Consider the following 72,089-nt stretch of genomic DNA (forward strand, 5'->3'; position numbering starts at 1 on the left):
GCCGATTTGCCGGGATCGCACTCGCCAGTCTCCCGCTAACAAGGTCAAGCAGCACTTAAACAGCACTTGCACAACCAACCTCACTCAGTTCACAGCCATGGTGCCGAGATGATTGGCCCCAACATTGGGAGATCTGGGGAGGCTCCTAGATGGGGTGGAGGCCAGAAGGGATGTCCTGTTACGCCCAAGGGTCCCAGAGGGTTAGCCACAGAGCAGCCAGTGCCATATGGCAGCGACTGTAAGCTCGGGCAGTGTGATGAGGAGGGCTGGCCTCCAGAGCCACAAGAAGGTCAACAACCTACACTGGGAAGCATGGGTGAGCTGACACCTTTTCCCGCCCCGCCTCCTCCCCGGAATATTCCCCCCCCCCCACAACCCTCCTTATTGCCCCCCCCAACTGTCCCATCACCCCAACCCTCCCTCACCAGCCCCCTCCCCCCAGCACTGTGAACCATGCTAATAGCTAATGATTCCCTCTCTGTGCCTCCAAAGAAGGAGCTCTCCCGCAATTGCCTGGAGAGGGCCCAGACTGGCGGAGGGGTGCCTGAGATAAGAATCTTCACGACCTTCGAGGAATGGACCCTGGAGGTGACCGGGGTGGCTGAGGACAGAGCACTCACCAGTGCGGAGTGCGGCGCATGCTGCAGAGCTGACGATCCATTGGGTCCCACCCGGATGGTCTGTCACATGTGAGTTGTTAATGCCATATGGATTGACCCATTCCTCCCACAGACCTTGTGTTCATTCTCCCACAGGTCCTCCAGCCGACGGCGCCGACCCATCCCTGGATGCCTCATCCCTTGACTCCCATGAGACCACCTTGGAGGAGAGCTCCGAACATGCTGCAGTCGATGCGTCACAGCTCTCATCCTCACCCTCCACTTCGGTGGGAAGAGTTAGTGGACAGGCTTCTGGGGCACAAACTGGTGAGCACCACACCGTTGCTGATGCACATCAGGTAGAGGCAGGAACTCCCAGGTGAGATAGCAGTTGGAGGGCTGCTGGATCCCAGGACCCAGCTGGGTCCCAGTCAGATGCTGAGTCTCTGGAACAGGGTTACCCGGAGCTGATGGAGATGTTAGGGAGCAGCCGGGACATTCAGAGGGAGGTATGAGTGAAAATCCAGCAGGTCCATAGCCGATTAGAGGAGTCCCACAAGCTATGGGAGCTGGAGATGTCGCCGGTAATGCGTGGCACCGAGTTCAACACTGCTAGGGTGCGACTGCAGTGGGCAGCCTGTGCATGACATCAGCAGCATGAGTGAAGGTGTCAAGGGCGCGGCGGAGTCTGTGACGGCCATGGCTGAGTGCCTTGGCAGACTATCCAACTCGATGGGGGGCATGACGCAGTACCAGGCTGACTTTGAAGAGGTTCTGCGGGACATGTCCTACACTCAGCTGTGAACGGCTGGGATGTTGTAAGCAGCTGGCTGCCTCCACCTGTGCTGCTGTGCATCCTAGGATAGACCTAGATATAGCGGTAGAGCAAAGAAAGCCAAGCATGTTGAGGATCACTGAGGGCACCGGGGAGGCGAGGGTAGGTGGGGGGTAAGGAGTGGAGTGTGCGTTGGGGGGAGGGGGAGGGGCATCATTAGGGACTTGGGGGAGGGTGGGTATAGTGGGGCGGCACCATTGGGATAGTAGGGCAGTGGTTTACACTTGCACGAGGAATATTAAAATACCCTCACCACAACCAGTATGATGCTTCAGGCTCTTTATTCCGCGATGCAGGCCGACCACCAATCCCATTCACAACCCCCCAGACATGCCCCTCCCCCACCCCACCCCCGCCCGACATGCCATTCCCATACACACCCGGCCGCAGGCATGTGCCCGGGGCTGGGGCACATCTCCTGGGCGATTGAAAGTCGGCTGTTGCGTGTGTGGTACTGCCTTCCACAGTGTTCAAGTAGTGTCCATGCATCAAATTGTGATTGGGATGCTAGGCAATGGGTCCCGCATGTCACATGCCCCCCCCACCAACCCATGGGGATCTAATTGGGATGTGTGAAGTGCTTACTGAAACAGGATTGCCAACTCCCTATTGGCAATAGCCTTCAGCCGCACAGCTGGGTAGTCGCTGGGGCAGACAGGAGCTAGGATTGCATCCGGCAGGAAACACAGGGTCCAGGGTTGGGCTTGGCGGACCTGCGCATGTCCGCCATGCCCCCACTACCACCACGCAGCCCCCCCCCCTCTCCCCGCAAGCCCCAATATCCCCAGCCTTCCATGGTGGCCCACCCCCAACTGGGGTTGCACACCTCGGTCCCCCTCCCGAGCACAGGGCCAGCGTGCTCAGTGCCCCCAGGCTCATTGCCTGTGGGCGAAGGTGGCTGCTCACCGCCTTGGCATCAGCATGACCACTTGCTGGGGAGTCCGTTGAATCACGCAAGGCCATTAGGTATGGGGTGGCTCCCGTTAAATTGATGGAAATTGGGCTTAAGTGGTGGTCATTGGTTTCTCGCTATGGCAAGATCCCGATTTCACCTATGGGAGCGGGCCAGTTGCATCGCAAATGGTTTGACACCCGACATGGTTCTCGTTTTCCGCCTCTCCCACTATTCATCCACTTTGTTTCGTTCGAGCGAGAAAGCAATGAGGACATAGAATTATACCCTATAAATTAGGCTGAAACTCCACAAAATAAGGTCATGTACGAACCTTTGGTTTAGATATTCAGGCTTTGCGGGAGGTTTTTAATTTCAAGTGCCTTATTCGTTTTTTCCCAATTAAGGAGCAATTTAGTGTGGCCAATCCACCTACCGTGCACCATCTTTGGGTTGTGGGGGTGAGACCCACACAGACACGGGGAGAATGGTTGCAAACTCCACATAGACAGTGACACGGGGCCGGGATCGAATCCAGGTCCTCGGCACCGTGAGGCAGCAGTGCTAACCACTGCACCATCATGCCGCCCTGGCTTTGTGGTTTTGACATAATTGGTAACTCATTTAACATAAATGGATTAACACTCCTGATTTTTTCAAACTTATAAATCTGATCATGTCATATCTTAAATTCGCTGGAAGTTTACAAAAGAATCCCAACATTAATAAAGCAACACTCCAGCACAGGCAACAAGATCTGGTTTTGCTGAGCCCCTGTCAACTCTGAGAGCTTCCAGATAATGTGTAAGTGGTGGATCTCTGAGAGAACCTAGAATGCCAAGGTTCCAGAACCAATGATTGAGACTCATTACACCAGGAGTTCACAATCCCCAGTTCAGAGTGGGGTCTGAGTACTGGAAGTGGAATGCTGATAACAGTGATGAGTCACGTGTAAGCTATACAAATCTCTGGACCTGGAGGACTAGATTAAGTTCTGGGCACCACACCTTCAAAAGGATATAATGGCCTTGGAGTGAGTCTAATGGAGATTTATTAGAATGATAACTCCGTGAGTTAAATAACCAGGAGAGATTATACAAATTAGAGCTGTATTCCGTAGAAATTAAAAGATTGAGGGGTGATTTAATTGATGTTTTCAAGATATGAATAGGACCGATAAGGTGGATAAGGGGCTGGATTCTCCGATCCCCCAGCCGTGTGTTTCTCGGAGCTGCTTCAACGAAAAGGGTTTCCTTTACTCCACAACAGGTTGGTATTGGGTGTCACAGATAACTGTGGGTGTCTCTCTCCTGCAGGTGTTGAAACCACAACTCAGAAGTGTCGCACTGGGACAGCTTCGCAAGAGAGAGGGAACAAGTCTCACTGTTTATACCTAACCAGTGGGATTGTCCTTATGCCAGTTACCTTTACTGCCACCTCTGCCTGTGTGAGTCTCTCTCCTGTTGATGGTGAAATGTCACCCGCACGTGCCCCACGAGTGCAACTTCACAAGAGAGAGAGAAAGAGGGACCATTGTTTATTCCGAACCAGTAGCCTCTCTTTTTTTTTAATTTTAGAGTACCCAATTCATTTTTTTCCAATTAAGGGGCAATTTAGCGTGGCCAATCCACCTAGCCTGCACATTTTTGGGTTGTGGGGGCGAAACCCACACAAACACGGGGAGAATGTGCAAACTCCACACGGACAGTGACCCAGAGCCGGGATCGAACCTGGGACCTCGGCGCCGTGAGGCCGCAGTGCTAACCCACTGCGCCACCGTGCTGCCCCTCCAGTAGCCTCTCTTGAATGAGCGTGTTCGAAGTGCTCGGATTTCTTTTGGGACCTCGACTACAGAATTATGTTCTGGCAATTATTGTGACTCAACCAGAGTGGACAGTGAAAGAGAGGTGAGGCTACAACAATGGTACATTTAAAATTAAATAATTTATTCAAGAAAATTAGGTCCCCCACAGCTCAGACTGTAACACACAGACACCGGTTATGAAATACTATGCATAAAGCAAGAGACTAAACGGCATATCGAAAATTCTTACTTTTACACAGATTTACTTTAACGCCCGCAAACATAGATACATACATATCCACTCACCATGCCAAACCTCAACAATCTACACTAATTGGGAATTTCTGTGGGCTGAGGGAGTACGTTCACCATTCCCAGGAAGAATAGTTAAACCCGGCACGGATGTCTCTAGCTCTTCCTCAAAACTGGCTGGTCCGTGTGGCTGCTGAGCCGTGAGCCGGGTGTCCCTTTGGTCTACGTGGTCTGTTCGCAGCAAGTGAAGAGTGCACTAAACAGGATGTGGTAGGCTATATTAAGGGTAGTACCGAGGTGGGATGTACCTTATACTGTAGTATGAGTGGTGGAACCTGCCTGCTGGTTCCGCCCAGCAGGCGGAGCATAAGAGTCTGTGTTTCACCCACAGCAGTCATTCTGTACCGGAGCTGCTGGGGTAACTATTTGTTCATTAAAGCCTTCAATTGGACTACAATCTCATTTCAGTAGTGATTGATCGTGCATCACAGGACAGAGCGCCAGAGTCCCTGAGTCCCGTATTTTTATGGCGAAAATCCTGAATGTAGTTGACTGACCCCTCCCACAGGTAAGGTCCAGGACCAAGGCCTGCTGATTGCTGACAGGATGACATTGATATGATCAGTGTCCCAACAAACGGTTCCATAATGTAACTTGATTTGATCAGTGTCCTGACAAAAGGTTCATAATGTCTCTAGAGACTGCTGATCTCTTGAAAATGGTTCAGGTGGATGCTGGGGACAACTTTAATTGTTTTCCCATTCGAGTAATGTGATTTTGTCTGGCCAGGGCAACAATTGATTTACATCCCAATTGTTTCTCTTGTCGTGAGTTTGGGCCGTTTAATTTTCCCGTATAATTTTCCTGTTGGATCTGTCATGACTCATGGCCCTGCTTGTTCTGAGATGCCTGTTCAGGATATATATTCTGTTGTCTGCCTGTAGACATTACCTGTACAGCAGCTTGTCCTTTTACAATAGAATATGTCCTTTTCCAACTTTGTCCAGTTCATTTTGTTCTGCTGATGAGTTGTTGTAACTTTCACTGCATTGTTCGCTGGTGGCAGGATTCTATACTCCTACCGCTTATTAATAGAATTTCCCACTGAAGACACCCCACGTCACCAGGAACCCGTGGGCAGGGGTGCACTGCCGTTGGGAACAGAGAATCCTACTGCTTGGAGAATCTGGACTGGAGACAGTCTAATTGCAGCCAGACTTTTCAGGATGTGGAGATGCCGGCGTTGGACTGGGGTGAGTACAGTAAGAAGTCTTACAACACCAGATTAAAGTCCAACAGGTTTGTTTCGAATCACGAGCTTTCGGAGCACTGCTCTTTCCTCAGGTGAATGAAGAGCTGGGTTCCAGAAACATTTATATAGACAAAGTCAAAGATGCAATACGATACTTAGAATGCAAGTCTTTGCAGGTAATTAAGTCTACAGGTCCAACTGTACGGAGCAACTGGAGAGAGGAATAATCATAGGTTAAAGAGGTGTGAATTGTCTCAAGCCAGGACAGTTGGTAGGATTTTGCAAGCCCAGGCTAGATGGTGGGTGGTGAATGTAATGCGACATGAATCCAAGGTCCCGATTGAGGCCGTACTCATGTGTGCGGAACTTGGCTATAAGTTTCTGCTCGATGATTCTGCGTTGTGGCGCGTCCTGAAGGCTGCCTTGGAGAACGCTTACCAACTGACCTGGCTTGAGACAATTCACACCTCGTTAACCTGTGATTATCCCTCTCTCCAGTTGCTCCGTCTGGACTTGTAGACTTAATTACCTGCAAAGACTGCATTCAAAGTATCATTTTGCATCTTTGACTTTGTCAATATAAATATTTCTGGAACCCACCTCTTCATTCAACTGAGGAAGGAGCAGAATTCCGAAAGCTAGTGATTCGAAACAAACCTGTTGGACTTTAATCTGGTGTTGTAAGACTATTCAGGAGCATTGTTAGAAAACAATTTTGTTGTTGAAATATTTTAATTGGGATTTTGCAGTTTATACAGAGTTTACAAAAAGTGCTTGTCGTGTTTTTACATATGTATAATTCCTTTCCCCCATCTTCCCCTCCCTCCCCACTGTCAGTTAGCCCTGCCATTCCTCTCCTCCCCCCTCCCCTGTTTAGGTATTCCCTTGGCTCCTTGGCCTATTTTATATTTTGGGAGAGTTTTACTTATTTGCTTCTGCCAGCCTTGGAAACACTTTTTGACACAAAATTTGGAAAAGGTTTGGGGCTCTTTTTTGGAAACAGCACTTGACGCTAGTTTGTTGTGAATCTTAAAGATGAGATTGATAGTTTTCTGTTCAGCATAGGTATTAAGGAATATGGAGCTAATGCAGATATTTGGATGACAGATCAGCCAGGATCTGACTGAAAGTAAAACAGGTGCAATGGGCGAAGTGGCCTGCTCCTTTTTCCATGTTCCTCGTTTTGGAAGTTTAGATGAGAATTGTGATCTGAATCACACAAAAACAATTTTAAATAAAATCTGCATGGGAGTTAGCTAGGGTTGCTGGGCTGGGGTGAGGGACTCGTAATGACAGGTGGGTGATGCATTTCCCAGTTTTATAGGAAAGGCAGACACGAGAGGTCCATCCATAGTAACAGGGATGCCCTATGAAAATAAGGTGTGTAGCAGACTGTACAAACTCCAGCAGAGTCAGGATTGAAGGCACCTGATGGAACTGTTGGCATTATGGCCTGAGGAAATTTGGGCTGGATTTAGAAACCTATCCACTACAGTGATAGAAGATCAGTGTCTAACCCACGAAACAGATCAGTTTTGTTCCTCTAATTTACAACTGCATGCACTTTTGTTTGGCTGTTTGTCCAGTGCATAGCTTTTATTTGGACTGAAGTAAAAGCACAGGAGACAGATATTCCTTGTAACCAAAACTGACTTGGACCCTTGGATGGGAGGTGTGCCGCAGGCAATCAGATCACTGCCCTACTTGCACTGAGGATTAAATAAAAATCTTGAAGTGTCGACTTGATTCAATTGGTAGAGCTCTTGCTCCTGAGATGGAAGTTTGTGAGTTCAAGCTCACAGCAGAATTCGACAAACATTCAAGACTGATACTTCATTAAAGGAGTGCAGAAATGTCATGTGTACCATCTTTTGCATGAGACTTTAAGCAGCAGCCCCCATTTCAGTGAAAGTAAAAGACTCCATGGCACTGTTCATAGAGGAGTTGGAGTTTGTCCTCGTTGATGATCCAGCTTCAGCAGCATCACCAGAAAGCCACTGATCTATCTGTTCATTCACCAGTTGGAGTTGTTGCAAGCTCATGGTGCTCAAACAATCTTCTTCAATCACCAATGTAGATTTGCTTATCAATAGTCTTCCATCAATCAGAAGGCATCCTTGGTGCATAGTAAAAGATTCTTGTTACAAATATCAGGTCTGTGCGAGACATTGTTTAGGGTTCTATATCACTGGTCACTCCTTTAAGTGTACCCCCATGTCCTTTGCAATATGGAGAATTCTTTCACTGCTCATATCTACTTAAACACTGACATAACATGTAGAAAACAACAGTAAGGCCCTGGACGTGTACAAAATACTATTCTGTCTCACACGCTACTAAGTGCATTATCCTTTCTTATCCAAACGCAGGGAAAAGGGTGATTGGGTGAAACAAAGTCCCAAACCAACAAACTATTTTTTTTACATGACACACATTAATGAATAGAGCTTTCCAGAAGGGGTCAGAAGGAGTCAGGAGGGCTAGAAGGGGTCACGAAAAGTCATTAGCAAATAGGGTTAAGGAAAATCCCAAGGCTTTTTACACGTACATAAAAAGCAAGAGGGAAGCCAGGGAAAGGGTTGGCCCACTGAAGGATAGGCAAGGGAATCTATGTGTGGAGCCAGAGGAAATGGGCGAGGTACTAAATGAATACTTTGCATCAGTATTCACCAAAGAGAAGGAATTGGTAGATGTTGAGTCTGGAGAAGGGGGTGTAGATAGCCTGGGTCACATTGTGATCCAAAAAGATGAGGTGTTGGGTGTCTTAAAAAATATTAAGGTAGATAAGTCCCCAGGGCCTGATGGGATCTACCCCAGAATACTGAAGGAGGCTGGAGAGGAAATTGCTGAGGCCTTGACAGAAATCTTTGCATCCTCGCTGTCTTCAGGGGATGTCCCGGAGGACTGGAGAATAGCCAATGTTGTTCCTCTGTTTAAGAAGGGTAGCAAGGATAATCCCGGGAACTACAGGCCGGTGAGCCTTACGTCAATGGTAGGGAAATTACTGGAGAGAATTCTTCGAGACAGGATCTACTCCCATTTGGAAGCAAATGGACGTATTAGTGAGAGGCAGCACGGTTTTGTGAAGGGGAGGTCGTGTCTCACTAACTTGATAGAGTTTTTCGAGGAGGTCACTAAGATGATTGATGCAGGTAGGGCAGTAGATGTTGTCTATATGGACTTCAGTAAGGCCTTTGACAAGGTCCCTCATGGTAGACTAGTACAAAAGGTGAAGTCACACGGGATCAGGGGTGAACTGGCAAGGTGGATACAGAACTGGCTAGGCCATAGAAGGCAGAGGGTAGCAATGGAGGGATGCTTTTCTAATTGGAGGGCTGTGACCAGTGGTGTTCCACAGGGATCAGTGCTGGGACCTTTGCTCTTTGTAGTATATATAAATGATTTGGAGGAAAATGTAACTGGTCTGATTAGTAAGTTTGCAGACGACACAAAGGTTGGTGGAATTGCGGATAGCGATGAGGACTGTCTGAGGATACAGCAGGATTTAGATTGTCTGGAGACTTGGGCGGAGAGATGGCAGATGGAGTTTAATCCGGACAAATGTGAGGTAATGCATTTTGGAAGGGCTAATGCAGGTAGGGAATATACAGTGAATGGTAGAACCCTCAAGAGTATTGAAAGTCAAAGAGATCTAGGAGTACAGGTCCACAGGTCATTGAAAGGGGCAACACAGGTGGAGAAGGTAGGCAAGAAGGCATACGGCATGCTTGCCTTCATTGGCCGGGGCATTGAGTATAAGAATTGGCAAGTCATGTTGCAGCTGTATAGAACCTTAGTTAGGCCACACTTGGAGTATAGTGTTCAATTCTGGTCGCCACACTACCAGAAGGATGTGGAGGCTTTAGAGAGGGTGCAGAAGAGATTTACCAGAATGTTGCCTGGTTATGGAGGGCATAAGCTATGAGGAGCGGTTGAATAAACTCGGTTTGTTCTCACTGGAACGAAGGAGGTTGAGGGGCGACCTGATAGAGGTATACAAAATTATGAGGGGCATAGACAGAGTGGATAGTCAGAGGCTTTTCCCTGGGGTAGAGGGGTCAATTACTAGGGGGCATAGGTTTAAGGTGAGAGGGGCAAGGTTTAGAGTAGATGTACGAGGCAAGTTTTTTACGCAGAGGGTAGTGGATACCTGGAACTCGCTACCGGAGGAGGTAGTGGAAGCAGGGACGATAGGGACATTTAAGGGGCATCTTGACAAATATATGAATAGGATGGGAATAGAAGGATACGGACCCAGGAAGTGTAGAAGATTGTAGTTTAGTCGGGCAGTATGGTCGGCACGTACTTGGAGGGCCGAAGGGCCTGTTCCTGTGCTGTACATTTCTTTGTTCTTTGTTTGTTGTTCAGAACTAAAGCTCACTGCTTAAAAAGAAGAGGGTCACTCATTTAAGGGAGAGATTTATTTTCGTCCAGAGGGAGTGAGTCTTTGGAACTCACTTCCTCAAAATGCTGTGGAAACAGAGCCTTTGAATGTTTTCAAGGCAGAGGTAAATTCTTGATAAGCAAGGCAGTGAAAAGGTTACTGGGGTGGGGGTTAGAGAGAAGGGAGGGGTTGCAGTCAGATCAGCCATAAGCTTATTGAATGGTGAAGCAGGTTCGAAGGGCCGAGTGGCATACTCCTGCTCCAATTTGTATGTTTGTATGTATGTATCATGTACCTATTTCCTTGCATGTTTCATCCCATCAAAATAATATTCACCTGAGGAAGGAGCAGTGGTCTGAAAGCTAGTGATTCGAAACAAGCCTGTTGGACTTTAACCTGGTGTTGTAAGAGTTCTTACTGTATCAAAATAATAGAAAGATATATGAACTTGCTTTTTACAAAAAAGGGGCTTGATTCTCCGTCCGGCCACACTCGTTTGCTGGTGCGACGCACCCACACTGAGAGCAGGATCCTCCATCCCTGCAGCCGACCAATGGGGTTTCCCATTGTGGGCACTCCCACACCGCCGGGAACTCCGCGGGCATGAGTGCACTGGTGGCAAAACGGAGGATCCCGCTGATGCAGAATCCAGTACCACTGACCCACTTCGTCCAGGTCTACTGAGGCCTCCACTCTGGATGGTGAGGTGCTGCACATCGGGAAACTAGAACAGTTCGATGCTGGCACCGAAGACTGGACCCAGCATGTAGAATGGGTGCAATATTTTATTTTGGTCAAACATGATCATTGGGGATCAACAACAGACTGATATCCTGCTAACTGTAGCCGTGGGACCCACCTATGCGCTCATCACGAGCCTCATGCACCCAGACAGGCCGGACCCGAAGCCTTTCGCCGTGTTATTGGCCCTGGTCGATGCACATCTTAACCCGCAACCCCCGATAATAGTCCAGCGGTTTCGTTTTTACATGGCCTCACAGGCCCAAGGACAATCAAATGGGGAATTTTTGGCGTGCTTAAGGACACTCATCGCCTCATGTGAGTTCGGGGCTGCACTGTCCGAATTCTTATGGGACCGTTTCGTCTGTGGGCTCCGAAACGCCGATACCCAAGGGAAACTCCTTATGGAGGCCCAATTAACCCTCCAGCGGGTAGTGGACATCGCCTTTTCTCGGGAGAATATGTAACTCGGAATCCAGGAATTGCCAGGCTTGTCAATCCTGAACCTCAGTCGCTGAAGCGACCACTGACCGACCGCTCTCAGGCCTGAGTGGCACGGGCTTCTGTGAAGCAGGACTGACCACAGGACCCAAAGGTGTCGCTATGGTGCACCATAGAAACAGAACACCAAGTTGGCGGCCACAGGTTGCTGGGAACAGGGCCGGGATGCCGGACAAGCCCATGAGAGCACCATTCCCTACCAAACCCCAGGCATTACTGCCCCCCTTAGAGGCCAAGCATACAATGTTTTGAGGACATTACCTGTGCGGTAGACATTGGGGAACCAATGGATGTGGTATATCTGGATTTCCAGAAAGCTTTTCACAAGGTGCCACACAAAAGGTTGCTGCATAAGATAAAGATGCATGGCGTTAAGGGTAAAGTAGTAGCATGGATAGAGGATTAGTTAATTCATAGAAAGCAAAGAGTGGGGATTAATGGATGTTTCTCTGGTTGGCAATCAGTAGCTAGTGGTGTCCCTCAGGGATCAGTGTTGGGTCCACAATTGTTCAAAATTTACACAGATGATTTGGAGTTTGGGACCAAGTGCAATGTGTCCAAGTTTGCTGACGACACTAAGATGGGCGGTAAATCAAAAAGTACAGAGGGTACTGAATGTCTGCAGAGGTATTTGGATAGTTTAAGTGAATGGGCTAGGGTCTGGCAGATGGAATACAATGTTGACAAATGTGAGGTTACCTATTTTCATAGGAATAACAGCAAAAGGGATTATTCTTTAAATGATAAAATATTAAAACATGCTGCTGTGCAGAGAGACCTTGGTGTCCTAGTGCATGAGTGGCAAAAAGTTGGTTTACAGGTGCAACAGATGATTCAGAAGGTGAATGGAGTTTTGTCCTTCATTGCTAGAGAGATGGAATTTAAGACCAGGGAGGATATGCTGCAACTGTATAAGGTGATAGTGAGGCCACATCTGGAGTATTGTGTTCAGTTTTCGTCTCTTTACCTGACAAGGAACGTACTGGCACTGGATGGTGCGCAGAGGAGATTCACTAGGTTAATCGCAGAGTTGAGGGGGTTGGATTATGAGGAGAGCTTGAGTAGACTGGGACTGTACTTGTTGGAATTTAGGTAGATGCGGGGGGGATCTTATAGAAACACATAAAATTATGCAGGGAATAGATAGGATAGGTACGGGCAGGTTATTACCACTGCCAGTTGAAAGCAGAACTAGGGGGCAGAGCCTCAAAATAAGGGGAAGTAGATTTAGGACTGAGTTTAGGAGGAACTTCTTCACCCAAAGGGTTGTGAATCTATGGAATTCCCTCCCAGTGAAGCAATTGAGGCTCCTTCATTAAATGTTTTCAAGATAAAGATAGATAGTTCTTTGAAGAATAAAGGGTTATGCTGTTCCGGGGGGTAAGTGGAGCTGAGTCCACAAAAGATAAGCCATGATCTTATTGAATGGCGAGCAGGCTCGAAGGGCCAGCTGGCCTACTCCTGCTATGAGTGCTGGTTTAGCATACTGGGCTAAATCGCTGGCGTTTAAAGCAGGCCAGCAGCACGGTTCAATTCCCGCACCAGCCTCCCCGAACAGGCGCTGGAATGTGGCAACTAGGGGATTTTCACAGTAACTTCATTGAAGCCTACTTGTGACAATAAGTGATTTTCATTTCATTATGTTCTTATGTTAAAGACCAGGAGGAGGAGTACCAGCAAATGCACTGCAGTACAGCCCCCAGGATCTCCCAATTCACATTACAAGTGAATTGAAATTGAGCTTGATACCAGAGCAGCAGTCTCGGTGATCAGCCACCAGACATTGACCATGAGCAAGTCCAGTCTCCTGACTGTGGACCTTTGGGATATGGATGCCCAATTGGTGATGTACACTGGAGAGCCTTTGGCCATTGAGGGAACCACCCACATGATCATGACATACAGGGACCAGTCAGCATGTTTGCCCTCGGTTGTGTCCATGGAGGAAGACCCAGCTTACTGGGCCACAATTGGCTGCACCCCCTAAAATTGGACTGGCAAGCGTCTGGCGCATGGACCCCCAAGGCCCAGAAGGAGTGATGTCAAAATTTCCAGGCAATTTTTCTGAAGGCCTCGAGACAATAAAAGGCGCAGTGGCCAAAATCAGTGTGGACAAGGACACGCAACCCCGTTATTTCCGTGCCCGCCCAGTGCCGTATGCACTGTGGTCCAAGGTCAACATCGAGTTGGGTCATCTAGAAAGCTTGGGCATCATCCATCCCTTCCATTTCGCCACTTGGGCTGTGTCAGTGGTTCCGATGCTTAAAACCCAACAGGTCCATATGCCAGTGCAGTGAATCAGGTCTCTCACCTTGACTGTTACCCAGTCCCACGGTTCAAGGACCTGCAAACCAAGCTCAGCAAGGGAGCAACGTTCATGAAGCTAGACACGAACCACATGTACCTACACCTGGTCCTGGATCCTGGCTCTTGCAGGTACGTTACAATCAACACCCACGGAGGGCAGGGCAAATATACCAGACTGCCTTCCAGGATTTCATTGGCCTAAGCGATTTGCCAATGCATGGTGGAAAACATCCTGCCTACGCAGGATGGCCATGTACCTGGATGACGTGTTCATCACCGGGGTCTCGGAAAAAGACCATGAAATGAAATGAAAATCGCTTATTGTCACAAGAAGGCTCAAATGAAGTTACTGTGAAAAGCCCCTAGTCGCCACATTCCGGCGCCTCTTTTGGGAGGTTGGTACGGGAATTGAACCCGCGCTGCTGGCCTTGGTCTGCTTTAACAAGACAGCTATTTAGTCCGCTGTGCTAAACCAGCCCCTAACATTTGGAGAACCTGGCCGAAGTCCTCTGGCATTTCGAACAGCTCGCCGTCTGCCTCCGCAAGGAGAAATACATTTTTAATGTCCCCGAAGTCACCTATTTAGGCTACCGGGTTGACGGAAAGGGGCTTCACCCAGTGAAAGACAAGATTCCGGCCATCCTGCCGGCTCCCATTCCTCAATGTCCGACTGAATTCCGTTCCTTTTTAGGACTCATCAACTACGACGGGAAATTCATCCCCAACTTGGCCACGCTGCTTAGCCCGCTCCATCAAAAAAGGACACCAGTGGGAATGGAACTCCCCACACCGGCAGGCATTCCAAGAGGTAAAGCGACAGTTGCTCTCCGAGAAGCTGCTGCCCCACTTTGACCCAGACAAATCACTTCCCCTGCTGTACGACGCTTCCCCTTATGGAGTAGGAGCCCTCTTCGCAAACCAAATGCCCGATGGGTCAGAAAGATCGGTAGCTTTCGCGTCGCACACACTAACGGACGTCAAATGGAACTATGCCCAAATCAAGAAGGGAGGTGGCACAGTGGCACTGTGGTTAGCACTGCTGCCTCACAGTGCTAGGGACCTGGGTTCAATTCTGACCTCAGGTAACTGTCTGTGTGGAGTTTGCACATTCTCTCTGCGTCTGCATGGGCTTCCTCCAGGTGCTCCGGATTCTTCCCATAGACCAAAGATGCATGGGTTAGGTGGATTGGCCATGCTAAATTGCCCCTGAGTGTCAAAAAGGTTAGAGTGGGGTTACTGGGTTACGGGGATTGGGGGTGGAGGCATGGGCTTAAGTAGGGTGCACTTTCCAGTGGCCGGTGCAGACCTGGTGGGCCAAATGGCCTCCTTCTGCACTGTAAATTCTATGATTCTATGTGCAGGTTAGGTGAATTGGCCATGCTAAATTGCCCTTAGGGTGGGGATTCAGAAAGAGGGCGGGGGTTTGGGCATGGGTCAGATGGTCTTTCAAAGGGTTGGTGCAGACCTGATGGGCCGAATGGCCTACTTCTGTACTGTAGGGATTCTATGATTCAATGAGGATCCTGACAGTTGTATTAGATGTGAGGAAGTTCCACCAGTATGTCTGGGGCCACACGTTTACAGTATATATGACCACAAACCTTTATTTGCTCTATTCAGAGGATGGAGTGATTCCCTCGATCGTGTCCGCCAAGGTCCAGCAATGAGCATTACTCTTAGCAGCATGCAAATACATGGGGCGGGATTCTCGCAGCCCAGGCCGGGCCAGAGAATCACCAGGCCGGTCGTGAATCGCGCCCCGCCGCCCCGACACAGGTCCGCCGGTTCTCCGGAGAGCGGAGAATCAGCGCCATTCGCGCTGGCGTGGTCTGCACGGGTCCGTTCGGGGGCCGCTCTACGCGGCACCCCCCGCCAATTCTCCTCCAGGGATGGGCCGAGCGGTCGTACAAAAAATCCGAGTCCCGCTGGCGCCGTCGATGTGTGGTCTTACCCGGCAGGACCTCGGCATCCATCTATCCGGGCAGCCTGGTGGGGGGGAAGGGGGGTCCGACCCCGTGGGGGGCCTCCGCTGTGGCCTTGACCGCGATCGGGGCCTACCGATCGGCGGGCCGGCCTCTCGGGCTGGGGGCCTCTTTTGCTCCGCACCGGTCCCTGTAGCCCGACGCCATGATGCGTCGGAACCGGTGCGGAGAAGGGACCCACCGCATATGCGCGCAATCGCGCCGGTCGCACTGCATTGGTGCCGGTTCAACTGCGCATGCTCAGACCCGGGGTGCCCATTTGACGCCGGCATTGGTAGCTGGAGCGGCATGGGTCGCTCCAGTGCCGTGCTGGTCCCCTGTAGGCATCAGAATCGCTGCTCCTGAGGGCCTGTTGACGCCATCGTGAAACGCGACGGCGTCAACACTTAGCCTCAGGATCCGAGAATCCTGCCCATGATGTAACACCGCTCAGGCACATGGATCCCTTTTGCTTCTGCATTGAGCCACCTGCCTCTCTGCACAAGAACGCTGGCTCCCACTTCAGCCGCAGATGTAGTAGCGGCCCTCCACTTCATGGAGTCCTTGCCGGTCACAGCAGCTCACTATGGGGCCCATCAAAGAGTTTTGCCTAACGAAGTTCCCAGAGCTGAGCATAGAGGGTGTCGTCTTATTGTGGGGGACACGGGTGGTCATCCTGGAATGCGGTCATGCACTCTTGTTGCAAGTCCTCCGCAGAGGACACCTGGGGTTATCCAAGATGAAGATGCTCGCCCTGAGCATCTTGTGGCCTGTGATAGACTCGGACATCGAAAATGTGGCCCAGCACTGCGGCCCATGCCAGGAGAACCAGAAGGCCCCACCATTTGCACAAATGCACCCTTGGGAATGGCCAGGAAAACCTTTGCCAGCTCATTCCGGGGGAAACATTCCTCGTTATAGTAGATGCCCATTCGAAGTGGCCCAAGGTCCGCAAGGTACAAACTGTGACCACAAAGACAACCGTGGATAGGCTGTGGCACACATTCAGCACCCATGGAATACATGAAGTGTTGGTGTCGGATAAAGATGCTGCATTCACCAGCAATGAGTTTGAGTCCTCCATGGCCTCGAACCAAATTTGGCATGTACGGTCCATTCCGTATCACCCAGCCTCAAACGGTTTGGCTGAGTGGCCGGTCCAAACTTATAAAAGGGCCATGAAGAAACTGACCACAGGGTACTGGGAGACCCAACTGGCCCATTTCCTCTTCAGTTACCGGACGACCCCTCTTGGAACCACTGGTGTGGCACCAGCAGATTTGCTGATGATTTGCTGATGGGAATTCGGCTTGGGACCCGCCTCAGCCTCATCATCCCGAATATAAGTGCTCGGATCCTCCAGCAACAGGACCGACTGTGAGATGGACACAGGTCGAAGCTCACAGCTGGGCGACTTCAAACGGGAGGAATGCTGTATACATGCACAATTTCGGTGCCGGCACACATGGGTCCCGGGCATGGTGCTCGGGCAACTGGTCCGGTTTCCTATTCGGTTCAGACACAGGGATGTGAAGCCAGCTGCCACCTGGGACACATCCACTGCCACACATGGGAGCCTCTAGAACAGACTCCGGATACGCCAAACTAAGTCCGCCTGCGGACCCCATCGGCATTTAGGTTGCCACGCCGATCGCCGTTGCCTCCGCCCGTTGAAGCCAAGATGCCAGACGCCTTGTCAGAAGACTCTGACACCAATTTGGACACATTTCCTGGGCCGGTCCTGTCGACATGTGCAGTGGTATATGTGCCCCTCTTGGCTTCGGAGCAGGTCTGGCGTCGACGGGACGGGCCCAGGAAGTGTGTAACGCACCGGTAACTGACTATTTTCTGCGGAGCATCAAGGCGGGAGCGGTGCTGCTGGCAACGGTGTCGGTGCCGAAGGTGACTGGATGACTATGGGGGGCAGGCCTCTGTCCGTGGTCGAATTGGTGTCAGAGTCTTCTGATGAGGCGTCTGACAGTAAAGATGAGCAATGATAGCTAAGCTGTGGTATTCTCGTAGGTGGGATCCTCCACTTGTTCGGCAGCGCACCCATGCCCGCAGGTTTATCGACGGCGTGGGATGGCCACAATGGGAAACCCATTGGCCGGCTGCCGGAACGGAGGATCCTGCTGCAAGTGGGGGTGCGCCGCGCTGTAAAACGGGGCTTGCGAGATGGAGAATCGCGCCCATGGAGTGTACATGTCAAGGGGTGAAATGTTTTCCCAGTTTCGCTCAGCTAAATAAGGACGCTGAGCCCCCAGGGGCTACAAGTGAGAAGTAGAATGCTAGAAGCTGTATCAGAAACTTAGCCTGGTACTGATAATCATGACATGCACACTATCTGCAATAGAGGAGGAGATGGAAGATTCAAACTGGATGGTCAGAGGATTGGTGAAATCGGGAATTGTGCGGACGTCTGCTATGGAAAGCAAGATTGGTTCCATGAAGTTTCAAGCAGAACACTGAAAGAATACATACATACCATGGACCCGGCATGCAGACTATGGATGCCAACTTGAATGCCACCTTCAATGGGATGAATGGTACGTTTCCGCACAAATGTCATGAACCAGCTTTGGAAGGGAGATTAAAGGATTAATGTCCTTTAGCGAATTAAATCTGCCATTCTTACCTGGTCTCGCCTACATGTGATTGACTCTTAACTGCCCCAAAGGCAATAAATTCTGGTCCAGCCTGCAATGCCCAAGTTCCATGAATGAATAATAAAAAATCTCCTAAGAGCCAGCCAGTAAACCTGCCTCTTGTGTACTTTGGATTGCCACAATATGAAGGCATCATGGCAGCCATCTAACTGCATGATCTCCTCTTGTAATTGACGATTCCTTGGAGTTCCTGGTTCCTGATTGCTTTAGCTGCTCTCGTATTACAATGTATACTCTGAAGAAATCCAGCCTGAGAGGGAGAGTGCCCACTCATTCAGCCATTATCATCCAGAAGGAATGTATTAACTCTCAGCACTGGGAAATAAGTCATTACACTGCAGCAGTTCAAGAAGGTGGCTCACCACCAGCCCTTCAAGAGCAATTAGGGATGGACATTAAATGTTGACCTCATCTGTGAAATAATTTTAAAAAAATCAATACCTAAACGTTCCAGACTGGCTCCACTTGCATTTGTGCTTGGATCAAATGGGAATGAGTGACACTGGATGCTATGACCTTATAGCAGCAAATGTAGGATCTGTGAAAGACCGAGGGCGGGATCCTCAGTCCCGGCAGCTGGCCAATGAGGTTTCTCATTTTGGCCATCCCCACACCGTCAGGAAACCCGCAGGTGTGAGTGCACTGCTGGAAAAGCAGAGGATCCCACCGACGGAGAATCCCGGCCAGAGTAAATGGGTAGGATTTTAGCTGACAGCGGGATCTTCCGGCCCTGCTGATGTCTACAGGGTTTTGTATGGCTCGCACCCTCCGTCTCCAGGTCCTCTGCCGTTTGTGGGGAGGGGATGGCATGGAGTGGAGAGGGGTCACCATTGGCGGGACCAAGATCCCGCCAACGGGGAGGAACAGAAAATTCCGCCTAATCTTTCAAGTCTTTGACCCTTCATCGGGTGTGCTGCGATGTGCTCGCTTCTTAGGAAGCAATGAAATCTCTGACTGGTTCCTGGGAGACACCTGAAGAAGAAGATATGGTAGAATGCTGGCTTAATGAGATACTTTAAAATTTTATTTACTGTTATATCTCACACGAGTCTTTAGGGGTAGGGATGATCCACTACCCTGCAAAGCTTGCAAAATATAAGTTCCCTGATAAGGGAGTGGGGGACCCTTAACAAGGTTCATGTGTCTTTGTATGAATACTGTCGGCCATTCAGGCAGTGACTAGAGAAGACCCAGTAGGGAACTACTGGGGCTGTACAGAATAGTTAATGTGTTAAATAAAGTAAGTTTTGTTTCTCTCTACAATTTGGTTTGGACTCTTTGTTGCCCCTTACAAAGTTTGCACAAAAATAAAACTATTGCTTAAGCTGGACAGCCATATTTTGGTTGCTCTTAACTGTCTGCAATCTTTTACCACATTCAAAGCCAGATCTTTAGGAAGGTGGACACAATAATGAAATGGATGACTCTATATTGCTTACCCACAAGGCATGTGTCCCCTGAAATGTCAAAGATAGTAATCTTCTTCACTCCACTTCCAGCAGCACCTAACTCTAAGACAATGATACATCAAAAACACATTTTTCTTCAAGCAGTTGCTGAACACCCGTGTTATAACCTGCCTACTGACGATTGGCTGGGGACTAATGATTATCCCACAATCCTATGGGAGTATGAACTTCCCCAATGAGGGGGGGCGGAGAAACTCCTACTATAAATAAGCTGGCCAGTCCAGGAACCAGGAGGAAGGAGAAGGTAGCAAGGGAAGTTACTGCTACTACTATGTATATATTGTTATAGTAAATAAACTTTATTATTTTGTATCCTTAAAACTCGTGCTGGATTCTTCGGGGCCTTTACAAAAACCCTCAAATGCTTGAGGCAGCAACTAAGATTCAGGATTTAGATATTGATTTAAAGAGCAGTTACTGGGTGAGTCATAGAGCCTGAGTAGGTGATGGTGATGGTAGGATGAGCTGGAGCCTGCTGGCTGGCAGGTTAGTTACTGTGCCCACAGGTTTTCACCTTAATGGACATTCAATATTTCTGTCTTGTGATGTGAGGGTACCTTTAAGAAATGGGTGTTTATAAATGGGTGTGTATATAAATATCTGTAGTGAGAGTACTTTAAGAAATGGGTGTTTACTACTGCAGTGATGTCACAGAGTGGGTGGAGCTGGGCTGTCTGTCAGATTTTTTCTTTTGTTTTTGAGCAGGCTGCAAGGTGTGTTTTAGTTTTGTTTTCAGTGTTGAAGCTGAAGCCAGACAGAGCAAGTGTACTGTCGATCTCTCTGCCATGAAAACACTATCTCTTGATCATTTGGTGAATTCAGAATTATAAATATTCTCAGTAGTGAATGTAAACTTAATGTGCTTCTGTTAAAAGGTGTTTTTAAGTCGTATGGATGTTAAAAGGAAAGATTAAAGGATTACTTAGTGTTGTATTCTTTGGGAGTTGTATTTGAATTAATGGTTGCTAAGATGTTCACTGTATGTTTTAGAAAGGTGAACTTGAGTTCATAGAATAAACATTGTTTTGCTTTTAAAAAATACTTTTCCATTTCTGCTGTACCATACCTGTAGAGTGGGCCGTGTGCTCCCCATACCACAATCTATTAAAAGTTGTGGGTCAGGGGACTCCTTGATACACTTTGGGGTTCTCTAAACTCTGGCCCATAACAGTTGGAACACTGAATTTACAGACATTTTCGAGCTGAAGTGTCCAGTTATATCCGTGACGAAAACCATATTCGGCTTCTTTATACATCATGGAGTTTGTTGCAGCTGCATGCTGTCTTCAGGAAAGTCCGCAATGACTTGAGGTCTTGGAACATCTTTTGTGAATGCTCAGGCCTTGGGTTCAACACATAACCATTATTTTTGTCTGACTTCAGTGTGCTGGAAGATTGTGGATGTTTTAATGGCATATAATTACTGTATGGGATAAATGTACATGTCACCACAGTCCCAGAGGATGATAAGCTGCTCTTCCCTTTGAGAGCTGACCGGTGGTGATTTAACCTGAGGGTCACCACACCTCAGGCGATGGTCAAGGTTGAGAAGGTGGGGCCTTCATGAATAACCTCAGCCAGTATGAGAATTCAACCCACGCAAATGAAGCACCGAACTCCCACTGAATGACAGCTTACACTGCAGCTGCTTGCTATGAATTTTTAATGCATCGCGCCTGACCCCGAAAGATTTCAGTTCAGCGGTGCGTTATTCCAATGGATGAGGAGCATCATTTTGTGTTTCTGCTCTGCTTGGTGGAATATATCACACACTTTGCAATTGGGCCAAAGTCTGCGAAAACGGATTTACATTGGATGAATTTCCATTCAGTGACGTCTGACTTCAAAAAGTAACTTGAACCTGGAGGGTTTTTGATGATAAGAAAATTGTGGTATTTAAAGAGTGGGTTGTTTCTGTGGGTTTCAGCAGAATGCAAGAAACTAATTTCTCCAAAAGTTAGTCAGAAGCAGGAATGAACGATTCTAACAGAAGCGAGGATGTCAGCTGTGACTGTGATGTACATCTCTCAATACAAAAAAAATGCTTACAAGTTGACATTATGGGCGCGATTCTCCGACCCCCCACCGGGTCGGAGAATCGCCGGGGGCAGGCGTGAATCCCGCCCCCACTGTGTCGCGAATTCTCCACCACCGGATATTCAGCGGGGGCGGGAATCGCGCCGCGCCGGTCGGCGGGAATCCCCCGGCGATTCTCCTGTCCGCGATGGGCCGAAGTCCCGCCGCTGTCAACCCACGCCAGCCGGCGTGGATTGAACCACCTTTGGGACGGCGGGACACGGCGGCGCGGGCGGGATCCGAGGTCCTGGGGGGGGGCGCGGGGCGATCTGGCACCGGGGGGTGCTCCCACAGTGGCCTGGCCCGCGGTCGGGGCCCACCGATCCGCGGGCGGGCCTGTGCCGTGGGGGCACTCTTTTCCTTCCGCCTTCGCCATGGTCTCCACTATGGCGGAGGCGGAAGAGACCCCTCCACTGCGCATGTGTGGGGATGCCATGAGCGGCCGCTGGCGCTCCTGCGCATGCGCCGCCCGGCAAAGTCATTTCCGCGCCGGCTGGCGGGGCACCAAAGGCCTTTTTCCCCCCTGCTGGCGGGGCGGAAATCAGTCCGGCGCGGGCCTAGCCCCTCAAGGTGAGGGCTCGGCCCCTCAAGATGTGGAGAATTCCGCACCTTTGGGGTGGCGCGATGCCGAACTGATTTGCGCCGTTTTGGGCGCCGGTCGGCGGACATCGCGCTGATTATGGAGAATCCCGCCCTTGATCTCCTAACAATGAATGGTGTAGGTGGCATAGTTACTGATTGACTTGGGCTGACTGAAGGAAACTGTGTCAATGTATGACAACTAAAATCCAGGTTGCCGTGTGATTGGGAATGAATGGCAACTTAAAATAGGCAATTTTAAATAAGGATTTGGGTGTGGAGATGTACACTATAAATCAGAAGAGTTTTACCTGTCCAGAGCCAATGCACAGTCTAAAACCCAGTGCAACAAGACTTCTTGGCATACTGCAGCTGTCATGCATGCAACAAGCATGTATGATTAAGAGTAAAACAGTATACCCAAGTAATACAAAGTTGAAATAGAGTTGCTTAATAATAATTAGGCTACATTTTAGTCTTTTCCACCATAAAGCCTGTTGTTTTTACATCCTCACACTCTCTCATGGGAGGATGTGAAGACCAGTTGTCCAACAGGCTGTGCAATATGAATGCTTTTTGCATAGTTGTAGCCACCTTTATATCGGCCAATTGGGCAGCCAATCTCATATGCAGGTGTAATTCATCGGATCCCACAACCCATACAATGAGGAAGGGGTGTGGGGGAGGGTAAAGTCCTCCCCTACCACTAGACATAGGTATCCCATTGGATATCGGTCCTGAATTCAGAACCAGATGGCCACTCACCCGGACTGAGCAGAGAACACTTTGAACAACACCATCAGATTCAGAGGTGCATGAGGGTGAAGCTATGACTAAACCAAATGTTCATTAAATTGACACAATCCACAGCTTTTGTGAAACAGTCTGAAAAACTGTCTCCTATACTGCAATGAGTAGGCAAGGTTAAATTCAGCCTGCCTGCCGTTGGTCTAGTTGATGACTACTTAAGGACTTAATTCCGCATACACTAAAATTTTATCTAAGGAGGAGGCAAAGTGATCAGCCTGACAGCTTTATCTGCACTGTCTTCTACCAAGCAGCAAGCGGGGGGTGGGTACTTCCTATGGGGGTTCCTGTGCTCATCAGGGGTAGCCCACTCAAGATTGTGTCCCCATCTTTATCCCTCATTCCCTGTCTTCTAAAATTCAACGCCTTCCACACCCCTGCGCAGCCTCACTGGAGTCTGCCAGCGGGGCCCAGACAAAATCCCTGATATACCTGAATCCAGGGTCTATCATTCTCTTTCTTCATGGACTGCTTGTCACCCCAACAATGGGCAAACCTTAATTCAGGTGCTGCTGGGATGACAGAGCTGCTCGCCAATCAGCTCTCTAGGGTGGGATTTCCTCCCGGATGGGTGGAGCACAGGAGTCCCCCCCTAACCCAACAAAGGCTTCCCCCAATGGGGCAGCTGGGCTCTGGTTGGCATGATGCCGATGGACATTTTGGTCAGGGGGAACGGGTAATCTATCCTCCTGTTAAAACCTAGCCCAACACTTGTGAATTCCTTCCTTTGCAGGTCGATGATCTTTCATCCAAACTTATGTAACACTGAATTTGTTTTGGATCTCAGATTCAGTAACAACTATTTTTTTGGTTGTGCAATGGGATGTGGACATTTCTGGCAAGGCCAGCATTTATTGCCCATTCCTAATCGCCCTTGCAAAGGTGATGGTGAGCTGCCTTCTTGAACCGCTGCAGTCCACATATTGTAGGAACATCACAGTGCTGTGGCAAAGAGAGTTCCAGTATCCAGGGACAGTGAAGGAACGGCGATGCAGATCCAAGTCAGGATGGTGAGTGCCTTGGAGGGGAACTTGCAGGTGGTGGTGTTGCCATGCATTTTCTGCCCTTGTCCTTCTAGGTGGTAGATGTTACGGGTTTGGAAGGTGTTGTCAAAGTAACCTTTGTGAGTTGCTGTTGAGCATCTTGAAGATGGTACACACTGCTGCCACTTTGGGTCGGTGGTAAAGTTAATGTTTAAGGTGATGGATGGGATGCCAATCCAGCAGGCTGCATTGTCCTGGACAATGTCAAGCTTCTTGAGTTTTGGTGCAGCTACATTCATCTGGGCAAGTGGAGAAGATTCCATCACCCTCTTGACTTGTGCTTTGTAGATGATGAACAGGCTTTGGGGTCAGGAGGTGAGTTACTCACCACAGAATCCCCAGCCTCTGACCTGCTCTTGTAACCACAGTATTTACATGACTGGTCCAGCTCAGTCTTCAGTCAATGGTAACCCTCAGGATGGTGGTATTGGGGGATTCAGTGATGGTAGTGCCTTTGAATGTCAAGGGGAGATGGTTAGATGCTCTCTTGGAGATGGTCATTGCCTGGCACATGTGTGGCATAACTGTGACTTTCCATTTGTCAGCCCAAGTCTGAATATTGTCCAGCTCTTTCTGCATATGGACACAAATTACTTAGAAAAGCTCTGAATAATTTTTCTATATTTTGAGTCAGCACTTAAAATAATGCTTTGGGGTTGACAATCTGAAATCCCAGCATCTTGAAATTCAAACTTTATTTTGACATTTTGTTTGTCATTCTGGTTTTAACTCTGATTGCGTTAGCCACAAAGAAAATGTGCTGCTAACAAGCTCAAGATCAAGAAAAAATATTTGCTGGCAATAAAGATAAACAAAACTTGAACTTGGCTGAATACAATTTCAAATCAAAATAGTTGACTGGTTATAAAAACAAAAAGTATTAAACTCAGAAGTATATATATATATCATTATAAATGCTTATATCTGTTTCATATTTGAAATATGGGGCCGGATTCTTCCGGATGGGCCCGTCACACGATCGCCACGGGCGGGTCGCGGACCATGTAAAGATCCAGATGGGAATTTCCAGTCGCCGGGCAGGCATGACCAGAGAATCCCGTCCTTGAATTTTTTGGTTCCAGTTGGACAGACCTTTCTCCACCTAAAAGAGAGAGAAATTAGAACATGCAATCCTGATCATAAAATAGCAGAAAGTCTGAGAGAATTATGTTCAATGACAATAAAATGAGGGAGATTTTTGCGAAACTTCAATGATGAATGCCCATTATTGGAAGTTAGACTGCAGAAAATAATCCTATGCATTTTGACTCCTTTATTGATTATAATGTAACTTTAACTAGGGGTGTGAACAAACAGAAATGTTTCTATTGGTCATTTCAGGCAGGTTTCGCTGGGGGCTTTAACCACCCCTGCGGTGAGTTCCTTTAGTCACTTTTTCGGGCCCTGGGTAGTTTACCTCCATGCCAGCCCAGAATTTGTTTCATCATTGGGAAGGTAAACTTGCTGGCCAGACCGGCTCCTCAGAGATTAGGACACCACTTTGAAAGGGTGCCCCGACCTCTAGGTGAGCTTGAGGGTCCTCCACGCCACCCCCCCCCCCCCCCAACCCACAGGCAATGTCACGGGGTCGCTGAGGACTCCCCTTTTCAGTCTTACCCATGCCCTCTTCCAACCCCCCCTTCAGGGCCCCCACCCTTCACCCCCCTTAACCTTCCGGAGGCCCCTTCATTACCGCCCTTCTTACCCCCCCAATCCCTCCTTTCATGGGAATGGCCCCTCCTAAGGCCCTGACCCTTGACAGTGCCAACCTGGCACCTTGACACTGCCACCCAGGTACCTTGACAGTGCTCCTGCCAGCCTGGCAGTGCCAAGGTGCCTGTGTGCCAGGGTGCAAGCCAGGGTGCCACCCTACCCTGTCCTTGACCACTCAGGGGCTTCCAATGGCCTGTTAGACCCCGCAGGTGCCATTCTACCTGGTGCACATTTGCATGGACCAGTACTAATTGATGCCCGACTGGAGCCTCCCTGGGAAAGCCGGTAGATGCAGGGAGCCGGGTTCGATCCAGCGATAGCACGTTTAAGTTAAACCCACGAAGGCATGCGAGACTAGGTCCCTCCCATTGTCGCCAGGATCCTGACCGCGACACCTCACGAGATCTGGCCATCATGATCTGGGCTCATGAGACGTACCAGCAGTCGGGATCTGCCTGATGTGTCGCACCCCTGTTCGGGTGGGACGCGACTGGTAGATCGTGCCCTTGGTTTCAGGAGAGGTTTGCGGGAAGGAGCAATGGTTCATAAGAAACTCACAAAGGAAGTTACGGAATGAAAAGTGATAATTTAGCCCATCAAACGTCACGCATCATGGTCAGTCCACTCCATTTTGGACTCCACCCAATGTACAATTCGAGAGGGAAAGGCCTGCAAAATTCCTGCCTGCTCACTGATAATAATCCTGGAGGATTGATCGAAGTTTAAGGGCAGGATTCTCCGGCCCCCCAGCTGTGTGTTTCTAAGCAGCGCATGGTTTACTGGTGGAGGGATTCTCTACTCCCGTCACTTGTCAATGGGACTTCCTACTGAAGCCACCCCATACCGGTCGGGAAATCCAAGGGTGGGGGTGCGCTGCTGGTAGGGAAAGAGAATCCCAACTGGAGAATTCCGGCATAAACTTCTGCAAGTGTCTCGGGCGGGATTCTCCGACCCCCCCCGCCGGGTCGGAGAATCTCCGGGGGGGGGGGGGGGGGGGGCGGCGTGAATCCCGCCCCCGCCGGCAGCCGAATTCTCTGGCGCTGGGAATTTGGCGGGTGCGGGAATCGCGCCACGCCGGTCGGCGGCCGCTGGCAGCGCCCCCCCCCCCCCAACGATTCCCCAGCCTGCGATGGGCCAAGTGGCCGCCCGTATTTTGCCAGTCCCTCCGATGTAAATTGGAGTAGGTCCATAGCGGCGGGACCTGGCGGCGCGGGCAGCCTCCAGGGTTCTTGGGGGTCGCGGGGGGATCTGGTTCTGAGAGGTGCCCCCAAAGTGGTCTGGCCGTAATCAGGGCCCACCGATCCGCAGTGGGCCTGTGCCATGGGGGCACTCTATTCTTCCGCACCGGCGGCTGTAGTGGTCCGCCATTGCCGGTGCGGAAACAAAGCCCTGTGCGCATGCGTGGGGATGACGCCAGAATACGCTGGCGCTCCTGCGCATGAGCCAACTCACGCTGGCTGGCAGAGGCCCTTCGGCGCCGGTTGGCGTGGCACCAAGCTCCTTCCCCGCCAGCCGGCGGGGCGCAAACCACTCCGGGGCAGGCCTAGCCCCTGAATGTGCGGAGGATTCCGCACCTTTGGGGCTGCTCGATGCCGGAGTGGTTCACGCTACTCCTTGGCGCCGGGACCCCCCGCCCCGCCGGGTGGGGGAGAATCCCGACCCTCATTTGGGATTCCCAGAATCCGAAATGCTCATGTTTCTTCTGATTCCACAAAAACATGGGCGGGATTCTCCGATTGCTGACGCCGAAATCACATTCGGCGATTGGCCGGAGAATCTGTTTTACGCCAAAATCGGGGGTGGTGCCATTTTTCAGAAGCTCTACCCCCTCAAAAGCGACATAATCGCTGAATACGACTTAGGTCATTGGGACGGCACAGGACATCATAGGAGGCCCTCCCCGATGCTCCTCCTCCATTGGGCCGACTTTCCAACGGCGTAGATCGCCTGTCCTCACAGTTTTCGACGACCTTGCGTGGCGACTGTGGACTGTGGGGTGGGGGGAGCCGTTCCGCTGGCTGGGGAGCTTCGGCGGGAGCTGGTTGGGGGGTAGTTCGGGGTGGTGAGTTGGGTTACAGGGTGCACTATCTGGCAGGCCGGGTCCGCGCGCCACCGGAGCCATGTTGCACGCCGTGACCGCTGCAGGTCGCCGCCGTGCGCATGCGCTGCCACGGACCCGGCAATTCTCCGTATCTGCAGGTAAAGCCGGGAATTTTACATGGCGCGACTGCTAGCCCCCCACCGGGCAGAGCATCATGTGGGGGCGACGCTGACTTTTTCATGTAAAACTAGACACTTCCTCCGGACATAGCCTCAAAATCGGAGAATGTGTCAAACTCTGTCTGTACATCTCCTTATATTCCTCATTCCTTTTACTTATCGGATATTCATCCAGATCTTGTTAAAAGTATTGACACAACACTGACTGGGAGTTTATTCAGCTGTGCTAATTTACCAAATTCATGCCAACAAGATTGAAAATCACAAAAAGAGTGGCTGCACTTTTCCTCTCTCCAGTCTGAGTGAGCGATGTTTGTTAACAGTAATGCAAATGAAGGGATTTGCACCCCTCAACCACCACCATCCCATCTATTTATTTGTGAGAAATATTCTTTCCAATCTCTGTTTGATCTACGAGTCACCAATTTGAAGCCAACTCACTGAAGTTGTTCGCTCCTTACCAAATAAACGAATTTACTTGAATCAATATTCTCCATTCCACTTAGAATGCCCCTTTCAATCATTACTTGCTCCAATGAAAACAGTTCTGAGATTTTATTTCATAAAATAATGGCTTTCTCTGCATGATTTAGACCAAAATCATCCCTTGACACAAATTTCTGAATTCTCATGAATGCAGTCAAAATTCACCAGATGGCGGGATGTCAAACAATGCGAAAAAATTCCAAACATGGCCTTACCATTGATGACACAAAGGAAGAATACCTTATGCTGACTTACAGCTATATATTACAATGGTGATTACATCACAAATGTAAAATGTCTTCAAAGTCCTGAGGTTATGAAAGGTGCCTACAAGATTTTCCTTCTTAGTTAAAACCTTCATAAAATGCGGCAGTACATGGCAAGTATTTGTGCTAACAACTTTTGCTTGATAGAATATTTTTACTGAATGGCCAACGATTGTTTTCCTTGTTCACCATTGTCAAAATGTCAACCTTGGCTCAGTTGGCAGCAGATTCCCCGCTGAGTCACAAAATTAAAGGTTCCAGTCCAGGTTCCAATATCAAGACCCGAATTCTCTGATCGTTAGCTTTCGGCAGGATTCTCTGGTCCTGCCGGCAGCGCACACCCACCCATGAGTTTCCCGGAAGCATGGGGTGGCTTCAAATTACCATAAACAGCGGCGGAAATGGTGAATCCTGCCATCTGCGCGTGCCAGGAGCGTTCTGACGGCTAGTATGCCTCATGAGATTGAACCAGATTTAATAGAAGAAGGGGCTGCTGCTGGCATACTATTCCTGGAACCCTGGTCAAATGTGGTAAAGCTGGGTTGAGGAACAGGGAAGACTATAGCAGGAGAAGGGAGAAGGCAACAGTCTCGCACAGCTAATTATCAGTGGGTCAAGATACAAGGCAGGTGGTTGATGATGACCTGCTGCGAGGCAAACTCTGGGGCTCCTCAATCTATGCCATAATCTGATTCTGACCTTTCTGCTGACTGTGCACGCACACCCATCATGTAAAGGTGGTATGCCTCGGGGGCCCCAGATCTAGGTCCACCGGGCCGGGGGAGGGTAGAGGGCAACAGGGGATGGAAGCTGGCCAGCAGTGCAGAATATCGTGACAGAGGCTTCACAGAGGCTTCACCCTACCCCACCCCTGACCACCCAGGGGCCTCCAATAGCCTTGGAGTCCCCCCCAGGTGGCGTTCCACCTGGTCCACAATCAAAACCCTAGCTCTCCCGAGCTAACAATGGTGCCAATTTCCCCCCCTACCCACCCCCTGTGCCAACTCACTGATCCTCTCCATCTTAGCCCTCATGGTCTGCCGCATTTTGTAGGTGTGTCCCTGGGATGCTTATCAGAGGTGGAGGCACCCTGCTGCCTTCCGTGACCTGTGGTCTTTGATGCCCCTAGCGTGCATCCCCTGGAGGGCCTGGGGCCGAAGTGCCCCTGCCGACTTGCCAGTGGTACACATCTTGCCATGCCACTCTGTCCCACCCGCTGATCACAAGACATTCCGCTGTCAGGTGGGGGAGACTCAGGAGAGCTGGAGATCACTGTCGTTTCCCTGTTTGAAGACTCTAAGTCAACCTCTGGCGCTTCCTCCTCCCGGAAGGCGCCTGTAGGACCCTGGGGGGCATATCGCGGCATAGGAGCAGCTGGAGTGAGCTCCAGAGGCCGCTGCGTCATCCGGCTCTGCCAGCCCTGGGAGATCCCTATCCTCTGCACCGTGGTGCCAACGCCCTCAGCGATGCTCCTCTGCGTCTGGGACATCCTCTGGCATGCCTCGGCAATGTCTACCTGAGATTGGGAGACACTCTGGAGCAACTCGGCAATACCTACCTGAGACTTGGACATGCTCCACAGCGCCTCAGCATCGTCCACTTGCATCTGGGACATGCTGTTAAGGTGCTCAGCCATGGTCGTCACAGACTGAGCCATGCGTTGGACACCACCGCTTATGATGCTGATTTTGTACTGCAGGCTCTCCACTGTGGTCACCACCCTAGAGCTGTTGGCCTTGGTGCCACGCATTGCTGGTGCCATCTCCTGTGCCAGTAGTCTTTGGGACTGCTCCAAATGGCTATGAATCTGCTGATGAGTCGCTGAAATTTTACTGCGACCCAACTGGGTCCTGGGTTCCAGCAGACATCCAATTCCTGTCTTCCCTGGATGTTCTTGCCTCCACCTGATGTGCATCAGCAACTGTGTGGTGCTCACCAGATCATGCCTCAGACGCCTGTCCACTACTTTCACTCACCGAGGTGTGTCGCTGCGCTGGTGGATGGTGAGGATGAAAGCGGTGACACATTGATGGTGGCCTCCTCGGAGTTCTCCTCCAAAATGTTCTCTTGGAAGGTGGAGGAAACACCCAGAAAGGGTGGGAGGCCACAGAAGAAAGTTAGATGACACATAAATTGGCACGGGTGTAGTTGAACATAGTTAGTCAGGGGAAGAAGACGGAAGAGGAGGGGCAGCACGGTATCACAGTGGTTAGCACTGTCGCTTCTCAGCTTCACAGCTCCAGGATCCCAGGTTCGACTTCCGGGTTGGGTCACTGTCTGCGCGAAGTCTGCACGCTCTCCCCGTGTCTGCGTGGGTTTCCTCCAGGCGCTCCGGTTTCCTCCCACAGTCTAAAGAAGTGCAGGTTAGATAGATTGGCCATGTTAAATTGCCCCTTAGTGTCGAAAAAGGTTAGGTGGGGTTATAGGAATAGGGTGGAGTTGTGGGTTTAAGTAGGGTGCTCTTTCCAAGGACCAGTGCAGACTCGATGGGCCGAATGGCCTCCTTCTGCACTGTACATTCTCTGATTCTATGATATTTTGCAAAAATGCACTAATGAGCACTTTTCACCACACATCCGATCTGCATCTCACTGTTGTCCGACGAATGGGAAAGCTGGGCTGGGGCTGAGTCTTCAACTGTGATGTTGGGAGATGCGATTTAGGCGCAACAGACCGATGGACATCCCACAGCCAATCACCCACACCGAGAAGTGACAGGCCATGGTAGCCATGGTGTGAGACTGCTGAATATGACAGGACCCCCAGTCAAAAAACCGAATGTTTGCTCCATCTTGACCGCCCCCTCCCGCTCGAAAATAATGTGGCCCATGAAAAGGAGTCCCCAGCGCATATGCTGCAGTCACCCAGGCAGACGTGGTATTACAACATGGTATGTTATCCAAAAGATATCATTCATACTTTGTCAGACAATGAGCGGCACCAGAGCTCATCTCACAGCAAGTCATCACTATCCTCCGTCCTGCAGACAAGACCCGCTGATACTGTTAACCCTCGGCTCACTCACCTGCTGTGATGCTGAGATAACCCTCGGAGGTGGGAGGGTGAGCTGTGGTTGTGGGAATGGGTGAACGGCTAAGGGGAAGTTGGGGTGAAAGGCCTTTCTTCCCCCTCCTCCAGCATGTCGCCCTCTGACTGAGTCATGCAGGCCAACATGATGCGCAAGATGTTTGGGGTTGTGTTGGTGAGCCCCACCAGAGCTGTCCCGGAAGTGGAAGTGCACCTTTGGGAGCCAGACGCACCGCTCAGTGACACACCTGTTTGCTGAGTGAACACCGTTATAACGCCTCTCCACCCAGGTCTAGGGCCATTGCACGGGCGTCGTCTGCCATGACCTCAGCGGCTAGGCCATGTCGCCCATCAGCCAACCCCCCACCTGAGGGAAGAACCTCTGAGTGCACCAGGATGTTTGTGTTGTGCACGCTGCCCAGGTACCATGCACAGACATGCATAACATGCAGCTGATGAATACCCAGCAGGAGTGGAGCCCCTTCCTGTTAATGAAGGGCACCACCTGTCGAGCCAGTGCTCTGAGGGTGACATGTGTGCCATCAATAACCCCCTGGACCTGTTGCATGCCAGCGTGGACAGCAGCCCAGGCATCCTGGTGGGCCTGGTCCACGTTAAAATGCATGTAGATAGCTGCCAGGGTGCATTGGGCATCCGTGACATCTCGGTTGCACCTGTACATGGACAGTTGAGAAATCCCACATAGAGCCACGTTTGAGTCTGAATGACCCAGAGGCATAGCAGCGGGGAACCATTAAATTTAAGGATACTGAGAACAGGTATCCTCCTCCTACCCCTCGCAGTGCTAGGTGTGTCACCATCTGGCACAAGAGGCGCACGGTCTCCTTGGTGAAATGGAGTCGACGGCAGCACATGTGGTTTGGCAGCTTCTCAAAGGATGCGTGCCAACAGTAGAAACATTGTCTGATGCGACACATCCGTTCTATCTCCTCGTAGGCCTGGTGAGCCTCATCAGCTTTACCCTGCTGCTCTGGGGCATGCACCAGTAATGCAGGGTGTTCGCTGGGCTGGCCCTGGCATTCTCGCCACCGTGCATCCGCGATGGCAGCAACAGCCAGGTGGATAGCTAGCACGGCAGAGTGAGTTCCAAATTACATTTCTGTGCGAAGGAAGAGACAGAGATTGTCAGCAAGGTGATACTTCCCTTGACCATCCAAACCTCCCAAATTGCATGGTTAACTTGAATTTGATTGCTCAGCTCCCTTCACCATTCCCCCCACCCAGTTTTCTGCACCGCCCTCCCCACCTCCCCCCCGCCCCCCTTTCCCACCACATGCCCAGCTCCTTCTATATCATGTACTTGACACTACAGCCCTGTCCCCGTCAGTGACCTCCACCCGGCCCTTGATGTGCAAAGCCTCTGTCCTCACCACCCATTCCTGTCAAATGAGGTACGAGTGGCTGCCACAACAGATGTTAGCGATGGGCTCTGTGGCCCCTGTTCTGGTTCTCCCAGTGGCTTCCACTGTGCGTGTCCTCATTGTGTGAGCCTTGTGTCTTCCCACCAGAACAGTGGCATCTGGTTGTGTGGTGGAGACTTTTATACTGTCAGGTACACGGCTGGTATGCGGGCAGGTCCTATAGATGGGGGTCATTGAGGGATGTGGGCCATTGCTGGAAGCTTGGCTGCAGTGTGATGTGGAGCATGGGTTCAACACAGAGTTTGCAACAGTGAGTTGTTCATGTTCCCTCGGCAGGGCCGGGATCAATACATTCATAACATCTGATACAAATAGAGCGCGATTTACCATCAGGGGTTGAAGAAATCACCTGATCTTTAGAATTGGGTTGGCTGATAGGTTCACTAGTTTGGCTGTTACGCTGAGAGGGGCAGTGTGAGCCAGAGAGGGTTCCAGCAGCCACCGGTGTATGTGTCATTTGGGTGGGGATTGCTCTGTTAATCCCCTGCTTCCTCTGCTGTGGAGTTGTGCATCTAAGGAGTGCAATGTGGTCACCCAACTCCTGGTGGTCCAGCGATTGAGCATGGCCATGCCCATCCCCTTGATTATATTGTTCACATGAGGGTTTCCAGATGGGCGGGGTATAGCCTGTAAGCAACAACTAAATGATAAGTTGCAAACCTTTTACAGCAGCAATGGCAACCAATCCAGAGGGGGACACCCCGAGTCCACATCCTTGCCACCAAGTTGGTCCCCACCAGTCCCAGACTTCCAGGCATACACGCAAGACCGAAGATAATGAAAAAGATACTTACCTCCTTGCTCCCCCTCAAATGCCATGGCGCCACTAAACAGTTTGTAAAACTTGCACCAAATCATGCCCGGATGACTCCCGGCTAGGAGGGGCAGAACATAACTGGTGGAGGGGAGATTGGGGCTACCAATCCTTTAATCGCATTCAAATTAATGTATATGAGATGTTTGCATGTTCCCACCAGCAAGGGCCAGAAATCCCTCTGTGGCGGGCAGGGCAGAGCTGGAGAGGAGGAACAGGTCTGCGACCCTGCGTCAATGCTATTTTTGGACCTATGCACTATGCTCTGCCCGAATGGGATTCCCGATTTTTGCAGGCGAGAGCAGAGAATCCCACCTCAATGATGTAAATATGCTAACCCAGTTCACTGCCAAGGGGCGGGACCTGAACGGGGGTAGGGCCTTAAAGGGGTGAAGACGGCGGCCATGAAGGGAAGGGCCGTAAATGGGGAGACATGAAGATATGGCACTTGGAAACCCCATTGCTGGGTGTTGCTCACATGGGTGGGGAGTGATGCTGGGGTGAAGGGAACGGGGATGGAAATAGGCGGGGCCGATAGGGAAACCCATTGGGAGCCCCGATGCCCCAACTCCCCAATGCCTTGTTGGGAGGGTGGAGATGGGTTTGGAGGAGGAGGAAAGGGGGTCGATGCCGACGAGAAAGCTGATGGGGGTCACTGAATCTCTGATGCTGACGATGTTGGGGATGGGTGATTAAAACTTTGAGATCAGGGCACTCCAGGGCTTGCAAGTGTGTTTCCACCCTGCCGGTGTGAAACCCTCCCCCTTCAAAAGGATTTCTAAGTGTGAGTGGATTGCGATTGCGATTGACCCACAAGGCAGGAATTGCACCCCATGTCTGGTCTCCAGAGTGATCCCCACCAGTTTCACTCTGCGCCGGAGAGGTGGCAAATATTGGAAACCGGGAGAATCTGGCTTCTCAACAATTCTGGCATACTTAAATTACTCTGCATCACGAACCAACTGTCCGCCAACTAGAGGTCCAATAGCTCAGTTGGCTGGATGGCTGGCTCATGATGCAAAGTGTGGCCAACAGCACGGGTTCAATTGCTGTACCGGCTGACGTTATCCATGAAGATAATCTGTGCCTTCTCAACCTCGCCCTCGCCTGAGGTGTGATGATTCACAGGATAAATCACCACCAGTCAGCTCACTCTCAAAAGGGGAAACACCTTATCGTCCTCGGGGACCATGGCAACGTTCACGATCCTTTCAGTCATCAACCTCATTGTGGGACTCCTCTTCTGGATGTCAGGGCTCTCTGATGGGGGTCAATACCCATGGGAGCAGGGTTATACCCCAGAAAAAGAAACTTGTGGATCTGATCCTCTTCCCAAAATAAATTAGAGAGAACAGAGCGACAAAGGATGAGGACATCAAGGCAACTTCCTCTGTGCTTGTAGTGACAGGGATGATTCTCTAAAGAATGTTCTACAATTTGGTCACTGAAGAAGTGCAATCCTCTCTGCGGGTGCCCTTGATGGAATGCACTTTCCAATGACCCAAAGCTGTGTGAATGTAGTCAGACTCGTTTTTCTATGCACAGAAAAACACAAAAACAAATCAAGTTCAAAGGCATTTCCAGTCTGCGAGAATCAGGATCATTTCCAAATCCTTCAATTTCTAAAACTTTGCACCTTGAACAGGTGAGTGGCAAATGTGCCGCCACCTGAAAGAAATCTCAACCTAAATTTGTCGGAATGCAATCGAAGTGCAAAACCAGAAAGTCTGACGTTACATCACCACTGGCTCTCACTCTGATTTGTGCAAACAAAGTCAGTGGAGACTCAGCGGAGAGCTCATGGGAAGTTCAAAATGTGTGAGGAAACTGAAGGGATGTATTTTAAATGCATATCAGCAGTAAAACAACGCCTATCTATTTACATCAATAAAACACGTTCCTGCACCACTTACATACCACCAACATGCTGAAGATGGAAATTTGTCCCCGTTGTTGGAATAGAGAGTATTTGTTTTACGTCTGGGTGCTCTCCACCTAAGTTAGAAAGGTTCAACAGTGACAATGGGTGTCAGAAGTAGAAAATTGTTAAATTGGCCAGCAATGACATCTCTCGTCTTAAATAGCTTAGATTTCACCAAAAGTAAATTATAGAAATATGTTCGCTGCACATCATTAAATGACAGCTAAATAACGGTGCGCTACTTCATTTTGATGAAAAGGCTATAACCTTTCAAGTAATAAAAAGGCAGCATTTTCACACATGTAGTCCGCTTTTTATCCAACATGAGATGAAGAAAAAAATCAATTTGTATCCCCGTCTTGACCCATAGCAGGATATTTTGATTGGCAAAGAAATATAAATTGTTGAAACCATAAGAAAGTTATGTCACAGAAGGAGGCTATTTAGCCTGTCATGATCATCACTGTCAATGAAGAGTTATCCAACCTAACGGCATGGTAGCACAGTGGTTAGCATTGTTGCTCCACAGCTTCAGGGTCCCAGGTTCGATTCCTGGCTTGGGTCACTGTCTGTGCGGAGTCTGCACGTTCTCCCTGTATCTGTATCTCCGGGTGCTCAGGTTTCCTCTCACAAGTCCAAAGATGTGCAGTTTAGGTGGATTGACCATGATAAATTGCACTTAGTGTCCAAAAAGCTTAGCTGGGGTTACGGGGATAGGGTGCAGACTAGGGTGCTCTTTCCAAGGGCCGGTGCAGATGCGATGTACTGAATGGCCTCCTTCTGCACTGAAAATCCTATGATATACCCACCTTCCTGCATTAAGTCCATAGTGCTGCAGGTCAGGGCTTTTTAGTGAGACATCCAAATACTCCTTTTAAATGTGACTGGAGTTTCTGCCTTGACCATCCTTTCAGGCAATGAAATCCAGTTCCCTGGCATCCTCTGCATGCAAAAAGGTTTTTGTTTCTCCCCTACAATGATTCACCACTTCCTTCCGATTTTTCATTCCTCTAGATGATTCCTTTATATTTTCTCTATCAATGTTGTTCAGAAATAGATACACTTAAATTAAGTTGCTCCTCAACCTTGTAGCCATCTAAGATGGTCACCTGCAAAGGACCATGGGAATTATGGTCAACCCAGGACTCAGACAGATACACAGCCTATGTGTATCTAAAACACAGGTAACCAGGCCTGATCGAAACCCTCGCTCGTTTGCATTTTAATGGCCCATTTTCCCAGGACAATAGAACTCCAATCAAGCCACCGGTACAGCCACAGACTGATCGGCGCCACTCCCCTTACTCAGAAAGCACAACTGCCAAGGTCAATGACCGCTAAGGACCTGCCCAGCCACCAAGGCACCCGCCCCTTTATTGGCCGGAATCGAAGACAGTGATCAGAGCCCTGTCGAACTATTGGGTCCAAGGTTAAGGACCGCCCCAAAGAGCGCGAAATCCCAGAGGAATAAAAGAGGACACAGCCATGTGTTCTGTCTCTTTTGGATCCGGCCTGTGTCAACCCAATTGTAGCAGGAACAGCCAGCTAAATTGAAGACCAACGATCGCTACCTGACGGCTGAGCCCAGCAGTCAGAGCCACTTTCTTCGAAACAGCCAAGTGAAATCCAGATAAAGGCCTTGATCCATTTGCACAGTGCCGGTCGCCCTGAAGTTAAGTATAGATTATTGTAGCTAATAGATGTAGTTTAACTCGTAGTAGATATTGTGTTTGCATGTTGAGATAACTCTTGTGTATGTAAATAAACCATCTTTTAAACTAACTAACTGGTTGTGTGCCCCTCCATGTCCCCATGTCCCTCTGCCCACCCAGTGTGCACAAGAGAGCCAATTAACAATATAATAAGAATGGCAAGTGTTGAAATTCAACTTTAAAAATATCCATTCAAAAAAATCTTCTCTGTAAAATAAACTGCTGCTCTCACAACCTTATAAAAGGAGCAATCAGACCGAGCCATTAGACCATCAATAACAAGGTGGTGCATACTGGGTATATGGGCATTAAGAATACAGGGAGACAATGGAAGAGGCTTGGAGGGGGCATAGAAGTGACATAGGCATGGAAGGGGCAAGGGTGAGCATGGAGGTGGCATGGGAGAAATCGAGGTGGCAGAGGGAGTAGGTGAGGGGGTTTGTGAGGCGAGAGTTAAAGGGCCTAAAACCTTTCATAAAATTGGCAGCAAGCCCCAGAGAAGCTTGGCAGACCTTCTCACCAGCCAGCTCTGCACACACCCGTCTCTCTGGATACATTTGAACTGTCCCTGGAGGTGGTGAGCCCAACTCCATCCAGCCTCCTCTTTCCTTGAATGAAAATATGATGGGCGAGAGCCCTTTTTAAAGAAACAGGTCTGCCGAGTTGGCAAATTTCCTGACTCCAGTTTCCTGCCTTGACCTTCCAGCCCATACCCGCAAAGGTCCCTCTGTTCCTCCACATTACCCTTCCATTTATTATGCATCCTCTTGCCTTGTTGAACCTCCCAAAATACACTACTTCACACTTCCCCAGAAATAAGGGGTCAGGTTTCGGTTTGTCTCTGTTAGTTTTTTCAGTACAATCTGGACAAAATCAGCGAAACCAGCACAACAAATAGCAGAATTTTAAATGGAAGTGACCAATGCTCAAGATCATTTACTTTGGTTAAAGATTTGATTTACGCAGATCATAATCCACACACTGAATAGGAGCAGAGGTATTAGGAACAAAAGTAGACAATTCAACTCTTTGAGCCGACTCTGCCACTCAATCAGATCATGGCTGATCTCTTCCTGGTTCAAATCAACCTCCCCACCTGTTGCTCTTTAAGCCATTTTTAAACATCCCCCCCAGAGGCCCCTAAATCGGGAAACTCCACAAGCTGACGCTAACTAAGGGGATCCCCCAGAGACCCCCTAACTTAAGGGACCCCCACAGACCACCCCCCACCCCCCAGAAAAAAGGCCACTTTCTGGAAGCTGGAGAGCAGTCCAGACAAGGGCAGTGAAAAAAAATTACAGTTGTAACACTTACCTGGAAGCACCACCTGCCCATTCCTGGAAAAAGAATTGCTGTGCCCTGTGTTTAAACCCCTCAGATCCTTTAGCTTTAAGCCATTCATTGATTTCCCGTCCTGGGCTCTGATTGACAGTTTCCACAGAACAACTGTGAGCCTTACTTTATTCACCTTCTTCATGGATGAGTAACTCTAAGTTCTGTAACCACAATGCTTATAAACATCAACCTCATCAAAGAGAGCTAAGTGCTGTCAATTTCCAGCTCACCACTTCAAAAACACTCAAGTGTGAAGGGGCATGATTAGAATGCACTTAACTCTCTTTGAGTATAATATACAGCTTTTCTATTCTGCCTGCCAAAGCAGAAAGTTCTCATTTTGCCACATCATCTGACAATTTTCGTCACTACTTAACCTATCCACATCTATTTGTAGTTTTTTTTAAACCTCCTCTTGTTCTCCTTATCTTGGTTTCATTGGAAACTTTAGCTACCACACATTCGGTCCCTTCATGCAAATTTCGGAAATCCAATTACACCATATCTACAAGACCTTCTTTTTCCACCTTGTTTGTTATTTCCTCGAAGAGCTATAATAAATTAGTTAAACACATTTTCCCTTTCACAAGTCATGTTGACTCTGCCTGATGCCATTATGATTTTCCAAGTGTCCTGATTTAACCTCCTTTAAAATTCCAGCAATTTCCCGACAACAAATGTCAGGTAACTGGCAAATAGTTTCCTGCTTTCTTCCTTTCTTGAATAAAGGTGCTATGTTTGCTATTTTCCAATTCCAGATGGTGGTGGGGGTCTGGATCTCATGTCTGAAAGGGTGATAGATGCAGATTCTCTCATTACAGGAACAATAAATTCTTGTATATGGACTTTATGTAATCTTCAAGGCTTTGTCTAAGAACTGGCTCAGTAACCCATTTCCCACTGGCATAAACATGATGGCCTGAATGACTTTCCTTTGATCTGTAAATCTTCTCTGACCCTATATACATAAATTAAACTATTAAATTGTTCATCATAGTTTTTTTTAAAGTCTTTTTCAGTGATTTTAATGCAGTCAATATCAAGAGGGTCTGGCTCTTTAAACATCTACCACTTGAAGCTGGGTGACACTGGGATTCAGCCAGATCAGTTAGTGTTTAGATTAGCAAAGCATGGAATGCACCTATTTTGGAGATGCACCAGATAAACTAGTCTTTAGGCATGCACGAATAGGGAGAAGATTCACACCTAACTGTACTCAGTTGTTGTTTAATCTCAAGATTAGGCTACTTGTACCTCCTGTGGAGACTGCCACTTTCAGCAAAAGTCTGCATGTTCTTAGCCTTGGGGCGTAACACAGAATATATTCCTCAATTGCTGTTGATCGCTTAGCAACGCTGTTGATGGGAACAGAACATTTTGTGTTGGTCATATTTAAAGTGATGGTGCTAATTAATAGGGAGCATCTCAAGATGTTAACAAAATTCCTGAAAGCCTTTGGAGGGCCTCTGGAAATTTTTGGATCCATTTCTATCCTATTTACAGCTTTTTCCTAGGAATAAGGGACAGGTGAACAAGAAGTGACAGGCATAAAGAAACCAGGGATGCAGGTGGATGTGATACAGTTTTACATACATAGCCATATTGGTAATATATAGCACTAATTAGCAATATATGGTATGCTAGCAGTCAGGACCAGTCTGTTAACGCTGCCTGTTGAATATTATGGTTTGATGTTTTTCATACTGTGCTGCTGTAGTAAGATGCACTATTGATTATTGTGCTCATGTGAAAGCATTCAAATACATGCTTGGTCTGACATTTAGTGAGGTGCCATTCTGTCTGATGTCCTAGTTTTCTCTGAGGAAAAGTATCTTTCACCAGTACTACCTATCTGCCAAAAATTAATTATGTTTGCCTCTCTCAAATACAGATTTATGGGTACAAGTGAAACAGGCAGCTCATATGCAAACCAGATTATCAATAGTCCCCATCATCTTCTTTGAAACACCTGGGGCGGCACTGTGGTTAGCACAGCTGCCTCTCAGCTCCAAGGTCCTGGGTTCAATTCCGGCCTCGCTTGACTGTGTGGCGTTTGCACTTTCTCCCCATGTCTACGTGGGTTTTGTCCGGGTGCTCTGATTTCCTCCCATAGTTCAAAGATGTGCAGATTAGGTGGAATGGGCATGCTAAATTGCCCCTCAGTGTCCAAAATGTTAGATGGGGTTACTACATTATGGAGGATAGGGTGGAGGCGTGGGCTTAAGTAGGGTGCTTTTTCCACGGGCCGGTGCAGACTTGATGGGCTGAATGGCCTCCTTCTGCAGTGTAAATTCTACGATTCTATGATAATTAGAGGAATTCTTAATTAGGAAACCTATGAGTCCCAGTAACGGTACTAATGCAAAACAAAATTATACGTTCCAAAAATAAAATAATAGTCAAACAAAAGTCCAATTACAATTGTCTTGCCAATAATGTGCTTGTTTCATGAAGATACATATATTTCATAATGTCATATTCAGTGGATGCTAATTAGTTATGGGCCTGATTTAGATTTGGCACCACAGCATCAGGAAACAGTCAGAGAATATCGCCACCTTAGTATTACTGTTTAAGTGATGTACCTGACCGTTAAAGGTGATGTACCTGACCATTAAAGGTGCTTGAGAATATAAATGTTGCCAGCAGTGGCGGCCTCCACAACGCTGATAACTTTTGTTAATGGTTGCTTGACCTTCTTGATATTCATGAAACAGATGGTTCACTTTAGTGACGATTACCTGAAAGAATATCAACCTCCTCAAGCACTGTTCCTCCGCCACACGGAAGTATAAGTTTCCAGACCCCCAACTATGTGACTAATTGAAAATAGGAACATTGGTGCAGAAGTGGGCCATTTGGGCCCCTTAAACTTGCTCTGCCATTTAACTAGATCATTGGCTTATCTTCTACCTCAATACCATTTTGCCACACAATCCCAGTGTCCTTTATTGTCAGTAGTATCCAGAAGTCGATTGACCTCTGCTTTGAACAGATTTAATGACTGAGCCTTCACAGCCAACTGGATAGAGAATTCAAAAGGTTCACCACCCTCTGATAGAAAGCCTTCCTCCTCACCTCAATTCTAAATGGCCCAGCCCTTATTCTGAGACTGTGTACCCTGGTTATAGAACACCGCCGCCCCCCCCTCCCTCAACCCCGCCAACAATCAGGGCAAACATCCTCCCTGCATCCACACTATTGAGCCCTGCAAGAATTTTGTATACTTCAATGAGATCACCTCTCATTCTTCTCCACTCCAGAGCACTCATTTTCCATCAATCCTGCCATCCCAGGGATTAGAACTACAAAGGTCCAGGGTCTGGATTTTTAGGATGGTGGGGTTTCCTGTAACTCCACCGGAAGAGTCGGCGAGGAACACATCCTGGCCAACACTGCTGGCTCTGCAGCCATTTCACGTTCCAATGAGTGTTAATTGGCTGGAGGCGGGTCTTCTGTACCTCACTCCAGCAAGTACCATCTTTGACAGCTGCTGCCTAGTAATGTTGGTCAGCAGCTCCCTAGTCCCTGCTTCAGTGGACAGGACGATGTATAGTCCCTAGATTTCAGGAAAAAGGTACGTTTTTAAGTTCTCAGGGCGGAGAGAATATGGGAGGTCTGGGGGTGGAGTTGATTGGGGTTTCAAGGGGCAAGCAGGTGGGCTGGGAGGTCCAGCATACTGGACCTTAAGAAGGAGGGGAGGGTGGAGCGGGGGTGTTGGGGGTGGGGGTGCAGCCTCATTAAGTATGCCCGGCTCAGTGTCCATTGGAATCAGAGAACACCTGCTCCCCACTGCAGACATTGTTAAAAGGGAACTTCTGATGGAGATGACCTCCTACATACCCATTTAGAAACATAGAAAATAGAAGCAGGAGGAGGCTATTCGACCCTTTGAACCTGCTCCGCCATTCATTATGATTATGGCTGATTATCAAGTTCAATACCCATATCCCTTGATCCCTTTAGCCTCAAAAACTATATTTACTTTTTCTTGAAATTACACCCAAGGCCTGATCCTGATTATTTTGGGGATTTCCCATACCCAGGAACTCTTTCCACTAGTCCAGAAATTAAGTCTGGATGGAAAATAGCCCTTAAGTGTTCAATAATTGACCAATTAAAGGCCTCAAATAGGGCAAGGGCTGTGTAACTCTTCTTGACTTAACTGTTTCTTTCCCCACAGATGCTGCCAGACCTGCTGAGTTTTTCTAACATTTTCTGCTTTTATCCCTTAAGTTTGCTTTCTAACCTCTTGGGTGGGACCTTCTCGAAAGCCTTCTGAAAATTCAAATATACCATATTCACTGGTTCTTCTCATCTATTCTGTCAGTAACATGATTTCCCTTTCTAGGCGAAGAGGAGATTTAATAAAAATGTTCAAGTTCATGGGAGGGCCTGGCAAAGTAGGTACAGAGAATCCATTCCAGCTTGTAAAAGGATTGAGAATGGTGTCAGGCTAACCGGTCTGTATTTCCATGTTTTATCTCTCACTCCTTTCTTAAATAGTGGGATTGCATTTGTTACCTTCCAACATGCAGGCACTGTTCCAGAATCTATAGAACTGTAGACACATCTACTGTCTCCAAAGCCATTTCTTTTAATGCTCTAGATCATCACGTCCAGGGGATTTATTAACTTTCAGTCCCACTAATTTCTCCAGCACTACCTTTTGACCAGTACAAATTTTTTTCAGATGCTCAATCTCACAAGTGCTTTGGCTCCCCAATATTTGGGGGTTTATTTGTATCTTCTTCCCTGAATACAGCTTCAAAGTATTTGTTTAGTTTCTCTGCCATTTCTTCTTCCCCATTATAAATTCTCCATTCTCAGCCTGTAATGGGCCGATGCACATTAGTCTTTACTAACCTTTTCCTTTTTGCATACATATGGGGCACAATTCAGCGGCTTTGCGTTCCGACTTGGTGTTCGGGTGAGGCCATTAAATTGTGCGAGAGGCCGATCAAGATTGACGATGCCTGAAACGTCTCGTGGGATTCAACATAATCTTGCGCCGCCATCTGGATTTCATACTCACTGCGTAAGATCCAGGCGTGCATATTCAAATGAGCCATTAGCCCAAATCACCCAGGGCCTGAGGTTCACCAGCCTCGCCAGTGAGGCCTCAATTCGGCACTGTTTGGCACTGGTTCACAAATTCGTGAACAGGTCGTGATGACACCTTCGGGGTTCTCGCTGGGGAGTTGAGGCCACTGGGTGGTCGGGCATTGGGTAGAGTGGCACCCTGGTGCTCCCTAGCATATTGGCACTGCCGGAGTGCCTGGGTAGATTTGCCAGGCAGGCAGGGGCACTGCCAGCATGTTTTTCTGGCAGTGGCAAGCTGCCCAGATGCAAGGCTGCTAGTGCCAGGGTTCTGGTCCGGGATGCGCCTTGCCCATAAGAGGTGTGGTGAGGGGGGGTTCAAGGACCCCAGAAGATGTACGTTGGGTGAAGTTGGGGGGGTCCTGTAGCTGTGGCGGGGCACACAGGGCGGGCAAACGATTGCGGCCGCCTTTAGAAATGGCATCCCATCTGCGAGTAGTATTCCTGCATTGGTGAATTGAGCTTGTCAGTGCAGGAAATTACTTAAAGAGTGACCTTGATGCGGTGTTCCTCACTGAGGCCAAAAAAATGACAAAGTGCCGTTGAATAGCGGGGTGTTTCTCAGCGCTGCAGCCGCCAAGAAACAACCTGCTAAACATGCTGTTCAGCGGGCATTGGGGAGTGCTGAGAAAAGATTTGCAAGAATGGTCCCAGGAATCAAGAACTTCAGTTGCATAAATAGATTGGAGACAGAAAAACAGAAACACCCAGAAATCTCTCAGCAGGTCTGCCAGCTTCTGTAGTGAGGGAGAGAGACGGAGTGAACATATCGAGCCGAATATGACCCTTCTTCAGAACCTATTCTGTTATTGGAGTAATTAGGAATGCTTCCCTTGGAGAAGAGAAGGTTGAGAGGAGATTTGATAGAGGAGTTAAAAATCATGATGAGGCTAGACAGAGTAGATAGGGAGAAAAACATTTCCATTGGTGGAAGGATCAAGACAAAAAGGCACATATTTAAAGGAATTGGCAAAATAAGCAATTGCGACATGAGGACAATCTTTTTCACATCGCAAGCGGTTTGGATGTGGAATACAGTGCTGGAGAATGTGATGGAGACATATTCATAAGGTGGGGTACTGGCACTAAGTAAACTGCTCCTGCAGAGAGGTGGCGGAGACATGAGGGGTCATAGAATCATAGAATATACAGTGCAGAACGACGCCATTTGGCTCTTCAAGTCTGCACCGGCCCTTGGAAAGAGCACCCTACCAAAGCCCACACTGCCACCCTTTCCCCGTAATCCAGTAACCCTACCTTACCCTTTGGACACGAAGGGGCAATTTAGCATGGCAATTCATCATTCACCTAACCAGCACACCTTCGGACTGCGGGAGGAAACCGATACATCCGGAGGAACCCCACACAGGCACAAAATGCAAACTCCACACACAGTCACCCGAAGCCGGAATTGAACCCGGGTCCCTGGAGCTGTGAGGCAGCAGTGCTAACCTCTGCGCCGTGCAGGGTCAACTGGCTTATTTCTGTGGTGTAACAATACAGTGATTCTCTGATGTTCATACAATGAAAGTGATGCACATAAAGAGTATTTTAATGATTTGTTTAAGGAAACAAATATTTCTTTACCGATTGCATCCATGTAAATCAATCTATCCTTCTCCAAGCGCACACCCCTTTCAGGTAAGACAGAAGAAGACTGCACTGCACATTGATGGCTGCACTTTGCTTCAGCCTCGTGACTCACACCAAGCCCACCTCCAGCTCATCCACCCAGAAGGCCAGCCTAACTTTCATATTATTTCATAGATTCCCTGAAAAAGGCTTTATGGACCCCAGAGATCCACAGGCTGCTGGCAACAACTGTAATGAATGCCCATCTCTGCATCTCTTACAGCTGGAAGCCATTTGACTAATTATATGCCATGATGTTTCGTTTGAAATTATACTTTTGCTGAGCTGACTTTGTTCAAGACAGTTAAATGGATGTGGTGGTAAACTAACATTCATCAAAATAGATTTTATGGATGCTCAGCTATATTTTAAATGGATACATCTCCATGTAAGATATATTGGTAAGATGCAAGATTGCCGATCTATTGATCTTGACCTCTTATTGTTTCTGGCACAGTCACCCAGTGATGTTGCACTGAATGCCTTCCTTTTGCAATTCTCAGATAAAATAGCCAAAATATTTAAGGCCCTGGAGGGTTTAAATATCGTGATGATTTTAAGTAATATATTGATTTCAGGAAAGACTTAGGTTTCAAACATGTTTAACTAAGTGAGTCGACCCCTTGGTTCTTTGTAAAGACTGGGAACGTCCAAGACCTCCAGCTCCTGGAACCCTTCTGTGTATGTGCGGTGGAATCCTTGTTCAAGCAATTCAAATGTTCAGCCAATTTCTGGAGAGTCAAGAAAGTATGGTTAGAGTTGCCAAAGGTTAGCAGGTAATTGGGTGTGTTACAAAGCGAGCTGATGTTAAATAAACACTCAGGTTTTGATATCACAGGTATAATTCAATTTGTATCCTAAGCATGTGTCACCTTTGTAATGCCTAATGGTTTGATTCATCTGGATTTGATTGTGTTATCCTTGTAACTGATCTTTGTACGCTTACATGATTGCTTAAGTCTATTGGTGGAGCTAGAGAGCTAAGCAATCCAAGAGTATTCCAAAATGAACGAGGCCCAGATGTTCACTACAATGGAGAGGATCTATATTTTGGTGAAAATCCCATAAATGGCTGGCAATTCTAAGTCCCGCACCCGAAAACATCATTTCCTATTTATAATGTGGTGGAATTGGAGTGAGGGCAGGTTTCATACATACGTGGTTTACAGAGGCAACTAGCCATTTAAGTCACCAATTGCCTCCAGTATAGTGGGATTTTGGTCGGCAAGAGCTTGAAACCGTGTTTGCATTTAGACCAGGGAAGAGGGAGTCTGAATTTGGTGGAATCATTTGAATAGCCTGGGTACTCCTTTGGATATGCTCTTGCAGCATATTCTTTAGACAAGATAAGGCATCTCTTGGGAGAGGTAGGCTACACTTTGTGATTGTTGTTGTGCAGAAAAAGTGCATAAACTCATTGGAACTGTCAAAACTGTAGAGGAACTGCCAAAGAACTGTCAAGATATCAATGAACTATCCATCTGTCAAAGAACAGTGAAGAACTGACAAAGCTGCCAAGAAATTGCCAAGAACTGTAAAATCTGTCAAAAACTGTAAATCTGTCAAGGAACTGTCAATCTGTCAAGTGACTATTGAGCTGTTAAGAAACTATCAAAGAACTGTCAACACTGTCAAAGAACTGTCAATGATACCAGGTAAGTGGGCATGGATGGGATAAGGACAAATGTTGGTGGATGATGGCTATGTATTTCCATGAGTTGGTACTGAGTTGACAGAGAGTCCAGAAAGGCCATAGGGATGTGGGGCACTAGGATCTATGAGGGGCCATGGAAGGTGGGTAAGGATCATGGGTCATTATAAAGAGTATGAGGTTTTGTAATATACCTTTAAGCAGCATTCCATCACCAGAGAAAAGTTTAACTTTACCAACTCCAGAACCATTTCATTCATCACTGGACGTATGTTGTGGGAGCAATGTTGTTGGAATTCAAGTCTACTTGCTCACTATGAGATGAGGACTCTGGATGTAGCCATGGTCTCTAAGAAAGCAAAACTAGTACATTGTCACAGAGCAAAAGGCCAGCGAGTATTTGAATAGTTCACTGAAGATGCATTTACATTTGATATGACAGTAAATGCTCTCAAAAAATATTTTGAGCAGAGGAAAAGTGTGATAATCGAGTGGCACAAACTTTCCAGAGATCCTAGGGAAATACTGAGCCCTTGAAGCAATTGATTTCTACATTTATTCTTTACACTAACCAATGAACTAATTCATGATCAATTAATTGCAAAGACTCCAATTCCATAAATTAGGGAACACGTCCTCATGAAGGATAATGATCCAACTTTGCAAAAAGTGTGGCCATGACAATTCAAATTAAATCCAGCATGTTAGATTCAAAGAGGCTTCACAGAAATTCACCCTTACACTCACGGGTGCAGATACAGCTTGCCCAAGCAGTTTAATTCAACAATTAGGATTAAGGAGTTCTCAGTAATTTCATCAATACATGCTCATCACGGTCAGATACCATCAAAACTGTGCCCAAACTGTGGAAGTGCTTATCGAATCACAACACCATGTTTTGCCCGAGGAAATAAGTGCAATTCATGCTCTAAGTGACACCACTTTAGGAAGATGTGCAGTGGTGTCATCGAAGAAGACTTTGTCGGTTCGACATGTGGACGAGTCTCCCCCTGAGGTCCAGCATAAAATATAAAGTACCAGGTCATTTTAAGGAATGCAAGCCTTGTGGAAAAGGGTTAGCTCAGAGAAATGTGAACACAGACCACAAAAAAATATACTTGGAAGAGAGGCAATTTCTGTGCGGGCAGGATTTGATTTGAACCCCTTTCTAACCGCAGAAACATCGACTGATAGAAAACACTGAACGAACTTTCAAATGCGGTTTAGGTGACCAAACCTTTGTGAGTCCCTCATGCTTAACAATCATAAAATGGCAATAGGGAAGGAGAAGATTTGTCTATATTGTGACAGAAATCTGCCAGCAATGGAACATCACATATACACATCTTTTGAAGCCATTTGGGTGAGCACCCATACAGTGACAAAGCTTTCAGCAAGATTGATGGGTTAAAGATGTACATCAGAACACACACATGGGGCAACATTATCATTTCTTATCAGTTCGATGACAACATAAAGTGTAATGTAAGACACTTGATAACAAACAGACCAATGATGATGAGGATACGTTTCCTTTCCTGAGCGGTGAGTGATGTTGCTCATTCACTTCATAACTTAATCATATGGAACCACAACATCAGGTTCATGGATGTAATCACAGATTGAAGAGACTTTCCATATTGTCAGCAAACAGGGGTAGTTTTAAGTATTTGTATTTTTGGGTGATAGAAACAAGGGTATAGATTTGGGGGAGTTTAACTTTAGTTAGCTTCATGTTAAACAAGGTGTTTGCATGTATGAGGGTTTTGGTTTAATTTCAAACTTTGCCTGTATTGTGATTTAAGGGTTTATGACGCAAAAATAAACAAGTGTTAAAGAAAGACTCTTTAGGTTGGAAACAATTTTTGAGTTCAGTTTTAAGCTGGACCCAATGTCAGTTAGGACTAGGTAGCTGGAGAGGAAGCAGCTCTCACAGACACTGCCAGAATTGAGAGCAGGACAATGGAGTAAGAGCAAGAAAGCAAGTTCCAGAAACAAAGGAACAGGTAGTTTTAGAAACCAGCGAATAAAAGAAAAGTCCCAAGAAGGCTGAAGTCAAAGAGACAGAAGGAACTGGAAACTGAACAAAGGTACTGTTCATTGAAGTTAAAGAAAGGAACAGAGAGAGAGGCTCCCAGTTAAATAGAGAGCTGACAGGTAAGGACCTGGTGAGATTGGCTAGTGAGAAGCCAGATATCTGAAGTAATCCTAAAGTTGGTGACCTTAATAGTCTCTGAAACAATGGTGTTCTGTTGACATAGCTGGATACATTTTTTCTGAAAACATTTTATTGAGGCATTTATGATTTTAGAACAACAAGTACAGATGTAAACAACTCAGTAAATAACATCCCCCAACCAACAACCATATCCAGTCAACATGGCTTATACACACAATTCCCCAGTCCCATCACCTCCTCTCGCTGATCCTGCCTAAACCAAACTACACAAACTCTCCCTCCCCCCCCATTCCTTACACCCTCCCCCCCTATTGTATCTGCTAACAGTTTAGTTTTCCCCGAAGAAGTCGATAAACGGCTGCCACCTCCGGACGAACCCTAACATTGATCCTCTCAGGGCAAACTTAATTTTCTCGAGCCTGAGAAACCCGGCCATGCCACTAACCCATACCCCTGATTTCGGGGGTTCCGAGTTCCCCCACGCTAACAGGATCCATCTCCGGGCTACCAAGGAGGCAAAGGCCAAGACATCAGCTTCTCTCGCCCCCTGGACTCCTGGGTCTTCCTACACTCCAAAAATCGCCAACTCTAGACTCGGCACCACCCTCAGTTTTAGCACCGTGGACATGACATCCGCAAATCCCTGCCAAAATACCCTAAGCTTTGGACATGCCCAAAACATGTGGACATGATTTGCGGGCCTCCCGCACACCTCCCACACCTGTCCTCCACCCCTTCAAAAAGTCTGCTCATCCGGGCCGCCATCATGTGTGCCTGGTGGACCACCGTAAATTGTATTAGGCTGAAACTGCCACATAATGATGACGTGTTGACTCTACTCAGGGCATCCTCCTACAGAACTGCCTCTAGCTCCTTACCCAGGTCAACCTCCCACTTGCGCTGTATCTCCTCTATCTGGGTTCTCTCCCACTCTTTGAGCTCTTTATAGATTTCCGAGCCCTTCCCTTCCCCCCCCCCCCCAACTTTTTTGAAACTACTTTATGCTGTATCCCCTGTGGCAGAAGAAGCGGAAAGGTCGAAACCTGCCATCATACAGAGTGTCATGTGAGAGTACCTTTAAGAAATGGGTGTTTAAGAAATGTACCTTTAAGAAATGGGTGTTTATCAGTGATGTCAGAGTGTGGGTGGAGCTGGGCTGTCTGTCAGCTTTTTACTTTCGTTTTAGGCTGTTTGTTGCAGGGTGTGTTTTAGTTTCATTTTTGGTGTTGGAGCTGAAACCAGACAGAGCAGGTGTACTGTTGATCTCTCTGCCATGAAAAGACTATCTCTTGATCATTTGGTGAATTCAGAATTATACATGTTCTCAGTAGTGAATGTAAACCTCATGGGCGGGATTCTCCAAAATGGAGGCAGAGTGTTCGCCCCATCGTGAACGCCGTTGAGGTTCATGATGGCGCGAAATGGCCCCTACCCCGACCGATTCAGGGCCCGATAATGGGCTAGGAGTGGCACCGCGTCATTTACGCGCGATAGGCCTTGACGCCGCGTAAAGGTGGTGGCGCATACATGACGCGGCCGGCGCCGCATAACTGGTGTCACCCGCGCATGCGTGGGTTGGCCGGCGCCAACCCACGCATGCGTAGTTGCTGTCCTCTCCGAGTCCACCCCGCAAGAAGATGTCTGACGGACCCTGCGGGTCTGCGGAAGAAAGGAGGTCCTCCTTCAGAGAGGCCGGCCCGATGATCGGTGGGCACCGATCGTGGGCCAGACCCCATTTGAGGCCCCCCCCCGGTGCAGGATCCCTCCTCGCCCCCCCGCAGGCCCCCCCCCCCAGTGTTCCCGCACTGTTCCCACCGGCAGCGACCAGGTGTGGACGGCGCCGGGGGGGAACCCGCCGTTTTGGGCAGGCCGCTCGGCCCATCCGGGCCGGAGAATTGCGGGGGTACTGGTGAATCGCCATTTTGGCTGTCTCAGGCGATTCACTGTACCGCCCCGTGCAAAACGCGATTGTGCCAATCTGGCCGCTCTCGTGTGGGCGTCGGACCAACGTCGAGGGAAAATTTGGCGACCCAGGCAATTCTCCCAATCGACGCGGGAGCAGAGAATCGCCCCCCATGTGCTACTGTTAAAAGATGTTTCTTTTGTCTTCTGGATGTTGTTTGGGAAGTTATTAAGGATTACTTAGTGTTGTATTCTTTGGGGGTTGTATTTGAATTGATGGTTGCTAAGATTTTCACTGTATGTTTAAAAAGGTTAACTTGAGTTCATAGAATAAACATTGTTTTGCTTTAAAAAATACTTTTCCATTTCTGCTGTACCACACCTGTAGAGTGGGCCGTGTGCTCCCCATACCACAATCTATTAAAAGTTGTGGGTCAGGTGAACTCCATGATACACTTTGGGGTTCTCTAAACCCTGCCCCATAACAAAAGTCTCTCACCTCCAGATAACAAAACCCATTCCCACCCGGCAGTTCAAACTCCTCCATATCCTTCAAACAAGTAAAGCTCCCATCAATAAATAGATCCCCCAGCCTCTCAATCCCTGCTCTCTGCCACCTCCAAAACCCCCCCATCCAACCTCCCTCAGCTCTCATGTGCTTCTGCCACTGCCCCACACCCTCAGAGCTGCCACCTCCACCAGGTTTGTGGAATACCGAGCCGGTGAGAATGGCAGAGGTTCCCTCAATGTGCAATTGATGTGTGACCACCGGCTACGAGAGAACTACTATAATGATACCTATACAGTGACCAGGAACATGATTGAACGGTGCATCGGTGTGTTGAAGATGCGGTTCAGTTACCTGGACCGTTCTCGAGGGAGCCTCCTGTACAGCCACAGGAGGCTCTCCAACATCGTGGTGGCCTGCTGCTTCCTCCACGCATGGCGCAGCAGAGGGGTAACATGTTGGAGGAGGAGGTTTAATGGCAGGCCTCGTCTGACGAGGAGGATGAGTAGGAGGGCCAGGAAGGCCAGGACATGTGGCCTGGGCAGCTACAGGAGGCCACACAATGTGAACACCAGGGCCGCCACGCACAGGACAATTTTATTGCCTCCAGGTTCACCGATGAGGGGACTTGGCCACTGGCGGCTTGAATGTCAAGTCACATCCCGCACACCACACCACCCCCTTCCCTGGCCAACCACATAACCATCCCCTGCACCTGTACCCCCTCCGTGCATCCCACCTGCTTCACAACAGGGTTCTGGCTCTGGGCTGGCAGTATCAACAGGACTGGTCAATGGGATGGAGGAGGATTACGACATGCTCAACGATGAGCTCTGGTGCTCTGCATCGTTTGGCAAGTTCTGACCCCTGCCCTCATAGCACTTTCCACTGTCCGCTCAGGTGATCCCTGCATGTGTGCTGGCCATTCCATCCCACAGTCCCATCAAAGTCCTGTGGTGGCTGGGGTGGGACAGGGGACGGGGTGGAGTTGGGTATTTGGGTGTTGTACGGTGATGGATCACTCACCGGGTAGGCTCTACCACACGGTGCCTCCACATATCTGGCCCCGTTCCCTGCCACCTTACAGTGCGACCCCAGAGGTAGCCTCTGACTGCCTTGGGGTACCTGGACCCTGTCTACCTCCAGTAACTGTGTCCCACACCACGAGCCACCCACCACAACCCATCCCGCCCTGCAGACCCTCTGCTCCCAGCCTCCCCTCACACCCTTCAGACAGAGGACAGATGCAGTTTGGAACATAGAAATATAGAAAATAGGAGCAGGATGAGACCATTTGGTCCTTTGAGCCTGCTCCTCTATTCATTATGATCATGGCTGGTCATCCAACTCCATAGCCTAATCCCACTCTCTCCCATATCCTTTGATCCCCATATGAGTGCTGCTTCTTGAAAGCATGCAATGATTTGTCCTGAACTACTTCCTGTGGTAATGAATTACACAGGTCGACCACTGTCTGGGTGAAGAAATGTCTCCTCAACTCTGTCTTAAATGGTTTACCCCGTATCCTCAGATGTGACCCCTGGTTCTGATCATACCCAATCTCCTGCATCTACCCTATCTAGTCCTGCTAGGATTTTATAAATTTCTCTTGGACCCCCCCCTCATCCTTCTGATCTCCACCGAGTATAATCCTAACCGATTCAATCTCTCCTCATACATCAGTCCTGCCATCCCAGGAATCAGTCTGGTAAACCTTCACTGCACTCCCTCTGGAGCAAGAATATTCTTCCTCAGATAAGGAGGCCAAAACTGCACAGAATATTCCATGTAAGCCTTGTATGATTGCAACAAGACATCGCTGCTCCTGTACTTGAATCCTCTCGCTATGAAGGCCAGTATACCATTTGCCTTCTTTACCGCCTGCTGTAACTGCATGCGGATCTTCAGTGACTGGTGTACAAGCACACTCCTACCCCCTAAGTTATGGATATTCAGATAATCGTCTGCCTTCCCGTTTTTGATACTAATGTGGATAACCAAGCATTTCTCCAAATTACACTGCAGCTGCCATTCATTTGCCCACTCACTCAACTTGTCGAAATCACACTGAAGAATCTCTGCATCCTCCTCACAGCTCACCCCCTCACACAACTTGGTGTCATCTGCAAGTTTGGAAATTTAACATTTTGTTCCATCATCTAAATCATTGATATATATTGTGAATAGCTGGGTCCCCAGCACGGATCCCTGCAGTAACCCACTAGTTACTGCCTTCCAATTTGAAAAAGGTGCAATAATTTCTACTCTTTGTTTCCTGTCTGCCAACCAGTTTTTTATCCATCCCTTAATCACATTTACTTAAATTTTATGCACCAATCTCTAATGCAGGACTTTATGAAAAGTCTTCTGAAAGTCCAACTGTACCACATCCACTGGCTCCCCCTCGTCAACTCTACCAGTTACATCCCCGAAGGATTCCAACAGAGGTGTCAAGCATAATTTCCCCTTCGTAACTCCATGCTGGCTCTGTCTGATCCTGCCATTATTTTCTAAGTGCTCTGCTGTAAAATCTTTGATAATGAATTTTAGAATTTTCACCATTACAGCCATCAGGCTTACTGGCCGATAATTCCCTGTTTTCTCTCCACTTCGCTTTTTAAATAGTGATGTTACATTAGCTACCCTCCAATCTGCAGGAACTGTTCCAGAGTCTGTAGAATTCTGGAAGATGACCATCAATGCATTCACTATTTCTAAAGCCACTTCCTTAATAAGCCAGCGACCAGATGTTTATTGTGATACGTGTTATTTTACTTTACGTAATATATATTATTCTCTTGAACCAACAAGTAAATAAAGAAACTATTGTAGAGGTAACTAATTAAATTATACAATACAATGCTTTGACAACAAATACCTTCTTCTCTCTCTAGCTTTACTATGACCGTTTTCTCTGCACTCGTGATACACACTATCAGAAAGAGCGGGGAAACCATTAATATAGGTTCTGATAGTGAGGCCTCGAGTGTTCAATTGCCTGTACTAGCATTACATATATTGATCATGTATATTGATATACAGAGATCACTACAATACAGACAAGTATTATGCCCTAGCCCCTATTGCTAACCTATGTGCTTCACACGTGCCAACTTAACTGGTGCCTAACTTTCTAACCATATATGTCCTAACGCAACTTGTAGTGGGTCCCCCAGGTGCTACACCGAAAGTGGAGGCGGCCTGCTGCATATCTCGCTCTGCCAACTGGGTCTCCTTTGGCAGCCGTTCTCTAAAACAAACGAACCAAGATGGGCACGGCAGTCGTCCGGGTATCGCAGGTCATGTGGTGCCACCCTATTCTGCCCACTGCGGACGCACCAGGGACAGGTGGGGAGGATCCAGAGGTGCTGCCGGCATCACTGGCACAGGCCCTATCACCACCACCCTCCTCTGGATGCCTGATGGCCTTCGGTCTACTCCTTGGAACGGAGGCATGGCCGCAGCGAGCTCCACGCACCCACGCCACCTGGCGCCTCTACTCCTGGTGGCCTGTTCTCATCTCGACCAGTGTCTTCATGCTCGGGGTCATGGAGCACAGAGACAGGACCACCTTCCTATGGGACTGTGCCGCATTCCTCTTTGACTGGCTCAGGTCAACCAGCGTCAGGCCAATGCTCTCGACGCCTGTAGCCATCACCCGTTTTGACTGGGCCAAGCTCAGGAATGCAATTGCCCTGGTTCATAGCTGCCTGCACATGACCATCCTGTACTGTGCCTTGGCCACCAACTGCTCAGAGTGCACCAGGCCTTGGACGTCTTGACCCGTGGCCGATACCTTCGCATCAAAGACCTCCACCGCGGATGCTACCCATGCAGTGTTGGCCTGGGTGGCACACATTTTCGACACCACCTTCTGCCTCTGCAGGTGGTTGGACTCCTCCAACTGCACCTCCAGGAGCTGGTTGGTTGCTGACACTCCCTTATGTAGTCCTGGCACTGCGTCTGCCTCTCCAACATTGATGGGACCACCCTTTCCAGAGGCGCAAGACCTGACTGGACAGCAGCTAGACCCTGGGGTTGGGCTGCCCTCACCCGCCCATCCCTTGGGGTTCCGACCTCCACTTGATATACCACAGAATGTGTGTGGTGCGCATCAGATAGTCCCCCAAGAACTTCTTCATTAAAGTGCCCAACGGAGATGAGTGTCTCTGGAACGGTGGAGAGATAAGTGCCATGAAATCACATGCTTGAGTGATTGGAATGCACATAGCTCTTGGAATATACTTACCTATCTTTGATGCAGTCAATGTTTAAAATCATTGGGATTTCACCACTTAGGCCACTGAACCGTGAAGTGGAAATAATGAATCAAAGCGGCTGATAGTTTGCAGAACCTGTCAATCACAGACAACTGTCATGCGAGAGTGCCTTTATGAACTGGATGTTTAAGCAATGTACCTTTAATAAAACAGTGATGTCATAGAGTGGGTGGAGCTCAGCTCAGGTCAGCCATTTTGCAGGTTTTTAGTTTCAGTTTAAAAAGCAGTGGGTGTGTATCTGTGTGTGTCCAGAAAGCTGCAAGAAGAAAGCAAGGTGCTGGAGCTGAAATCAACCAAGCTAATATATCTCTGCCATTCTACAGAATATATATATATCCTTTAACCTGATGTGATACTGTTTAAAGGTGTTAAGTCTCTTGGAAGTTTGAAGGAACATTTTAAGGAGTTATTTACTGTTGCAATATTTTCTGAACCATCTTTGAAGTAAGGGGTGTTAAGAGATCCACTGTTTATTTAAGATGTTAAGTTGATTTCATGGAATAAACAGTGTTTTGTGTTTAAAAACCCATGTGTCCATAATTGTAATCCCACACCTAGGGAAAACGCCGTGTGCTAGGAAAAGCAACAAACCAGGCTGGCTTGTAATGCAGAACAAGACCAGCAGCGCGGGTTCAATTCCCATTCCAGTCTCCCCGAACAGGCGCCAGAATGTGGCAACTAGGGGCTTTTCACTGTAACTTCATTGAAGCCTACTTCTGACAATAAGCAATTATTATTATTATTAATATTTAGCACATGAAAATAAAATAAAAGAAAAAGAAAATACATAAAAGGGCAACACAAGGTGCACAATGTAAGTACATAGACACTGACATCAAGTGAAGCATATAGGAGTGTAATATTAATCAGGTCAGTCCATATGTGGTAAACCACTGAACATACATGACATGTATTATGGTACACTGCCATTGTACTCCAGTTATTACGGTAAATCCCGGCCTGCTGGCTCCACCCAGCAGGCTCTGTATAAAAGTGTATGCTCTCCTGCACTGCCGATTCTCCGCCGCCGATTTTCGGGCGCCCGTGGGATCGCTGCTGCGCGGTCGGGGGCCATTAAAAGCAGCCCCCCGGCGATTCTTCGGGCCTCGACCGGCCGAGTCCTGCCGGTGTGGGTTATGTATGGTCCCACACAGCGGGACCTGGAAGTTCTGTCTGCGGGAGCCGTCCTGATGGGAGGGGCCGGGGGGATCCGACCCCGGGGTGGGGGACCTCTAACAGTGGCCTGATCCGCGATCGGGGCCTACCGATCGGCGGGCTGGCTGGTTCTGTGGTGGCCTATGTTCCTCCGCGCCGGGCCCCTGTAGAGCTCCACCATATTGCCCGGGGGCTGACGCAGAGACGGGAACCCACGCGCATGCACGAACTCGCGCCGGCCGTGCCGCGCCGGCTGGAGCAGTGGAGACCACTCCGGCACTGACGTTGCCCCCTAGGAAGGGGTGAATACCTGACAATCGAGGACCGTTGACGCCGGAGCGCTTTCCACGCTGGTGTCAGAACCTGGCAGTGGGATTGGAGAATCCCGGCCCCTACATGCCTGGTCGGCACAATGTATCTATTTAAATGTGGATCGAGCCCACCAGCATGGCGGGGAGGCGGGGTTCGCTGCCCTCTCCGGGATTCTCCAGACCAGGGGACAAACGACCGGATACATGTTCTCCTACGAGCGCCAGTGCCTGTGGGTCTGGCCTTCACAAACCGAAATTCACACCACACCATAAATGTGCAGCTGGTGTGTTGACCATGAGATCCACATCATGCACATCAGCGCCTGATACCCAGCCTTCATCCTGGCACGCTCGACGGCTCCCAACACATTAGAGGCTCACCCCCAGGTGAGAGGTTGGATCTTGGGTGACAGACGTTATCCACTGCAGTCGAGGCTGGTGACACCTGTCTGGAGGCCACAGACCAATGCGGAGACCGCAACAAAGATACCCATGCCGAAACCAGAGCCATGATCCTGAAGATGCAATTCAGGTGCTTAGACCGCTCTGGAGGGGCCCTCTAATATAGCAGGGGCATCACGGTAGCACAGTGGTTAGAACAATTGCTTCACAGCTCCAGGGTCGCAGGTTCGATTCCCAGTTTGGGTCACTGTCTGTGTGGAGTATGCACGTTCTCCCCGTGTCTGCGTGGGTTTCCTCCGGGTGCTCCTGTTTCCTCCCACAGTCCAAAGATGTGCAGGTTAGGAGGATTGGCCATGATAAATTGTCCTTAGTGTCCAAAAAGGTTAGGTGGGTTTGCTGGGTTACGGGGATAGGGTGGAGGTGTGGGCTTAGGTGGGGTGCTCTTTCCAAGGACCGGTGCAGACTCGAAGGGTCGAATGGCTTCCTTCTGCACTGTAAATTCTATGATTCTATGATAGTGCCAGCAGAGTCCCACACCGCGGTCGCCTGCTGCATCCTCCACAACATCGTACAGCAGAGGGGTGACATGCTGGAGAGGGGATGAATGCCAGGCCTCGTCTGACAATGAGTATGTGGATGAAGGCCAGGATGGACAGGGCATGTGGCCCGGACAGCCACAGGAGGTCGCACAACACGTGTGCCTGGGCCGCCATGCACAGGATGCTTTAATCTCCTTCAGGTTCACCGACTGGGGCCTGGCTGATGGCACAAGCATACCGTCCCACACCCAGCAAACTACCCACTCCCATCTCCACCCTCTGCACCACCCCACCCTCCCCTCCACCTCTCACCTGCACTCCCCTCTGTAATTCTTAACTGCCTCACTATGGAGTGAGTGCCCTGGGTTGTCAGTAACAGCGGGTCTGGTCCATGGGATGGAGAATGATGATAACTCGCTCTGCGATGAGCTCTGGTGCTCCGCATCATTCGACAAAGTCTGACTCCTGCCCATGGTAGTACTTTCCACCGTCCGCCTGGGTGATCCCTGCATGCAAACTGGTCATTCGATCACACGGTCCCATCAAACCCTTGGGGTGGTAGAGGTGGGGAGGGATGTGGAGGGGAGAGGGAGGGTGACAGGGAGGGGGTGCGGGGACGGGTATCGGGGGGGATGTGCAATGGCTGCCTATCCCCTGGCCCATGCCCCCCGTCCCCCAGCAGCCCTCTGCAGCCAATCCAGCCCATCTCTCACACCCTACTGCCAGAGTACCAAGACATGTTGGAATGTTAGTGAACAGGTGTTTATTGTGAACAGGTGAACATGTTTCTCCAGGTTTGTGCCCTAGCCTCTATCACTATCCTATGTGCTGCACTCCAACTTAACTGGTGCCTAACATTCTGGCCTTATGGGGCCGAACACTCCATGTAGGTGGTTCCCCAGGTGGTACATAAGGGGTGGAGGCGGCCTGCTATAATTTCCGTCCTGTGACCTGGGTCCCTTTTGGTGGCCGTCCTCTGGAGCGACTGGGCCTGCACGGGCTCTCAGGCATCCCAGGTTGCGTGGTGCAACCTGTTCTGCCCCCTGTCCATCGGATGAGCCAGGGACAATACAGGGGCATCTGAGTGCTTTAGAGTTCTGGCACCTCACCCATCACTTCCTCCTCCCTTGGGATGCCCACTGGCCCTCGGGCTACTCCTTGGCATGGGGGTGCGGCCGGAGTCAGCTTCGGCTGCTCCTCCATCACCTGGCGCTGCCAATCCTGGAGGCACGCTCTCGTCTCATGCTTGCGGCCATACAGCACTTCAACTGGGCCACCTCCCTCTGGTACTGTGCCACGTCCCTCTGTGACTGGCTCAGGTCAACCAGTGCCCGGACAATGCCGCCAACGCCCACAGCCATGACCTGTTGTGATTGGTCCAACTCTGGAGCGCTGCAGCAATGTCCAGGTGGCCACGTCATGTGCCTGAGCTACTGGCCACACAGAGTATTCCAGGCCTTGGACATCTTGACCCATGCCCGATACATTCTCCCTCAAGCCCTCCTCCACGGATGCCACCTGTTCAGTGTTGGCCTGGGTAGCACACATGGTCGATACCACTTTCTGCCCCTGCAGGTAGTTGGACTCCTCCAACTGATCCTTCAGGCGCTGTATGGTTACTGACACTGCCTCGTGTAGTCGCTGGCTCTGTGTCTGCATCTCCAGCATTGATGGAAATCGCCCCTCCAGAAGCCCAAGACCCATCTGGACAGCAGTTATTGCCTGGGGTTGGGCCGCCCTCCGACCGTTCGCCGCCTCGAAGGTTCCTACATCCACCTGTGGCCTCTGCCCGCATGTGGTGTGCACCGGATAGTGCCCAGGAGCCTCTTCACTTTAACATCCAACTGAGGTGAGTGTCTGTGGGTTGGTGAAGGGTGTTGGAGACAGCTGTGATGGAAAGTCGGTATTGGCCACACACTCGTGCACCTGGCTGTCGCGGGCTGGCCTTTGGGGGCTCATGACGCTGTCTGGTCGTTCAACATGTTCTGGGGTTGTGGCCGGCACGGGGGTGGGGAGAGGTGGGGGGGGGAAGAGGAGGAGGAGGGTAGGGGGTGTGTTACCAGAAGGCCTGTCTCATTATCTGGTGACCCTGCAAGACACAGGACATGATGCATGGTTGGCTCGTGGGTGGGGTTGCTGATGGGCTGGTGTGGGGTTGGTCGGGTGCTGGGATGGGGTGGTGGAGAGGTGGGGTAGAGGTGGTGGGGGACTGTGGTGGGGCGGTGGAGGGGTGGTTGGACTTAGTGGTGATGGTGTCGCGCATGTCATTGGGACCCTGCAACTCAGCAGGGGATCACTTGTCTCCCTGATGACAGCCTCCACCTGGGTGACTGCCCGCGCTCCAATGCACTCCAGATCCAATGCACGCTGCTCAGTGGTAGTGAGGGACCGGAGGTCTGGCAGGCCCCCTCCAGTCTCCTCTCTTTCTCTGTGGTTGTGCAGCCTTCTCCTTGGGGGGGGGGGGGGGGGGGCAGAAAATGCAATGTGAGGCAGCACACGGGGTGGGTAATTAGTAGCCTTTGCGTGCAGGGCAACTTGCTATGCGGGTTGTATGAGGGTTGGCATGTGGAGCAGGGTAGGGTCCGGGCAGAGTGCCGGAGGGTGTGGTTCGGTCAGCCTCTGGGTGTGGGGATACAGATGTGTGGGACGGGGGTTGGTGCCAAAGGCATGGTGCTGGTTACTCACCCTGGCCACCCTGAAGCGGTAGTGCAGTTTTTTACGGCACTGCTGGCCGGTCCTGGTGGTGGGACCCAGGGCGCTCACAGCTTCTGCCACCTGAACCCAGGACCGGTGTAAGGCTGCGGGTGGCAGGCTCCTTCCCACCCCGGGGAATAGGGTGCCCCACCTCTCCTCCACAGCATGCAGCAGCATCTCCACTTCTGCATCAGCGAAACAGGGTGCCGCTCTTCGAGGTGTCATCTTCTTGGCTGGAATAACTGTGTTTCGGGAGTGAAAAAAAATGGTACATTTTCTGCCCCACTCCCGTCTCCCCCCAAGGAGAAGGCTGCACAACCTCAGAGATAGAGAGCAGACTGGAGGGGGCCTTTTGAGTGCAAATCCTGACTCCGGTGAACCAGATGCTGTTTTTAATCGGAATTACACTAGTTCTACGTGGCGGCAGTGCTCGCCCATTCATGGATCCTGAATTTCTATTGGACCTGCGCCACTTTTAGGGTTGTAAAACACCACCGTTCAGTCGCAGCGTCAGCATTTAGGGCGGGGTTCACCGTTCCCTGATGTCAATTTTGTAATCAACGGAAAATCACTACTGATCAGGTGGAAAATCCCTCCAGATGCCCAAATCGGAGGCGGCGCCAGTCTGACGCCAGTTTTGAATCCTCCGCCCCCCCCCCCCGGAAATGGCTTCATTTTGTCGTGCGCCGCACACCGTTGGAACAGTGTTGGCATGTCACCTGAAAGCCCTCCCCGAATGATCCACCCCTGATGGGCCGGGTTCCCGAGTGCGCGGTTGATGTGTGGTCTCAGCGGTCGGGAATCTGGCATGACGGCTGCGGACTGTGTCCAGCACCGTCACAGTCGGGCGGGTGCCGTGTTGCTGGTCAGGGGGGGTGTCATGATATTCAGGTAAACATCATGGTGCAAACAGGCATACACACTGATGGACAGGTCAACGAACCAATCAATACGCACACAACATCACAGCCAATCACAGGAAAGAGCAGACACACTATAAAACGGGAAACACGACACATCCCGCTCATTCCAGCAGGAGACAGCTCAGGGCACAGAGCTCACAACAAGCCACTCAGACATTCACCATGTGCTGAGTGCTTCTCCAAGATAGTGTTAGGGCTGGGTCCACAGGGTAGAGGGTAATTAACGAACCACAGTAACCAGTATACAAATGTAGTTATTGGTAGTAATAAAACTGAGTTGTACCATCCGCAACCATGTTGGTTCGTCTATGTAGCAGAGCACCCAACACAACATGGTACCAGGCTTGGAACCCAGTAACTGTGAGACCTACCGACGCATCTTAAGGAATCCGCCATCCTGCACCATGGACACCATCAGCCCGCCGCAGCCGCTCCAAATCGCTGGAAACCTCGGCGTCAACTGGAAGCTGTTTAAACAGCGCTTCCAGCTCTTCCTAGAAGCCACAGAAAGGGAGAATGCTTCGGGCACCAGGAAAACCGCCTTCCTCCTCTCCACGGCAGGGCAACATGCCATCCACATCTACAACTCTCTGGTGTTCGCGGAAGGTGAGGACAAGACGAAGTACAAGACGGTCCTTCTCAAACTCGAGCAACACTTCAGCGTTGAGGTAAATGAGAGTTTCGAGAGGTACCTCTTCCAGCAGCGCCTGCAGAGTAAGGTTGAGCCCTTTCAATCTTTCCTAACACACCTCCGTACCCTCACGCAGTCCTGCGGTTACGAGGCCACCTCCGGTTCCATGATTCGGGACCAGATTGTTTTTGGGGTCACCTTGGGCACACTACGCCAGCAGCTCCTCAAAATTAAAAGCCTCGCCCTCGCCACCGCCATCGAAGCCTGCGTCCTCCATGAAAACGCAACCAGCCGCTACTCCCAATTCCAGGCGGCCGAATCGGCATGGCAGGTGTCCTACGCGGCCGAATCGGCAAGGCAGGGGTCCACGAGGCCTAGCGGGTCCAGGCGATCGAGTTCCTCCCGGCCCGCGGCCCGGATGAGGGCGGCCATTTCACATGCTTTCCGCAGCCTCCCGCGCTTGTACGCACCAAAAGAGACGTCGACGCAGAGGGATGTGACGCGCAGGCGCGCTCTACGCAGGACCGAAATGCGCATGCGCGATGGCGCAACGAACGCCATGACGTCACGACGTGCGGCAACTGTGGATCCGCACATTTAAAGCGGCAATGTCCGGCAAATATTTGACAATGCCTCCGCTGTGGCAAGACGGGCCACTCCGCTGCCTGCTGTCGAGCAGCTCAACCTGCCAACGCTCCCCAATTCCGACAGCCTCCCAGCGACATGCGGACCATTCAGCCTCCGTACTCCGAGTCATACCCGGACGATATACAAACCAGTGATACAGACGACCGGGAAGCCTTCCGCGTTGCGGTCATTGACAGGAACCGGATGTCTCCAAGCAGGACCCACCAGCCAATGCCAGTGAACGGTGTCAATCTGGGTGATGAATGGTGTGCCACCCTAACCGTCAGTCGATCATCAATAACATTCCGTTTGGACACTGGTGCCTCCGCCAGCCTAATAGCATGGTCAGCCTTCTACGCCTTGACGGTCAGACCACCAATTCGGCCATCCCGTTGTAAGATGGTCGACTACAACGGAAACGTTATCCCGGCCATGGGATCCTGCCAGCTCCAGGTGACACGCAATACATACACGGCCACACTGTCCTTCGAGATAGTTGGATCATCGAAGGACTCCCTGCTAGGCGCACAGGCATTCAAGGTTTTCCACCTTGTTCAGCGGGTGCACGCTCTGTCTCTAGAAGGCACATCAGACTTCCCGGATGCAGAAATTAGGGCACAACTCCACTCGCTCCTCGCCCACAACCAGGAGGCATTCGAGGGCATTGGCACACTGCCCTATACCTACAGAATACGGCTCAAACCGGGTGCCAGCCCAGTCATTCACGCACCTCGCAGGGTCCCAGCACCACCCAAAGACCGCCTCAAGCAGCAGCTGCAGGATCTCCAGGACCAAGGGGTGCTATCCCGGGTCACGGAGCCGACGCCATGGGTCAGCTCCATGGTGTGCATTAAGAAGCCCTCTGGCGAACTCCGGATCTGCATCGACCCGAAAGACCTGAACAACAACATCATGAGGGAACACTACCCCATACCCAAACGGGAAGGGATCACGAGCGAAATGGCCCGGCTAAAATTTTCACAAAGCTTGATGCCTCGAAGGGTTTTTGGCAGATCCAACTGGATCAGTCCAGCAGGAAGCTATGCACCTTCAAGACTCCTTTCGGCAGGTTCTGCTATAACAGAATGCCGTTTGGTATCATCTCGGCATCCGAGGTATTTCACAGAATCATGGAACAGATGGTGGAGGTCATCGAAGGGGTGCGCGTCTATGTTGACGACGTCATCATCTGGTCCACCACACCACAGGAGTACATCAGTCGTCTCCAGCGTGTCTTTGCACGGATACGGGAACACGGCCTGCGCCTCAACCGAGCCAAGTGTTCTTTCGGCCAAACTGAGCTAAAGCTTGTGGGGGACCACATATCCCGGTCAGGAGTGCGTCCGGATGCAGACAAGGTGAGAGCCATTACAGCCATGCCGCAGCCGGCTGACAAGAAAGCAGTGCTACGCTTTCTCGGCATGGTCAACTTCCTGGGGAAGTTCATTCCCAACCTTGCCTCCCACAAAACGGCTCTTCGCCACCTAGTAAAGAAGTCCACGGATTTCCAGTGGCTTCCCGCACACCAGAACGAATGGGAGGAGCTCAAAATTAAGCTCACCACAGCCCCGGTATTGACGTTCTTCGACACCTCTCGTGATACCAAGATCTCGACTGATGCCAGCCAGTCCGGCATTGGGGAGGTACTCCTGCAACGGGATGACACTGCAACTGCATCATGGGCCCCGGTCGCCTATGCCTCGCGGGCCATGACCACCACAGAACAGCGCTATGCACAGATCGAGAAGGAGTGCCTGGGTTTGTTAACCGGCATAGACAAGTTCCACGACTACGTGTATGGTCTCCCCCAGTTCACCGTGGAAACCGACCATCGCCCCCTGGTCAGCATCATACTTACGGACCTGAACGAGACGACCCCTCGCCTCCAGCGCATCCTGCTCAAGCTCCGGAGGTACGACTTCCAACTGGTCTACACCCCGGGAAAGGACCTCATCATTGCGGATGCCCTATCCAGAGCAGCGAGCACACCGCCCGATTCGGAGGGGTTCGTCTGTCAGGTCGAAGCGCAGGTGGACTTCACATCGGCAAATCTGCCAGCTGATGATTCAAGTCTGGCCCGTATTCGCCAGGAGACTGCGGCTGACCCCCTTCTACAACATGTGATGCGCCACATGACGGGAGGGTGGCTCAAAGAACAGTGCCCACAATTCTACAATGTCCGGGACGACTTGGCCGTCATTGACGGTGTCCTCCTACAGCTGGACCGGATTGTGATTCCACACAGCATGCACCGGCTTGTCCTCGACCAACTACAGGCAGGCCATCTGGGGGTTGAGAAGTGCAGACGGAGGGCCTGAGAAGCTGTATACTGGCCGGGCATCAGCGACGACATTGCCAACATGGTGCTCAACTGCCCCACCTGCCAAAGGTTTCAGCCGGCGCAACCCCCTGAGACGCTTCAGCCCCATGAGTTGGTGACGTCTCCCTGGGCGAAGGTGGGTGTGGACCTTTTTCACGCGCTTGGCAGGGACTACGTCATCATCATAGATTACTTTTCGAATTATCCAGAGGTCATACGCCTGCACGATTTGACATCGTCCGCTGTCATCAGGGCATGCAAAGACACCTTCGCTCGCCATGGCATTCCCCTTACTGTCATGTCGGACAATGGGCCCTGTTTTGCAAGCCAAGAATGGTCTTCTTTTGCTGCTTCGTATGGCTTCACACACGTGACGACCAGCCCTCTGCATCCCCAGTCAAATGACAAGGCGGAAAAGGGCGTTCACATCGTCAAGCGGCTCCTCTGCAAGGCTGCTGATGCCGGATTGGATTTCTGCTTAGCCCTGCTGGCCTATCACTTGGCCCCACTAGCCACTGGCCTCTCACCAGCCCAGCTATTGATGGGTCGCACCCTCAGGACCACTGTGCCATCCATTCTGGTCCCTACACCCAACTATGCTCCAGTACTGCAAAGGATGCGACAGCAGCGTGCTCAGCAGAAGGTGGCACATGACACTCGGGCAACTGATCTTCCTGCCTACCAGAGGATGGCTGGTCAGCAACTGCCGAAGTTCTCCGATGCATGGCTCCCCGCTCGTTCCTGATTCGCATGCCTGATGGCTCCATTCGCAGGCGCAATCGCCGGGCTCTTCGCCTGCTTCCGCGCTCGCTACATGATCATACACCGGTGCCACGCCCTCCTGTTGTTCCTGATGTTGACTTCGTGGAGCTTCCTGCCACCATGCCATTCCTCTGTCACCTGTGGCCAGGCCCATTCCTCAGCTGGTGGATCCTGACCCACCCTTGAGGCGGTCAACCCGAATTCGTCGCCCACCTACTAGGCTGGACTTATGAGCCTGTTTGAACATTGAACTCACTGACGTACTATGCCACAATGTTAATATGTTTCTCTTTTTGTCGTTACAGGAGTTTGTTTTGATGCTTGATGTTTATACGTGTTTTGTTTATTGTACAACCTCGTTGCTATGTTGCACCTGACACCTTCCCATGTATATAGTTTAGCCTCATGTACATGTTGTAGATATTGCACACACACATTCAGCTGCACTCAGTACACACCTATATTTATTACCACATAGGCCCATATTCTTGTAAAAAAGGGGGATGTCATGATATTCAGATAAACATCATGGTGCCAACACACATACACACTGATGGACAGATCAATGGACCAATCAATACACACACAACATCACAGCCAATCACGGGCAAGAGCATACACACTATAAAACGGGGAACACGACACTTCCCGCTCATTCCAGCAGGAGACAGTTCAGGGCACAGAGCTCACAGCAAGCCACTCAGACATTCACCATGTGCTGAGTGCTTCTCCAAGATAGTGTTAGGGCTAGGTCCACAGGTTAGAGTGTAATGAACGAACCACAGTAACCAGCTTACAGATGTTGTTATTGTAAGTAATAAAACTGAGTTGTACCATCCGCAACCATGTTGGTTCGTCTATGTAGCAGAGCACCCAACCCGACAGGGGGCTTCTGCAAGGACTGGGGGGACTGGTGGAGGGGTGGCCAGGGAGTGGCTGGGGGGCACTATCTGACAGGTCAGGTCGACACACAGCCGCCGCCATGTTTTACGGTGTGAAGTACCAATGCGTCTTTTTAGAAAAATATACCAATTATGTCATCTTTCATATCTCATGGCAACTGGGCTGATGTAACAATTGTGACTCATTATTTTAATAATGTATAACTGTTGAGGATAATTATCCATGGAAACCATTTTGGAAGACTTCGTTCAAACTTAAAATTTTTAAAACTCTTAATATTTATCCTCATTTTTAATTTTCTGTGCATGATTTTCCGCAACTGTTTTCTTTATTCCTGTGCCTTTTTCAACCTGACAATACAGTGCTCATATCCTTCTGAAGTGGAATTCCGAAGCAAGTCATTTGAATTAAGCGACAGAAAGAAAGGCTTTTGTGCAAGTGTAGCACTTGATTGTGTGATAATGTCATCAGCCCACAGTGAATATTTCGCCAGAAATTTCTAACTAATGTTAGGATTTTTTTTTTGTATGAAACGTGGAGTGCTGTCACTGTCACCTGAACGCTGAGAGGAGGTGAACCTTCCAATCACTGGAAGGTATCAATTATTTATCCAATTTACCGTAGCATTCATGTCTTTTAAAATGTCTCCTCTACACTCCTGAAGGGCCTGATTTATGCTACCATACAGCTCAATGGATGCCATAAACCCTGTGGTACATTGCCAAATGGCCAGCCTTCATGTTCGGAACTTCCCAGTGCATGCCAGCAGGCTATTTGACTGTAGGGGGCTTATTTTTGGCTGAGTCTGGTCACTTGCTTGTCAATCATTTCCACCATTTTCTTGGATCTTCCAAACAGCTGTTTATAATTTTCCGGTTTTATAACGTGTCTCAGTATTGATTTGTGATTCTATTTTTGTTGCCACTTGTAAGAGACATGCTTTCATGCTTTTATGATAATCTTTATTAGGATAATCTTTATTATTGTCACAAGCAGGCATATATTAACACTGCAATGAAGTTACTGTGAAAAGCCCTCGTTGCCACCTTACGGCGCCTGTTCGGATACACTGAGGCAGGGAACATTAAAGTACGCTGATCGTCCTCCGTTTGGTGTGCGGCGCTGAAGGCCGTCCACGTGTCCCCATGAAGTCCTAATTCATTTTTCCATCTTTTCCCTAATTCTGGGGAAGGGATGAATAAATCAGTGACTATTGATCACGTGCGGTAGCACCGTACTGGTCGCAGTTCTCCTCAAAAACTCAGTGAACCCCTCTGGGTCACCTTTGCAGGAGGGACATTGGGCCATGATCAAACATAGCTCATGGGGTTTAAAAGACTGCCACACCTCAATGAATGGGTCGTCATTATCACCAGCGTGGGGGTTAATAATACTCCGAATGGGATAATTTGCAGGGGGAGGTGGCGGTGGAAAAGTTTCCTCCTCCTGAGGGTAGAATGATGAATCAAGAAAAGCCTGATTGACAGAGGTGAAGGGTTGTTCCATATTAACGGCTTGCGTATGTGACTGAGTGCGTGTTGCTACGGGGGATGCGTTAGCAGGAGTTTCATTGGCAGTGGGACCATAAGGGGGAGTCTGGACTTGGGACGGTTGAATTGTAGGATCGGGGTGTGCAGGGTGAGGGTGGGGTCCAGGGGTTCAATCCTCCTCCTCTTCTGTATCGCCTGAATAGGGAAACATCGGCATGCCAGGGCTACCGGTAAGATCCTACTTTCGATTAATTTGATGGGCTAGCCCTCCCTGCCTATTGGTTGGAGATGTTTTATTTTCACCTTGTTGTTTATGCTTTCTAACCCAAAGTTCACATTCCAATTTTAAAGTCTCCCAATTTTTTGCTTTACCATCCACACAATCATCAATCCCTTTTCTACGGGCGTTATCTCTCCAACTCATTATTAGTGATTGTTCGTGGCGCTTAGTGGATTGTTTCTTCCACTCTGAAATTAAAGATTTCCATTTGAAGCCGGCGTTTCTCTGGGAAATGATTTTCTCAGCAGAAATGCAATTATCATAGTTCCAAGTGCCCCCTAGTGGCCAAATATCGTGAGCCAATTTATTGTTCAGCGCTGCAGATAATCTCCATAAATTACGTACTTGAGACGGGTTTTCGGAACACATATAAAAAAGAGGGGAATTGCCCCCGGTTTTGTCTAAACTCTGTCCCATAATGTCAATAAAATGTGCCCCTGGCAACAAAAAAAATGATTTAAAAAAAATCCCTGGTGCCAAATCAAATTGCAGGATCCCTGACCCAAGCTTAAACCTGTAAAACAAGAGGTCCCTGACCTAAGGCTAACCACAATTGGGGTCCCTGACCCTAAGTACTCTACTAACAGTACCATTTAGATTTGAGCACTGTCAACTGTTTAGTTACTTCCGTCAGGGATGAGGGGTCGAACCGTCAATCCGAGAGAGAGACCAAGGTTAATCTTACCTTGTGCCGGTGTCTGTCTCTTTCCTCCGGGTCTGGCTCAATCACTTCTTCAGTCCCCCACGGAATTCAGGATATTGGTAACTGCTCGCTTGCGCCAAAATGTCAATATTTTCCCGCTTCTGTAGTAGAAAGATTCAACACACTCGTTAAGACAGAATAACAAAGTTTTATTTTCGAAACAACTGCATGCAGTAATGGCTGAAACTTGAAGTCAGAGAGCAGTCAACAAAACTGCTGAGTCTTTCACAAGTTCTGCGCTTTCGCGGAGAATTAGCTCAATATTTATACATTATCATTATCAAGATTGTGTGACAACAGTATAGTCAGGAGTTTGATCGAAAATACAAATGGAAGCAGAGAACAGACCATTTTTGGTCAGATCACTCATACCATTATTTAGTCCTTGGAGGGAACATTGCAAGGTCGGAATAGACTTGTTTCTTCCTGAACTTATCTTGTTTTAATTCCTACGGCCCTGGGTTATGATGGGTTAGTTTTATCAGGAGTTGCCGAGGTCCGGTGTTTTGGAATGACTTGACCTTCGCTGATCTTTTCAGACTTCAAGTTATGCAGAGTTGGCCTTATCAGTCTTTCAGTCTGAAATGGTTAGGGCAGCATTCTTTACATGGGCCTAGTGAGCTGGAGTGAGTAGTTTCAGCCTTTCTTACATTGTATCAAACCTTTTGACCAGTCTTCCCATTGACCAGTTTTCCCATCATGCCATTACTTAATTCGTACCATATCACACTGGGACTCTGCCGCTGTGAAGTAACAGAGCTACCACTGTGCTACCGTGCCACTTTTGAAGGTGTTCTTGAAGCTTGTACCGTCCATAATGTATTGTTTGTTGATTATTACGATGTTACCTAAAATTGCGGTATTTAGTAAACTTCTGCAGAGCTGCAAGGGCTTGTAGAAAAAAGATCTGTTACAATTATCAACACTCACAGGCAATCAGGGAATAACCAGCAATTTAATGGCAAGTATCTTATGCTGTTGGCAATTCGAGCCAAATTTATTGATGGGGGATGGTACTGGGGTGATAGTTTAAGAGTGCCCTTATACAGGGCTGGATTCTCTGCCGCATCGGGAACCCCACCGCCAGCAGAGAATCCAACATTGGCCAGAAAGTGTGCCGTTCCCATTCCGATGGTCCGATCCCCCGCTGGCGTCAGGGTCGAGGTTCCGCCCCACACCAGCAGGTTATTAAGACCCATTTGCATTCAATTAATGGGCCAGGCACTGATGTGTTGGGTAGGCTGGGTCGATGAGGACTGCACATTATGCAGTTCAGCGAGAGACAGACCGCTAACACTTGATAAGATGCAACATGATTTTATTTAACATCTAAACTATTATACATGTTCAACTGTGAGTTGACACTATGCTGACTTGACTGGAGGCTCGATACTAGCCTAACCAGACTTACTAGCTACCACATGGTGTTTGCACTGGCCAGCTCACTAACTCTGACTGTCTCAGAGGCTGGGTCCCGTGAGAGAGTGGGAAACCTGGTGCCCTCTGACTTTATAGTGGTCGTGTCCTGTCTGGTGATTGGCTGCTCTGTTCTGTGTGCTTACTGGTCATCCTGTGTGTCAATCACTGCCTGTCTGCACTCCATTGTATACATAGATGTATATTATGACATCTCCCCCCCTTTTTTTTCTGTATTGTGTGTTGAGATAATAAATGTTAAGGTGCATGTGCGTGTGGATGTGTATATGTGCGTGACTATATACAGAATGTGCTAAAATGACCTTATGTACACGTGAAGATGTCGCTAGTGCATATATAGGCTAATGAAACAGTAATAATGATATTTGCAGAGGTCAAAACGATAAGGTAACACAGTTGTGCAAAAGTTCAGTCTATAGGTTTAGTCTCTGCGGCGGGAGACAAATTCTGGTTGACCGCCTAAAGGGTGGATCAGGGGCCGCCTGCACTTGGATAGGCGGGACCGCCGCCAATGCGGTGGTCGCAGAGGTCGGCAGGATTGCTGGTAGATCGGTGG

Source organism: Scyliorhinus torazame, chromosome 8 (assembly GCF_047496885.1).
Source record: "Scyliorhinus torazame isolate Kashiwa2021f chromosome 8, sScyTor2.1, whole genome shotgun sequence".
Taxonomy (NCBI): domain Eukaryota; kingdom Metazoa; phylum Chordata; class Chondrichthyes; order Carcharhiniformes; family Scyliorhinidae; genus Scyliorhinus; species Scyliorhinus torazame.